General features: G+C 39.1%; 2 protein-coding genes and 1 pseudogene across 4 annotated transcripts; all 3 read left to right on the plus strand.

The window, feature by feature from the left end:
* The first annotated feature begins 2,207 nt into the window (after nucleotides 1–2,207).
* Nucleotides 2,208–16,933, plus strand: LOC118797798 (annotated as a pseudogene).
* A 3,553-nt stretch (nucleotides 16,934–20,486) lies between these two features.
* On the plus strand, nucleotides 20,487–27,390 carry LOC118797805 (B-cell receptor CD22-like). 2 transcript variants are annotated; one of them, XM_036557076.1, is made up of 7 exons: nucleotides 20,487–20,766; nucleotides 21,481–21,547; nucleotides 22,551–22,898; nucleotides 23,652–23,891; nucleotides 25,899–26,150; nucleotides 26,261–26,530; nucleotides 26,631–27,390. In XM_036557076.1, exons 2-7 carry the CDS (start codon nucleotides 21,505–21,507, stop codon nucleotides 26,894–26,896), a joined length of 1,419 nt encoding a protein of 472 aa, XP_036412969.1. In that variant the 5' UTR covers nucleotides 20,487–20,766; nucleotides 21,481–21,504; the 3' UTR covers nucleotides 26,897–27,390. The 2 variants fall into 2 exon arrangements, with proteins under 2 accessions (XP_036412969.1, XP_036412968.1); XM_036557075.1 differs by lacking the exon at nucleotides 20,487–20,766 and adding an exon at nucleotides 20,801–20,873.
* A 12,028-nt stretch (nucleotides 27,391–39,418) lies between these two features.
* Nucleotides 39,419–60,681, plus strand: LOC118797816 (B-cell receptor CD22-like). Of its 2 annotated transcripts, none has more exons than XM_036557087.1 (6): nucleotides 39,419–39,447; nucleotides 55,594–55,660; nucleotides 55,941–56,291; nucleotides 57,594–57,827; nucleotides 58,191–58,424; nucleotides 60,395–60,681. In XM_036557087.1, exons 1-6 carry the CDS (start codon nucleotides 39,442–39,444, stop codon nucleotides 60,664–60,666), a joined length of 1,164 nt encoding a protein of 387 aa, XP_036412980.1. In that variant the 5' UTR covers nucleotides 39,419–39,441; the 3' UTR covers nucleotides 60,667–60,681. The 2 variants fall into 2 exon arrangements, with proteins under 2 accessions (XP_036412980.1, XP_036412979.1); XM_036557086.1 differs by lacking the exon at nucleotides 39,419–39,447 and adding an exon at nucleotides 55,124–55,175.
* Nucleotides 60,682–72,089: the final 11,408 nt, after the last annotated feature.

A 72,089-nucleotide genomic window follows, 5' to 3' on the forward strand; every position in this document is an offset into this window, starting at 1 on the left:
GTTTACTGTGAAGGAAAAGTAAAGATTGTATGCTATTTACACATAGAAACAACAGAAATCACTAGTGTAATCTGTAGTCCTGGCATGTAAGGGAGTCAGATTCTGTCAGGACGTTCGAATTTGGCACAGCACTTGTTCTTTAGCACCTGTAATAAGATGAAAGAGGTGAAGCCTCTCTTTGCCACCTGTAAGAAGATGAAAGGGGCGGAGCTGCTCTGTCACCTGTAAGAAGATGAAAGGGGCGGAGCCGCTCTTTAGCGCCTGTAATAAGATGAAAGGGGCGGGGCTGCTCTGTCACCTGTAAGAAGATGAAAGGGGCGGAGCCGCTTTTTAGCGCCTGTAATAAGATAAAAGGGGCGGAGCCGCTCCTTATCACTTGTACTAAGATTAAAGGGGTGGAGCCATAATAAGATGAGAGGGGTGATGTGTATATGTACAGTTTAACTCTCTGGGTTCTAAGGACATTTGTTGATTTTTCATATCTTCCTAAAATTAACTTTAAAGCCACTTGCATGTAACATGATATCCATAAGTTTCAGATCAAAATGCTCCATTATGTTCGTTGCTACTTTCCAAAACCGCTGCAGCAACTTCAGTAACTGTAAACTCTTTGAACACCATTTCACATTTGTCTCCAATGTCGACTGAATTTAGAATGCAGGGTTTACAATATGATGGTTCGGTCCATAGTGATTTCCTGAGTGTCCATTGGTCAGTTTCGTTCCAAATGTGTGAATCCACCAGTTACACACGGTGAGAAGCAGATTACATGTATCTCAACCACCTTTCATAGCCTCATAACCCCAGATGTGTGTCACAATCTCATGATCAGACGGAATCGGTAGACATCTCTACAGATTCAGGAAATGTATGAACTGTATTTCTGAGCTGTATTATCACAAAGATAGAGAAACATATATAGACACATCAAACTCGACATGTGTTTGCAGACCCCAGAGGGTTAACCCCTACGCATTCCTAGGGCATCCTGTAACTACATGGAAAACAATCCAAACATTTTTGTTAAGTTATAGGAGGGAGGGAAGGACCTCTGGTGCACAGGTGCCCATCCAGAAGGTGAACTAGTCGGCATTGAGCACCAAACACATGGACCTGAACATTCCTCATGCCTAAGCTCCATAAAAGATGCGGCTGTCTTCTGGTTCTCCAGTTCTAAACTCAATCAGGACTTCTCATCAGACGATGGGATAACATATAAAAACTTCTGGATCTCAAAGGTGCACTGGATCTTTTTCCTGCAATTCTCGGGAAACCAATGAAAGATTGATGCCACTGGCCAGTACTGCAGTCTCCACTCAAGCACCATCGGGAACATAACTATAAAGCTATTCTCTGCTTTTCCCTCCAATGTCTCGAGATACTGTTCAGTGATTATTCTGTCCTGTTGGACCGGCGCTCCACTTGTTATTGTTATTAATCATAATAGCATCAAATGTTTCAATTAATAGCAATAATTTACCCACAATAGTTAATCCTATTACAATTTGTAATGGGTTGCTTTTATTTAGAGTAACAATGTCTGAACCATCCAAAAAAAGACAATAAATAATGACAATAATAATAAAAAAAAAAACCCCATACATTTACTCCTCACAGATCAGGAGCGGATCATGTACCTCCAGCGACGATGACCTTTCCGACAATCACTTTGTAAAAGATTGTGTTGAAAAGAATTGTGTAACATCTGAGTTTCCCAGTGTGGCATGTGGTTTACAACTACTGCTGATATTGCTGCAATCAGCATGTTTCCCTTTTTTTCACAACACCGGACTCTCTCTCTCTCTCTCTCTCACTCTCTCTCTCTTTCTAGTTCTAGTTAATCTGTATTCTACATATCCTATTACGAGTCTGTATCTTTGAAACAGCACATCGAACGATAAATAAATATGTAAAAATATACATAAAATTACTGAACAGGAATGGCTTAGAGAAGCAATGGCATATGCAACCATGAATTTAAATACCCTTCTTTCTCCATCTAATTGACTGTAATCCATTCTAATTGACTGTAAAATCCCAAAGCTAGTGGAGAAACCCGTGAAGCTCCTACACAAAGCATACTTTTCTATTCCAAACCTGCCTTAAATAAACACCCACTGAAACACTGAGATGTGTTGTCACAGAATAGGGTCTTACGAGGTAAAAAGGGGAAGAAAAATGTCAAACGTTTGCAACATCATAGTATAAACCAACGTTGTTACATTTTTAAAGCTCAGTGCTGGTTCAGCTTTTTTCACGTGCATTTCACACAGGGAACATTTAAAGCAGCATGGTAAGAAATGATTCGTTGCTTATCTTGTACGTGTCATTTGGGGACTTGAGGATGTTTAGCGAGAAAGATGATTTTTTACTGGTAATGTGGAAGGTTTCTGATGGTCAGTAGTGAAAGCTTTTGTTATTACACTCATTTAAAAGGTTTTCTGATATCTTTCTTTTCTTCTTTGGACAGTTATGGTCTATGAAAGTTGCTAGATGACACGTTTTGAAAACACATTCTAAGCTAAAACACAAGACTACAGGCTGCCCTGTTTTGAACCCTGTCAGTTGACCTCTAAACTCAGTTTGCTTCAGGTGTTTGGCTCTTACTAGCTTGTTCTTGTAACCTTGTGAACTAAAAGCTGTCACCATTAATACCACCTTTTTAGAGCTTCTGGGTTTTAAGGCTTAAAAAGCTCTGCGTGAACTGATGAATCAACAGCTTTTGTCCAGAAGATGCTCTTTTAGAACTATGACCTACACACTAACAATGTTGTTGACCATTGGAGTAGCCATTCTAATTAGAGCATTTCATTTGATTGTGTTTTGTTGTATTTATTGACTGTACAGGTTACTATGACCGTGTCACCGGGAATGATACTTTGTGTGTCTCTGGTCATTCAGTTCGTGGTTGTGGGTGAGTCACAGCTGTTGCGTAATTATTTCCTGTGAAGTCAGACTCAGAAAAAGTTAGTCATCAAGAGCTCCTTAATATCTCTGTAGTTTCTCATAGGCAACAGTGAGATCAGACCGAATGTCAATGGAGACTGATGTCTCGCCTGCTGCTCAGATACACTGATCAGGCATAACATTATGAGCACCTCCTTGTTTCTACGCTCATTGTCCATTTTATCAGCTCCACTTACTATATAGGTGCACTTTGTAGTTCTACAGTTACAGACTGTAGTCCATCTGTTTCTCTGCATACTTTGTTAGCCCTCTTTTACCCTGTTCTTCAGTGGTCAGGACCCTCATGGACCCTCACAGAGCAGGTACTATTTGGGTGGTGGATCATCCTCAGTACTGCAGTAACACTGATGTGGTGGTGGTGTGTTAGTTTTTAAACACTGTCCACTCTATTAGACACACCTGAGTTGTTGTTCCACTTAGTGTTACTGAGACAGGACAAAAAAAAGGCTAAAATATCATGTGTGTAAACTGTAAAGCCTGAAATGAAAAATTAAACATCAGTGGCGTTGAGTTGAATTTGACAGGAGTTTCACTGAATGCTTAAAAAGAAAGTCCAGGTTGATGTTAAAATCTCAAACAAAAATCAACATTATCACAGCAAAAAGGATTGGCTAAAATACAAGAAACAAACAATCAGTTAGAGCAGAAATAATTTACTTCAGAAGAAATTTGAAATGTCAGTTGCAGTCTAGAAATAAGTATCTCTGATAAGTAATCAGACATTTGAAATAAGCAGAAAGTGCTGTTTTTTTTTAGAACAAATTATTTGAGACCATAATTATTAGACTTGCTACAGCAGAGTAATTAGTGACATACACTGAATATTAGCAAATAATTCTCAATTATGTTTTCTAATTCTAATTTTAGCAGACTGAAAAAAATGAAGGAAAAGGAACAAGAAAATAAATCACGAATTTAAGTGGAAATTACTTAATGTTATATCATAATATTATATTATTAGAAAAAAAGGGGACATGGGAAACTGGACAGATGAAAGTTGACTATAAAGAGGAGAATCCATTTCTCAGCAAATCTGAGACTTTTTGAGGTCTCTATTAAAACATCAGAGGAGACACTTGTAAGATTACTGGGCTCCTTTGCTCAAGAGAAACATCTGAGCAGCAGGACAGACTGAAGTGTCCTTTGTCTTTCCATCTGATCTCATTGTTGTCTAGAGGAAACAACAGAATTTTTAAGAAGATCTCTTCTTTCATTTTTCTTTCTGATTCAGTGTGAAGGGGATATTGGGGATGTGCTGCTTAAAATATTTCCAAAACTTCCAAACCCCCCCACCTCACACTAGCTGATCATTCAAACTCAGCTGAAATGAACAGTCTTAGAAATGAGCTGAAGTGGAGACTTTCTGCAGCATTTTTACTGACTGAGACCCAAACAGTAATAATTTACACATTTCTGTGTTTTGTGTTGCAGGAGTTGTAGCTGAGAATAAGTGGGCTGTGAATTACATCTCTAAATCTATCTGTGCTCTAAAGGGGTCTGCAGTAACAATGGAGTGCACTTACACATATCCAAGTAGTCACTCAGTCCAAAAAGGTTTCTGGATGAATAAGCTGGTGACAGGTGGAGAAGCTCCTGATCTGTTAGATGATCCAGAGTACAGAGGCAGAGTTCAGTACCTCGGAGATAAACAACACAACTGCACTGTCATACTAAGGAATTTGACAGAAAAGGATCAAAGAAAATACTACTTCAGATTTATAACGGATCAACCTGGAGGAAGTTGGCAAGGTGAAAGTGGAGTTGATCTTTCAGTCACAGGTAAGATCCATCAGCAGAAATAAGACACTGTACTTCATTCACTGGAGTTCAGGATTCACAAAGCAGTTCTATAATACACAAATCAGTTTCCAAAAAGTTGGGATGCTGTGCAAAATGTAAAAAAAAAAAAAAAACTATGCAATGACGTGCAAATAATTTAATCAAATCAAAAATACTACAAAGACAACTTATCAAATGTTGAAACTGAGAAATTTTATTGTTTTGGGACAGATATGTGCCCATTTTGAATTTCATGACCGCAACCCATTTCTAAAGAGTTGGGACGAGGCAACAAAAGACTGGTAAAGTTGCATAATGCTTAAACAAAAAGAAAAAAAAACCTGGTGGTTAATTGGCAACAGGTCATAAACATGATTGGATATAAAAGAGCATTGCAGAGAGACTGAATCTTTCAGAAGTAATTGTGTGAAAGACAGGGCAGTGAAGCAATATTGAATGGGCATTATTTTTGGGCCCTCACACGGCAATGCATTAAGAGAGAACAGAGAAGATACTGTAGTAGAAAATACTGTATGGCCTCAGAACCATGTCCAAAAACCACTCTCTATGAACACAGTTTGTTGTTGCATCCACAAATGCAAGTTAAAACTGTAACATGCAAAGAAGAAACCATATATAAACAGCAACAGGAAACACTGCCTCCTTCTCTGGGCCCGAGCTTATTTAAGATGAACTGAGGTGAAGTGAAAAAGTGTCCTGTGGTCCAACGAATCAAAATTAGAAATTCTTTTTGGAAATTGTGGACACAGCAAAAGATCATCTGGCTTGTTATCAGTGCACAGTACATGGCTTTGTAATAAAAGAGTCTGGGTTCTAAACTGGTTTGCCTAAAGTCCAGACTTGTCACAGATTGAAAACATTTGGTGCACTATAAAGCTAAAAATACAACAAAGGACAGCCGAACTGTTGTGCAGCTGAAATTCTATAACAGGCAAGAATGGGAAAACATTTCACTTTCAAACCTACAGCAATTGGTCTCCTCAGTTCCCAAACACATACAGAGTGTTGTTAAAGGAAGAGGTGATGCAAGACAGTGGTAAACATGCCCTGTCCCAACTTTTTTGAAATGTGTTGCTGGCATTAAATTCAAAATGAGCACATATTTTTAAAAATAATAAAATTTCTCAGTTTCAACATTTGATATGTTTTCTTTCTATTATTTTCAAGTAAATATGGGGTTTAACCCTTAGAGTCCTAGCACTATTAGGTGTTTTTTTCCCCCCGTTTTTGTCAGTTCCTCTTTCAGTTGTTGTAACTTTAGTAAATATTGAGACAGCCACATGTTATATGTTGTTTTATTTTCAGAAGACATGTGGCTTCTCAAATATGTAATCACCTGAGTTGTAAATGCCCACAGAAGTTTGATATTTTTATGAAACTGGACATGTTTTTTTTTACTTATTTTTGACTGTATCTATTCAAAACATCACTGCACCTCTTAGATGTCAATGAGAAAGTTTTAGGATAAAGTGTCTATGAGCTGAAAATATAAGAATTTTGATGATTGTTCATTATATGGCTTATTACTGTGAAATAGTATGTGATTAGCATCAGGCGGACTTATTTTTCTTGATATTCTCACCTAAAGGAGACATGCAGATTGCTAAAACTGCATGTGACAGACTGACACAGCAGGTCAAGCCTTTGGGTTTTTTGTTCAGGGCCAGTATGGCTAATATTCCAGCTAATACAACACTGTTTTAGTACACTGGGTGTTTATTATCAGCTGCTTATAATAACAATGACTCCTATAATAAAGAATCCTTCCAGAAATGATCAGATAAACACTAGATTATCTAGAAAACACACAATAAAGAGTCTGTACCGTAATATAAACCTGAAATTTGGATCAGTCCAGCGGGGTTGGACAGACGCCAGAAGACTCGGAAGGTGCGCGCGCAGCTTTTCTGTTCTAGATGCGCGTCACGTGACCAACGTGCCGTTGCTAGGAAACACGCGCACAAACACAGCAGGAACACTGCCGAGCCGCGCGCAGCTTCAGAGCGGCTAATCGGCGGAGGCGCTGAGAGGCGTTTTCGGTCGATGATACTGACTCATCTAATCAGATATTAGATCTGAAACACCGTGTAAACATTTCAGAAGCCCTATAATAAACAATAGTAGTGGAAATAAAGCGAGATGCGCGCGCACGCGGTGATCAGAGCGCGAGGAGCGGAGCGAAAGAGCGGTGTGTTTTTAGCGGAGGGCAGTGAAAAACGCGCCTGGAGCTTCAGAGCGGCTAATCGGCGGAGGCGCTGAGAGGCGCTGAAGAGGCGTTTTCGGTCGATAATACTGACTCAACTAATCAGATATTAGATCTGATACACCGTGTAAACGTTTCAGAAGTCCTATAATAAATAATAGTAGTGTAAATAAAGCGAAATGCAGAGTTTATCAGCACAGAAACTGAGATTTACTAGAAGAATAAAACAGAAACTGTGAAGGAGCGTCTATTTGACTGTTTTTCCACAGTGGATTACTCACAGACGCTTCGTCGGACCGCGATGGGGCCGCTGTTTTTAGAAGCGGGAGACTCCGCAGTTTCTGAGGATGTGCGTAGTGAACTGCTGCGGTAAAGCATTCCTGAGTTATAAAGCTGAGAAGACAAGGTGTGATTTATGACGCAAAATCCGTCATTAGGGCCGATAAGGTTAAATGATTCCCACACCATTGCATTCTGTTTTCATTTCAATTTTGCACAGCATCCCAACTTTTTGGAAATGGGTTTGTATTCACATCAGTCCTTCATACCACACCTGAAGAAAACAGTACTTAATGACCAGAATTCACAAGCGTTTAAAGTAAGAGTGTTGACCTAGGATCAGTTTCTGTAGCTGAGGTTAAGACTTAAGACTCAACAGAGGCAGAATTAGACCTGAAAATGTATATTTTTTCTCCAAACCTCCATATGAATCTTGTAGCAGAAAAGTTATCAGTCATACATTTATTGAGCAAATTTGAGAATGGAACGATATAAATTTGTTTTCTCTTGTTCTCAGATCTCCGGTTGGAGGTTCCTGAGAGAGTGATAGAGGGACATAAAGTCAATCTCACATGTAGAACCACCTGCAGACTGACAGTGAGTCCAACATTCGCCTGGTACAGAAATGGACATCATTTATCCTCCAGTACTGACCAACTCCACTTGCAACCGGTAAGCAAGGAGGATGCAGGCAGGTATCACTGTGCTGTACTGGGTCAGAACCTTCACTCTCCTGAGGTCACTCTTAATGTCAGATGTAAGTAAAGATTTAATTTGTTCAAGTATTTGAAAATCCATTTCCCACAAACTGCCGCACTCAATCTGTTAAATGTTTTCACTGTGATGCATGCACTAATATTAGTAATTGTGCACTTTATCAGTTTATTACCACATTATGTGAAATAAATATCAGATCAAAACAAACAACAGGATCAAAATAAACAACATGGTTAATGATAAAGTTACACTCCTGGGCACAAAAAACAATATTGACTCTTCTATGTGTAAAAGGCTATCAGCAAGACCCAAACAGTAATAATTTACACATTTCTGTAATTTGTGTTGCAGCTGTTGCCAATGATGAGTGGGGTGTGAATTACAACTCTAAAGCTATTTGTGCTCTAAAGGGGTCTGCAGTGACAATGAGCTGCACTTACACATATCCAAGTGGTCACTCAGTCCAAAGAGCTTTCTGGATGAATAAGCTGATGGCAGGTGGAGGACCTACTGATCTGTTAGATGATCCAGAGTACAGAGGCAGAGTTCAGAACCTCGGAGATAAACAACACAACTCCACTTTCATACTGAGTGATGTGAGAGAAAAGGATCAAAGTAAATACTACTTCAGATTTATAACAGACCAACCTGGAGGAAGTTGGCAAGGTACAGGTGGAGTTGATCTTTCAGTCACAGGTAAGATCCATCAGCAGAAATAAGACACTGTACTTTACATTCACAGGTGCTCACAATGCAGTAATGCATTTGTTCAGCAAATTTGAGAATGGAACATCATGAGTTTTCTCTGGTTCTCAGGTCTCCAGGTGGAGGTTCCTGAGAGAGTGATAGAGGGAGATAAAGTCACTCTCACATGTAAAACCACCTGCAGTCTGACAGTCAGACCAACATTCACATGGTACAGGAATGGACATCGTTTATCCTCCAGTACTGACCAACTCCACCTGCAGCCGGTCAGCAGGGAGGATGCAGGCAGGTATCGCTGTGCTGTACTGGGCTCAGAACCTTCACTCTCCTGAGGTCACTCTGAATGTCAGATGTAAGTGAAGATTTATTTGTTCAAGCGTTTGTAAAACTAATCCATTTCCCAAAAACTGCAATTTTAAATATCAATTAGATCAAAACAAACAACATTGCAACAGTTACATTATAAGTATGATCCCGGCTACATATAGCACTGTTTTAGCCATGTCAGTGTCACAGTGGTCACCACCACAGAGATCAGGAGTCAAGTGCAGGTTTATTAATCCGATCTCAAAACCAGACACAGCCAAGGCCAAAGTCAGGTAAGCAGGCAGATGATCAGGATCAACACTTCAAAAGCTCAAACCAATACAGAATCACAAGACATTCCACTCAAAATTGTTTGCCATGACCAAAACAAGACTTTTCAAAGAACTGACTTGAACATGTGCCTTATATACACAAAATGGCAGACAACAGGAGATGGAGTAAAACGTCTACTATTCTGGTGAGAGTGACCTCTGTGTGCAAGGAGGGGGAAATATCTGCAGCAGATATGACAGTCAGCATGAGTGTTTTTTAGTTTTCTTTCTTTTTTTGACATTTTGCCCCACCTTTTCTGGAGGACTGGAGCATACTAACTCTACCTGAATAGTCTTGCAGGCTCAGACATGATCTTGTAATCCGAATACACATCTGGGAACAGCCATGAGAAATTTTGGGCTAAATGTGGGTGGGAGCATAGACTTATTATGGTGTGAATGAAATGAGTGTGACCTTAAGGATCAATCCAAAGCTTCATGAAAGAGGAGTTCAAAGGAAGAGTGAATGTGTGCTCATCAGCATTGTCTCATGGACAACAAGCTTGTCTTTAGCCCATGAATGTAACATAAGTTAGTTTTCTAAAAAGAGTTGTAACCACAGGGGTAGACTGATCACAGGCCCACCCGATCAAATTTATGAAGATAATCAAATTCGATTTGTTTTCTGGGAATGCTCTCATTGTATTATGGCCAATCAAATCATTATACAGTCCACCAAGCACCACCTTTTTTTCTTAGTCCTCCAATCACTGCTTAGCAACCATTGCTAGCTACCATTGCCACAGGCCTTTGGTCAGTTATCAGAATACCAGTGTTTGAATTTGAGGCTCTAACTGGTGTCAAAAAATGTACCTTGGGGACCTATAAATGTGAGATCTTGTCCCAGGTAGAATAAACTATATCATTTTTCAAAGCCAAAAACAAGTTTACAAACATTGTCAGGATCGGTTTTCTTTGTTACATACAATGCTTTTCCACTACAAAGGCTGAAATGGGTTATGTCAAAATGTCAAAGCAAATGCCTACTTCAGTGCATTGAGACATCAAATGTAAGACATAATTGGTACATTATATTTTCATGCCTGCCATGGCAATGTGCTTAAACCTAGGATGATTTATGTTGTTAGCTGCCTGATTTCATCTTAGTTATGTCTTCATCATTGGAATAGATAGGGTCATGGTTGCACTGCTTTCAGGAATGACCACAGACCGATGTTATTACAGTAGGGGGACATGGTGTATTTGGAAATTATATCTAACAAGTTGGACTATGTACTTTTTTACAAATGTGCCCAAGATATGTTTTTGCCTATGCCCCTCTAGTAAACTAGACCTCTGTCCTCTAACAAAGCATTTGAAGTGGTTTCATGGAATAGGGTTTGTTCCTTGAGCACACCTCTGGCAAAACTAAATCAAATGGTGTCCCTGGTATTTTTGAAATATGAATGTTAACAATAGTGTTTCACAATTAATAATAGCTAACAATAGTGTTTCACTAGCTAGCTTGTTTTGCTTGTGTCATTGATTGTACTCTGGATGTTGAAAGAGCACAGACTAGAGGAATTTGGGGGCAGATTTTAAAGGGAGCATATTTAATAGTGCCATATTTTGCCACATTCCTGTACCAAAAGTTTCAAAGTAATCCTCAGACTATTATTCTTGTTATGGGATCACGTATGGCTCAGTGAGACTATTCTCAATGATGAGCTCCTTGATTGGTATTGAGGGTCAGATTTTTATCAGAACACAATCTCACTAGGTTCTGCATTGGCTAGTATGCTGTAATATGAAAGTTTGTCCAATTTTGTGCCATCTATAAACTGGATGACTGTATTAGTGGCATTGGCAGGTACATGGTCGTAGGTACATGTGCCTTCAAGTAGTGGGCACATGAAGAGTGCCAGTGTTCACTGTCAGATTGGTAAACTCTTGGGGCAGGTTTTCAAGAAATCCAAAATGTCATGGTCATGATATTTGGGGGTTAATGTACTGGGGATGGTAGTGTCAAAAGCAGAATTGTTGATGAACAGCATTCTGGCGTATGTTCCCTGGTTTTCCACATTGGTTTGACAGAAAGCACACACCTCATATCTTGCATGTGCTAAGTGAGTACCTCGTTGTCTGGCAGAGAAGGTTCTCTTGTTGCTGTCTCTCAATTCCCCCTATTAAAATGGGTTTGGGATAGGCTTCTTAGCTCCAGTGAAGTGTAATGTTAATGCCACAGCATACAAAGACATTTCACACAACTCCATATTGATGCCCATAGTTTTGAAGTGGGATGTCCAACAAGCTCATATAGTGTGATGGTCAGATGTCCACATATGTTTGGCTCTATAGCGTTTGTTACATAATGTGAAAAAGTCCCAATTGATGTGCCCTCACAGATTCTCAAAATAACATCTCAGTGTCCATCAGTCCCTCTGGTGAAATAGTGGAGGGCAGTTCAGTGACTCTGACCTGCATCAGTGATGCAAACCCACCTGTGGAATATTACTGGTTTAAAGGAACATCATTAGCAGCAAAAGGAAAGACCTTCACAATGACCAAGATCAGCTCTGTGGACAGTGGACAATATAAGTGCAGATCCAGTAATGAACACGGACACAAATACTCTGAAGCTCTGACTCTGGATGTTTTGTGTAAGTACATTCTACATTTTGAAGGGTTTCCCTTTCCTAGAGCTGTAAAGTCCTAAATGGTTAGCCAGACCCACTGCTGTTTTTCTCTGTTTTCTTAGATCCTCCAAAGAACACTTCAGTGTCCATCAGTCCCTCTGGTGAAATAGTGGAGGGCAGTTCAGTGACTCTGACCTGCAGCAGTGATGCAAACCCACCTGTAGAGAGCTACACCTGGTTTAAGGATGCTGGAGCCTCAAGTGTAGGATCTGGATACAGTTACAGCTTCACCTTTGACTCCAAAAGCAGTGGGTGGTACTACTGTTTGGCTCAGAATCACTATGGATCTCAGAAATCAGCAGCAATGCCTGTCAATGTAAAGGGTAAGAAATGTAATTGCACATTCTATTGCTGTGAAACATGAGAGTTTTCATAGTGTTTCATAGAACTGTTATTTTTTCCTATTTGTGTCTCAGGAGACTACATCATGATTCTTTATGTAGCCTTTGGACTCAGCCTCTGTGCAGTTGCAGCTCTTCTTGTTGTTGTTTGCTTGATGAGGTAAAACACACATTTGCTTGTCTGTGTTTCTGTGTGCTTGAGTTTTTCTACAACTGAAAAATGCAGGATTTTCTTTTTGGAGACATTTGAGAATCTCTTCTAGTGTTGCACTGATACCTATGCCGAATTGGCTATTGTCCTTGATGCTAGTACTTAATTACAGTATTAGTATCGGCAAGAGAAAATACTGATAACATGAAGCAATTTCTGACACACACACAGAGGTTACTGAGTAACACTTGTATGTACACCATTGTTTAACTGAAGCAATAAAGATGTACACCCTTAAAATATGTGAACCATCAAAAATGGCTCTTCAAGGGTTCTTTAGTAAAGAAAATGCGGTAACACTTTCTATGAATGTCACCTTTGTAAGCATCTATAAATACATTCATAACATTTTATAATGCATTCATACAACATTATAAACATAGCTATAAATATTTATAAAAATGCATTATACGTTATAGCCATGTTTATTATGCATTATGAATTGTTAACGTAAAACATTATAAGTACTGATCATAACAAATTATAAGAGCTCATAAGTCGTATTTGTCCGCTCTAAGTAAAGTGAAGCGTACTGTACTAAAGCCTCCTCTAGTGGTCAGAGTGAGGCTTCAAGTTGAAGTATTTACTGAAGGATTTACTGAAACACTAAAACATACATAATAAAGCACATTACAGGCTTCAAATGTCAGAGTTTTAAACTAGTGCTGCCATCAGTGTTTTACCCAATGTGGGAAAGGTAATGTACACCACCGTTAGCTTGGTATTTGTCTTTACTGTATGCTCTCCAAGCTGGGACTGAATTTTTGGCACTGACATTATAACATGTTATTAACACTATTCATGATGTATTATAGTAACAATTGACAATGTATAATAAACATGGCTATAAAGTGTAATTCAGATTAATTGTTTTTTATAAATATTTATAACCATGTTTATAATGCCTATGAATATATTATAACATGTTATAAATATGTTTATAGATGCTTACAAATGTGACATTCATAGAAAGTGTTACCGAAAATGCTTCTATATGAAACCATAAACACTCAAAGAACCCTTTGCACGATTAAAGGGTTCTTTGCATTGTTAAAGTGTTCTTCAAATTGATGGGGAATGTGCTGCAGATAGTTCTGTATAGAACCTTTTTGAAAAGGCCTCTGTATAGCACCAAAAAGGGTTCTTCTATTGTAACAAGCCTGACTTTGGTGAAGACTTTTGAGAGTACCTTAGATGGCGAAAACAAACAAATGAATCATTCAACTGAATCAAGCTCCCTCACTCAAATCCCAGACAACCAAACTGAAGCTAATTTTGGACGTATTCTGAGAATCAGAATTCATTGGCAAAGACAATTATGCTCGGAACAGTTGAAGGTAAAAGAGAAAGGATCAGAAGAATCATCAACCAGCCATTCAGAAGCCTGAAAACCCAAACAGATGATTGTGGTGAAGAGCTGACTTGACTGCACATAATAATACACTGATCAGGCATAACATTATGACCACCTCCTTGTTTCTACGCTCATTGTCCATTTTATCAGCTCCACTTACTGTATAGGTGCACTTTGTAGTTCTACAGTTACAGACTGTAGTCCATCTGTTTCTCTGCATACTTTGTTAGCCCCCCTTTACCCTGTTCTACCCTGTGTTACCCTGTGTTAGTGTGTGTTGCGCTGGTCTGAGTGGATCAGACACAGCAGTGCTGCTGGAGTTTTTAAACACTGTGTCCACTCACTGTCCACTCTATTTGACACTCCTACCTTGTCGGTCCACCTTGTAGATGTAAAGTCAGAGACGATAGCTCATCTGCTGCTGCCCAGTTTGTGTCAGTCATCCTCTAGTCCTTCATCAGTGGTCACAGGACGCTGGTGGCTGGATATTTTTAGTTGGTGGACTATTCTCAGTCCAGCAGTGACACTGAGGTGTTTAAAAACTGCAGCAGCACTGCTGTGTCTGATCCACTCAGACCAGCACAACACACACTAACACACCACCACCACATCAGTGTTACTGCAGTGCTGAGAATGATCCACCATCTAAATAGTACCTGCTCTGTGAGGGTCCATGGGGGTCCTGACCACTGAAGGACAGGGTAAAAGGGGGCTAACAAAGTATCAGAGAAACAGATGGACTACAGTCTGTAACTGTAGAACTACAAAGTGCACCTATATAGTAAGTGGAGCTGATAAAATGGACAATGAGCGTAGAAACAAGGAGGTGGTCATAATGTTATGCCTGATCGGTGTATATTAATTAATAAGATAATGATTCATATTAATATTTTTTCAAGTTCAGGACAGTTTTCCTAAATCATCCAGCAAGGATGTCATCTAATGTTGCTTATAATAGATCAGAATAAGTTAATATTGATAAATAAGTCACTATTTTGTTCCTGAGTAGGAAGAAGATGAAAACCAGAAAGACAGATGAACATGATTATCAGGTGAGCTCTAACAGAACCCCAGACTGCAGTAACTGATGGGACTGAGACTCTCAGTCTCACAATGTTGGCACTCTAAAAGACACCATGCCTGATAATTTGTACTTGCTTGTATTAATGTCCTTGTTTTTTGGAGATGAGGACTTAAATTACTCATGTTCTCTAACTTTTGTCTGTGCAGAATTTTGACCCTCATAATAGAGATGACACATACACAGCTCTTGACCGCATGTCCAGGTCTCCTGATTATGACACTTTAGCAGTAAGTCAGTCCTTTTGCACTAGTAACTTTATCGGCAGCCATTATAATAAGAAACGTTTGTAATAAAGTATCATTGCTTACTCTTCAGCAGAATAGCTTAATGTTTGTTCCTAAAACACTTTACAAATAGTTGTTTCTTTAAAGGTGTAGAACCTTTGTGTTTCTAAAGTTGCTCAGTGCTAGCTGACATAGCCGGGAAGCGGGCATGTCATTTCTAACCATACGACTCCCTTATAGTAAACACCTTATCCACCTAACCACCCCACCACCCAGCACAGAATAGCACAACTAACATGTAAACACATGTTAAACATGCATCAACAACTTAAACAACAATAAATGTCCCTCCTACGGTGAGAGTGGCGCTGCCCAAGAGCCTCTTTGCATTGCCACTTCGCACGGCCACTCTGCAGTCCTACAGCAGGAGTGCACATCTCCGGGCCTGGAGGGCCAGTGTCCAGCACAGTTTTGAGGTTTCCCTACTCAAACATTCCCATTAAACCTGCCAATTAACAAATGAGTGTAATCAGGTGTGGTTGAGCAGGTAAATCACCAACCTGTGCTGGATACCAGCCCACCAGGACCGGAGTTATGCACCCCTGTCCTACAGTCACACGGGCATATATTTCTGCATATATAAATCTTTTCTACAATTATTTTCCATTTCCTTGGCTCCACTTATTATATAGGTGCACTTTGTGTACAGACTGTAGTCCGTCTGTTTCTCTGCATACTTTATTAGCCCCCTTTTGCCTTTTTCGTCAATGGCCAGGACCACCACAGAGCATTTAAAATATTTAAATCATACAGTCTTGAACACAATACATTGTTGTAGAAATTAAAGATTTTTTGGTAACACTTTCTATGAATGTCACATTTGTAAGCATCTATAAACACATTTATAACATGTTATAATGTAATCATAAGGCATTATAAAAAGAATTACACTGAATTACACTTTATAGCCATGTTTATTATACATTATGAATCATTAATATAATGCATTATACATAGTGTTAATAACATGTTATAATGTCAGTGGACATACTAAGGCTTATTATCCAATAACTACAGGGCCCTGAATATTCTGCTGTAACTCAATCTGAACCAAAAAATACGCTACATATCTTGACATCGATTGCATTACATATGATGCTGGATGTGATCTCCGTTTTTTGCCAGACACATGAAGGGGTATGGGGGTATGCACCCAGAAGTTGCAAACAGAGGTTACATGTCACAATGGCTGTCCGGTTATCTTTTGATATCTTTTAATGTGAGTTAATGTTCAGGGAGCTAATGGGCAAATTGAGTAATTTACTTGTTATTCTGACTCTTAACTAATTTATGACTAATTTCAAAGTAAAAGACCAAACCACAGACTTAATTAAACAGTAACAAATTCTGCAGAGTCTTTCTGGGATTTTAAACTACCTTGTTGGAAGCCTTCATCAGTATTTGTCTGTGTGTGTGTTTGTGTGTGTGTGTGTTTGTGTCTGTCTATCTCTAGACTGTAAGAAACCAAAAATGATGCCATGGATACCACGAAGAGAGAGAAAGGCAAGATGATGTTGACAGGAATGTATTCATCTTTTTTCTGTAGCGCTTATAACAGTATACACATTTAATACCATGCTTGTAATGGATTGTATGTTCTTCTAAAATATTGCAATTGTACTGATGTGTGTGCACTGATGTTCTTATTTTGGATACGGTTGTATTGATTAGCCATAACATTAAACACCTCCTTGTTTCTACACTCATTGTCCATTTTATCAGGTTCACTTACTATAGAGGTGCACTTTGTGGTTCTACAATTACAGACTGTAGTCCATCTGTTTCTCTGCATGCTTTGTTAGCCTGTTCTTCAATGATCAGGACCCCCACAGGACCATCACAGAGCAGGTATTATTTGTGTGGTGGATCTCAGCACCGCAGTGACACTGACTTGGTGGTGGTGTGTTACTTTGTGCTGTGCTGGTACGAGTGGATCAGACACAGCAGTGCTGCTGGATTCAGGAAGGGAGCTGCAGAAAATAAGTGTAATAACTGGCAAACTGAAGCAGACAAATATTACAATACTGATTTTATTTCTTTTGGAAGCAGAAGATTATCATAGACAAAGAAACAAACAAACAAAACAAATAGATCCTCCCACCTAGAAAAAAAACAAACAAAACAACTTACAACATACAAACTTCTAAAAGTCATACAACCCAAAACAGTTTCCGGTATTAAACTGGTGCTGTGATTAAGATGCAGAAGACATTTCATGCATTGGACTGTTAATTTCTAATTAAAGTGAATACCAGCCCCCCCAACATTGAAGTGTCCCACCAGATTGCCAAGTCACTTATATACTCTTGAAATGGAACATAAATAGAGATTTATAAATAAGTTATAAACATTTAGTTTGTGATGCATAACTGTGAAATAAAGTTAGTGTTACTTAAATGCTCATGTATTGTTTAAAATCTTATTATACTCCAGCACTGATTATGATTTTATATTGTATATAGTAAAAATGTACTATAAAACGCTGTAAAAACAATTCTCATTTTATGGTGTCTGTAAGTGTTGATTCATTTATCTATTAATAAATGTATTTATTTATGTATTCATTTATTTAGTGCTTCTAATTGCATTGATTCATTTCGTTTTAAAGCATAACAACAAAACCATGGTTAAGACATAAGGTAGTGACAGACACATTCATAGATGAGGACGTAATACTTGATATGCTATAAACAAGTCTTCAGGATGGTGAACCACGAGAGGAAAATACCAAATGCCGAGCTACACAAACTGCACAGCTACAGATGACAGTGAGTCAGTGAAGGTCTAATACACCATAAGATGTAATCACTACTACATACCACTAGGTGGCGGTACAAGCCAACAGTAGATGGCAAAGCAAATATGACCTCACCACTGCTGATGGGCTGTTGATATTTTGTTGTCGTAACACTTTCCGAGGTGAAATGACACAGGATGTTATGACAGCTGATTGTGTCAGTTTCGTAGCTCGTCTCCTGTGTCTAATAGCGTCCCTTTCATATTCAGTTCTTAAAATACTGACATTTTAATCCTGACAAAATTTCTAACCGAATTGTTCCTGAAGATGACACAAAATGGCCTGAAACTGTCGTACATCACGGTAGTTGTTCAGTGAGAATTGAATATTATGTACATGTAAACAATTTCTAATATTACAACCACCAAGAGAGAAAGGTGGTGGTGCTGTTATTTAATTGTTCTTTGTCTAAGCCACTGATCTTCACGGGGGCTGCTGGAGCCTACACACACACACACACACACACACACACACACACACACACACACACATACACACACATATACATATATATATATATATATATATATATATATATATATATATATATATATATATATATATATATATATATATACACATAATCATTCACTGGGGCAATTTAGTATCTAACTGACTGCATGTTTTTGGACTGTGGGAGGAAACCCATGCAGACACAGGCAGAACATACAAACTCCACACAGAAATGACTCCGGTTGCCTGGCTGGGGAATCAAACCCAGGCCCTTCTTGCTGTGAGACACTGTACTGTCCTCCTATTATGTAATTTAATTAGAAAAAGAAAAATATACAGCAAATTCAAATTCATTTTACACAACAGACCGAAAATATACAGAACTGTCATTACAGTGTCATGCCATAACAATCTTACAAGCATAAATATGATACTCACGTTACTCTAGGCCCAGAGAACAGATCTGCAGCTCTGTTGTAACAGAGTATCAGTATCAAAACCTTCACAAAGTAAGTACAATACGGTAGATTTCAGTGTTACCACAAAGGGTCAAAACATGTCAAAGTGTTCACCTTTTGTTTGATTTTGTAACCAGCCTCACTTGTCAAGTTGTATAACATAATCTTCACCATGTGTTTGAGACACCAAAATACGTTGAGCTACAGAGTCAGCTGCCGCGATGTGCTGTCATTTCACTCCAGAAAGTGTTACAACAACCTCATGACAACAAAAACCTGTGTCACTTCATACAGGTGTTATGTCAACTTGACACTGAAGTTGAAACTGCTGCTTTTTGGAAAAAGCCTTTATAAATGTTCATGTAGGTTTCAGTTAGCTGTCCTGAAAGGCTTATGTAATTGTAATGTAGTCTTATTATTTGACATACAGTAAAGAGGTAACAGTTTATTTGAAGGTTACCTACATAGGGACTACATAACACATGCATAAGCACTGAATAACATATTTATAAAGCAGTATTTGAGTATTTATGACCAGCTCATGATAGTAACCATAAGATGGCACAAGATGCTTTATGAAGTGAATGACACTACATCAAAATAAGGGACCTTAAACTAAAGTGAAGGACATTTCTTCCATTTATAACACTGCTATAAAGCCTCAATCACAAGTAAAGGAACTGAGACCAAAGGTCCAGTTTAGAAGTTCAAATCAGTTCTACATGAGTTAAAGTACAAAATCCTTATGCTATTAAAATGTCATTTGCTTCAGTTTATGATATCTTGACGATTATTGCGTTATAATGTTGTTATTATAAGCTGTTATAAATACATTTGCACAATATAACACACAACTATTGCCTTATAAATAGGATATTCAATGCTCATGCATGTGTTTTAAGGTCCTTATGTAGGTAGGCTTTACATAAAGTGTTACCCAGTAAAGTGTTACCAAACAGTTGAAGCCAGTGCTTCATATTTGTCTGCTAAAACTGTGTAACAACATCCAGTTCCTGCTTGAAAATGCTGTGTTGCAGCTGTGCTGGTGTTAAATACAAACCACTGTGTTTTCCTCCTTCTTTATTCTAAATTTGACTCCTCTACGCCAGACAGGAAATGACATCAGCACTGTACTAAATGTCACACATTCCAAATTCTGCTCATGTAGTGTTTCTACTTTAAATGTTGGTCAGAATCTCATTGTGTCCAGTTCACTGTGAATCAGCTCCATATTTACATCTGCTAAAGCTAAAGCTAAGCTCCATTTATCACTACAGCTAATGAGTGTGTTTGTGCAGTCAGAGCAGCACCGCTGTGAAAGATTTTACTATCATCAGAGTTAATGTGAGCTTCTAGACATCCACCTTCATCTTCCTCAGTCACTGATGCTGGTAAACAGAATGGAGAAGTTTCAAATGAACAACATAATCAGTCAAGCGAAGACCCTGTGCTCAGTGTGTGGTAATATTTGACTGTTATGACTGAGCAGTCTTAGGCAATCATGCTTATAAGATGCTCTGAGCGTTCAGAGAAAAAGAGAAGTTACAGTGTGAAAAAATGGAGCTGCTGGCCGGTTGAAGCCGCCCACACTGTCTACAAAAAAACAAGAAGAGACAGGCAAAAGTGATCGATAACAGGGGAAACTTTGCCTCCAGTCATGTTTTGTATTGACATTTCTCAGTAGAAAACTATCAAACTGCAGAGACTGTAAATATTTCAAAATTAAATAAGGAAGCACATTAAAAAGGAAACTGGAAAATGTAGATTTTTTTTGTGGACGTCTCATGCTGGGCAGGAGGAAGGCCTGCTTGACCTAAAAGAGGAAGAAAGAATGCTAGTGTAAGTAAGAAAGATGAATTTTTAACCACATACAGTCTGACAATTAAAACTGATGAAGCCCCGTCTGGGCTCTGGGTTTGTTCTCTGGGCTCAGTCGCTTAATGAAGGTAGGAATATATTCTTAGTGCTTTTGGAAGTATTGAAGACTTGTTAACTGATGATCTTGTCTTTAAGTCACCAACTATAGTTTGACTATTGTTCTCTAGTGGTGATTTCTGCTATAAAAGGTTTGTGATACTCAGGTATACTTTAAAAAATCACTGTTGCATGAACTTAATTCAGTTGTGCCACACAATTTAACAGTGTCAGTTTACACAGAGTTTGTTACCTCAAATTTAAATGTTAATTGAACAAAATTGAGACATTGCAGTGTAGCTTATTTGGGTGTTTTCATTCATTAAAATGTACTTTCAAAATTTTTTTGTCCATTTTACATAAACCACACACAGTTTGGTTATGTAATATTGACATTTTTTGTGTTATTTATTTATTTATTTTGGTACTTATATAACAAGCAAAACCATGCAAATATGAGGCCTAGTAAAACTACTCATTATATAACAAGCCTCTAAATGATAGAGAAGAATCTGCATGCATGCTTTCAGGGCTCCGTGTCTTCACAATAAAAGTAGTTTGGCAGATTTATAGATGTCAGCTAAGCTTTATGACTTTGTAAGCAAGCAGTATTTTCACATACATGTTCTTACTGCACAGGTTAAATTGCTGATCTCACTCAGAATGTCTCTGACTGTGTCTCTGGTGTTTCTGCTCTTCATCTCTGGTGAGTCAGAGCTTTCCACAAATGTTCTTATCATTTTTAAAGTTTCATTTTAATGATTTATTTTATAGGTGAGATCTGGAGGGTAAAAACGCTGTTTTCACTGTACCTTGCAAATTTTGACTAGATTGACTGGGTTGTAATTGAATATAAACCCATAAAGTTATATTTATGAAAGAATTTAGTCAAATGTGCAAGTTGTATGTTGGGTCCCACTTTATTTGGATGGTTCTCTATAGATGATCTACAGATATATAATCATTAAAAACCTTCTGATGATGATTGATTATCAACAACATTATGGTTAGGGTTAGGTTTAGGAGTAGGTGTAGGCTTTGCCTTGAGGTTAGGATTAGGGTTAGGGACAGATTTAATAGAATCTTTCACACTCAACTTCAACTTAATAGATATTTAATTGAATATTACTAAAAGATATACTGAGCATCTACAATGGACCATCCAAATAAAGTGTTACTGTATGCTGTGTTGAACTTCTAGCCACCCTGGGCTACACTGCTAGGTTTTCAACATGTGTGTTTGAAACTAGTATACATTGTACACAAACTGCAAACTGAGGCAATATCAGTTAAACATTTGACCTCTATTTTTATGAGTGCTAACGAAATTATTTTTTGGACATAAAATTTGACTTTTTCATGTAAGTCAGTGTTTCACAAAAAAGACTTCCAACTGCTCCTGTCTTTTTGGGATGGTGTTGAAGTATAATAGTGATAACACCCTGTAGCTGGTTAGTGAAACTGAAAAACTTGACCTCCAGTCTCTCTTATATGATATTCTGTGAGTTGTGCTATGCGAGTGAAGTGTAACAGTTTTCTGCACTGTGGTAATACCTGTTTTTGTGTAGCACCCCTACCCCCTTCCTACTGTAAGACCTGTGGAGCTTCTCACTTTGTGCTTTCAGCTCCAAATGAGCTCAGATGGGCAGATTTAGAAAAAAAGCAGATTTTATGACATTTTATTTTAATTTCTGTATTTTGTGTTGCAGGAGTTGCTGCTCAGGATGGGTGGGCTGTGAATTACAACTCTAAATCTATCTGTGCTCTAAAGGGCTCTACAGTGACCATGAGCTGCACTTACACATATCCAAGAGGTTACTGGGTCCGAAAAGCTTTCTGGACCAAAGAGTGGACTAAAGGTTTAGAGCCTCCTGATCTGTTATATCAGCCAGAGTACAGAGGCAGAGTTCTGTACCTCGGAGATAAACACAGTGACAGCACTCTCAGATTTAAGACTGTGAGAGAAAAGGATCAAAGTAAATACTACTTCAGATTTATAACAGACCGACCTGGAGGAAAGTATCAAGGTGCAGGTGGAGTTGATCTTTCAGTCACAGGTAAGATCCATCAGCAGAAATAAGACACTGTACTTCATTCACTGGTGTTCAGGATTCACAAAGCAGTTCTGTAATATAATTGCATTAATTGTGCATGCCACAGAAAATCATTCACAAAGCATTTCAGACTAACTTTCAATACCAAACAATATTTTATTTGAAATTTTGGATGCATTATAGAATAAAATCCTAGTTCTAAATGGTCTGATAAAAGTGGTTCGGCAGATTTTTTAAGATGATCGAATACAAGTTATTTCATGGATCATTCTACCAAATAGGTTCAAACCTTTGTGTTTTGCTAGTGACATAAAAATGTGAGACAAAAAAATGTAAATGTTTTTATTTATTTATTCTATTTATTTATTGAATAATTATTCTCTGCATCTTTACACTTGAAAATAAATCAAAATATATTTCTACAAACAATATTGAAAAAGAATGCAAAAAAAAAAAAAGTGTTAGAAGTGTAAATTTAGGCTTTTGGGTTTGGCACCCCTCAATAGAAAGTAAGCTGTAAGTGATTATTTTGTATATATTATATAGTAGCTTATTACTATCTCTATTAATGCTTCAGATTTGAATGTGTTTGTGTTTGGATGTGTTTGTTTATCTTAAAGGGCAGTTCTACCCATTGGTGTAGTCTGAAGTAGCCTTAAGTTTTAGCTTTACTTTTGTGCAGGAAGTCACACCATCACTGATATATTCAGCTAGTTTGAGTCTCCACAGTATGAGTTTGTTTTCTCTGGTTCTCAGATCTCCAGGTGGAGGTTCCTGAGAGAGTGATAGAGGGAGATAAAGTCACTCTCACATGTAAAACCACCTGCAGTCTGACAGTCAGACCAACATTCACCTGGTACAAAAATTGGCATCCTTTATCCTCCAGTACTGACCAGCTCAACCTGCAGTCGGTCAGCAGGGAGGATGCAGGCAGGTATTACTGTGCTGTACTGGGTCAGAGCCTTCGCTCTCCTGAGGTCACTCTTAATGTCAGATGTAAGTACAGATTCATTCATTCTGTCTCAGAAAACAAAGAAAGCTGAGGGTTCATGCTGAACTGTTTGTATTAAAACCCAAAGCTGAGGCATCATCAGTAATATCTATTTATAAAGTAATAAATCAGTGGTTAATAATTACTGTGGTTAATAATTCCAGCCCTGGAGATCCATTTACTGCACATTTTTGTGTTTTCCACAACTAAGCTCATGTTTGGTAATGGGACAGTAATGTGTCTGTAAGATGTTGTAGCATATTTGGTAAATGTGCTCATGTCTATTCCAGCAGCATGTGTTTTATGGGGTTTGTTCTTATGGGGACTTATTGTGAAGGTGGGCTAGCTGCCGAGCTGTGTATATGCATTAAGGGTAAGAAATGGGAGAGTTGGGAGCTCAGAAGGGCAAAGTGCAGACCAAGCCTGAGATTCTCTTCTCATCTCAGGCCTCAGCCTGAGCTAATGCTAGAGCTAGAATTAGCCTAAAGCCCATTTATGCATGGCAAAGCTGTGGCCAACTACAGCTGTTAATAAAGCACAATACAGTGTGTATAAGCTGTGTCTCATCTTTCCTAGTGGTAAACGCTGCAATATGTTTAAATTAAATGGCAATCAAAGGAATATTCCTTGCACTTACTTATCAGTCTATTTAGAAGATTAGCTTACATTTCTTGCAAGAGTGCTGAATCCACCTTCATAGACAGCAGCTTGCAAAGGAGACCATCATTTTCAGTGCACAGGAAGAAATATCTGGGTCCTCTGTTTTTGTAGTGTACAAAACTCTTGCAAAGTTACTTGCATATATGTTCTTTATAGCATTTAATCACGCTAACTCAACTGTTTCATTTGACGGCAGATCTGTTGATTCAGTCTCACTGAAAACCCAGTCATATTTCAACAATCAAAATCTGGAAAGTATGTCTGAAAGTGCTCATTCAGGCTTTGGAGGTGCTGTTGTCTGGTGCAGATTTACATAGCTGAAGAAACATGATGCAGTCTGCATTCCATTATTCCTTGCAAAAGGCAGTCTTTCATTTGAATCCACTGATTTGATCACTTGTTCACAGTATATTTTTGTTGTGTTCCTGCATGTTTGTGTTCAGTTCATTAAATTTTCCAAAGATGTCTGTGCTTTATGCAAGATGGCTCTATTTATTTATTTATTTACTATTACTTATTTATTGTATTATTTATTTATTTTTTAACATTGTTAAACTTGTTTCGAACATCCTTCCTGTAGACAAACAACGATCCCATTTGTAACATGTGGGGTTGTAACCACTAGTTTGCAAAATGTTCGAGTTCTATGAGCAGTAAATTAACACCCAAGTTCAAAGTAAAGGAACATAACTCCAATGAATAAAATACACAACAACAAAAAAAAACACTCTAGCAGTGTCACAAGAGATAAGCCCAAGACTGAACCAAGCCCTGCTTATATAGGGGAAAACATAAGTGATGGTTAATGAATTGCAGGTGATACAGATTAAAACTATACAGGATGTAGTGGAGAATGTCTACCAATATTTGAACTAACTTTAATTAGTTAAAGCTCTGCTGTAAGACAGTGATTCCCAACTCTTGTCCTGGCAAACCCACTGCAGCGAATGGTCTTTCGTACTGGGACAAATAAATCTTTAATTCGTTTTTTGTTTGTAGGCTTATTCAGTCATTTATTTTTATGTATGTTAATGGTGATTCACCACCTTTACACACCATTGTGACATGCTTAGTAAGTCATTAAATGCACTCAAAGATAAAGTATTTTCTTTCTTTAAAAATCTAAATACCAGATGCACATGTAATGGAGTAAATATTTATTTATTTGTCATCATATAACCAAGAAAAAGTCCTAATTTTTTCCATCATCTGGTGAAATTAATTTAAAAAACTGCAACAATAATAATCCTCAGTTGTCTCTATAATAGCTAACTGCAGTAAACTATAAAGAAGTTCATCAGGATTTTATCATCAGCACCCCCATGAAGTGTAATGTGTCTTTCTACCTCTAGATGGCCCAAAGAGTGTCTCAGCATCCATCAGTCCCTCTGGTGAAATAGTGGAGGGCAGTTCAGTGACTCTGACCTGCAGCAGTGATGCAAACCCACCTGTGGAATATAACTGGTTTAAAGGAACATCATTAGTAGCAGAAGGAGAGACTTACACAATGAACAAGATCAGCTCTGTGGACAGTGGAGAATACAAGTGCAGGTGCAGCAATGGATACATAGTCAAATACACTGCTGTAACTCTGAATGTTCTGTGTAAGTGCGGGTTTACTTGTTCCAGTGGATTGCATGTTTTTAATCTCTTTTGTAAAGATCTAATATCTTGTGATGACTAGATCACTCACTGCTTTTGTCCTGTTATTTAGATCCTCCAAAGAACGTCTCAGTGTCCATCAGTCCCTCTGGTGAAATAGTGGAGGGCAGTTCAGTGACTCTGACCTGCAGTAGTGATGCAAACCCACCTGTGCAGAGCTACACCTGGTTTAAGAAACTGAGCAGTGGAACTCTGCAGAAATCAAAAAGTCAGATCTACAACATCTCAAACATCAGCTCTGCAGAGAGTGGGGAATATCAGTGCATGGCAGCCAACACGCAAGGTTCTCGATACGCAGAGTACAAGTCATTAACAGTTTTATGTAAGCTTTTATTCTGCTTGTTGGAAATATTTAAGCTGATATAATTAGAAACATCATCTACAGTTATAAACATGCCTTACTGCCATTCTGTTTTTCCTAGATGCTCCAAAAAAAGCCCAGGCATCCATCAGTGAAACAGCAGAGGGCAGTTCAGTGACTCTGACCTGCAGCAGTAATGCAAACCCACCTGTCCAGAACTACACCTGGTTTAAAGAAGGTGGAAGCTCACCTGTAGGATCTAGACACAGTTACACGGCTCTACAGAGTGGATCCTACTACTGTGTGGCTCAGAATGAACACGGATCTCAGAAATCAGCTGCAGTGACTGTCACTGTAAAACGTATGAATTGTAAAATAGCTGTTTAATCTGGGAAACATTTTGTTAAATTCCTAAAAGAAATTAGCATAACTTGAACCAGACTTTCCTGTTTCTCTCCACACAGGGGTTTGGAATGCAGTTCTATATGCCGTTCTAGGCATGGTAGCTGTTGGATGTTTATTTGCCATCATTGCTGTTTTGTGTGTAAGGTAAGAATATACTTAATAATTCTGTTTTTCTTCTTCTACTAATTATTAATATTGTTATCATTCTATTTCAGAAGGAAAAGAAAGCATGATTCAGCCAATTATGCAGAACAAAAACAGGCAAGTCCCCTAAAACAAAAGTTTTATACAGTTACACAAGTATTTGATAATAAAATACAAAAGAAAACACTATTTTGAACTCTATTCATTTTGATTATTTCCTGTTCATGGTATACACATGCTCACATTTGCTAACAAACCAATCACAGGTGTCTGAAATGTTTTACAGTATTTGTTCCAACATTTCAGTTTTACATTTAAATAAATAATAATAATAACGGTTGACATTTCTGGTCTATGGTGACCATTACTTCTCAAAAAAAAAAAACAAGAGTACATTGCACAGATGTTGTGTTTTGCATGCATTCATGGAAAAAAATCTCTGCAAGTTACACATTATGAAACCTTTAAGTCAGACAAAATAAGGCTGGGAACTGTACTTCCACTCTGCAGTTGTGTTCCCTCTTAGAGAATGATTTCAGTTTCATCAAAGTTACAGGGTTGAACCTTTTCATTGTTTGGATCCTTCATGAGGTGAAGAAGCTTGCATGTATTAGGAAAGCAGAAAATTTTACTGCCTGGAGCTTTAACACCATTCAGGGTCTCCTGGGACAGACAGGTCTTAGCAGAGGTGCCAGACTAAACATACGCTATATAGATAAATGTATTGGAACCCACTTCTTAAATCATTATACCCAGGTGTTTCATTCAGTCCCATTGCCACAGGTGTGTAAAATCAAGCACCTAGCCATGAAGTCTGCCTTTACAAACATTTCTGAAAGAATGGGTCATTTTAAAGAGCTCACTGAATTCGACCGCGGTGCTGTAATAGGATGCCACTGTTAAAAAAGTTAGTTCGCAAAATGTCTTCCCTCCTAGATATTCCAGATCTGTGAGTGATATTATTGAACTGTGAGTGATATTATTGAAAAATAGAAGCATTTAGGAATCACTGCAACTCTGCCATGAAGTGTCAGACCATGTGAAATTAAAGAGCGGGTCGTCGAGTGCTGAGGGGCATAGTGCATAAAAATGCCTAGTGGCAGATGAAGTGGTGTAAAGCACACTGCCACTGAACTCTGGAGCAGTGGAAACGTATCCTGTGGAGAGAAGAATCACGCTTCCCTATCTGTCAGTCTGATGGACGAGTCTGGTTTTGGCGAATGCCAGGAGAACGTTACCCGTCTGCCTGCATTGTGCCAACTGTACAGTTTGGTGGAGGAGGGATAATGATACAGGGCTGTTTTTCAGGGGTTGGCCTAGAACCTTAAGTTCCAGTGAAGGGAAGTCATCAGCATACCAAGACATTTTGGACAGTTCTATGCTTCCAACTTAATGGGAACAGTTTGGGGAAGAACCTTTCTGTTCCAGCATGACTGAGCCCCAGTGCACAAAGCAAGGTCCATAAAGGCATGGCTGGGTGAGTTTGGTGCAGAAGAACTTGACTGGCCCTCACAGAGCCCTGACCTCAACCGCATCAAACACCTTTGGGATGAACTAGAATAGAGACTGACGGATGAATGGGCCAAATTTCCCACAGACACATACAAATCTTGTAGAAAACTTCCCAAAAGAGTGGAAGCTGTTGTAGCTGCAAAGGGAGACCAACTCTACATTAATGCCTATGGATTTAGAATGAGATGTCATAAAAGCTTACGGAAGAAGGCAATGATAAACATGTTCTGTAAAAACCACAAGGATAGGCACAAAAGAACAATTGTTGAGATAATTGTGCCATAACATGGGATAGTGAGGTTGGATGGCACTCGTGTGACTGAGGACAAGCCAAGTAGAGTTTATACATGACATGGCTAGATGACAGCCTTCTAGATGTATAGTTGCTTATATTAACAAGCAAGAAAAAAGCTGGAGTATGAATCATGGTAAGCAGGGGGTCATGAAAATGGAAATTGATAATGCTTTAACTTCAAATTGATGAGCAAACTAAAATAGACACTTTGAATCATAGGAGCACACCATTTACTGTTCAAGTCATGAACAACAAGGAAGAAATGCAGCAGCTTCTGATGTCAATAAGGACATTAACAAGACTTTATTTGGACATAGCGCTGTGAATGATTGACGTCAATCTGATTTTGTAGACAACCATTCAACTTTACAGTCATACAGGTTTATGTCCCAACAATGAGTGCAAGCAAGAAGAAATCAAAGTTCTATGGAGCTCAGGCTGAAAGGGGTTGGCCAAACCATATGACATCACCAAATTTTCATAATGTCCATGAGCGGTAATGAATGCTGTCTTCCACTCACCCTACTTTTAGGAGGTGCAGTACCAGGCATTAAATCGATGGCACAATCCCTGTGATTTCTGTGATTGATGAAATTCTGTGATTTAGTTTGGTGATTGCCTGTGCTAGCGTTTAGCACTTAGTTTCAATAACTTTTTGACCTATGACCCCTTGGAGTCTGAATAATAATAAAAGAGTTGACAGCAGATGCAAGGACATGCATTTAATCTTTTTTGACAGTACATAAAAAATAATATGATAAAATATATTATGAAATGATGAGCATAAGTGTAGAAACATGACTATAAATGTTCTGTATTGTAGATTTAGTTCTGTTTGATTCTGTTTAAGTTGGCATTGCCATGTGATTACCAATTAGGAAATTCGTATTAAATATTGTATAAATTATAGAATAGAATTAGAATAGAATTCAGAACCATTAGCCAACTGTGTTTGCACACAGAGGGATTAGACCTCTGCATTTACCTCATCTGTGCAGTGAAACACCCACATATATGCACACTAGTGAACACACACACTTGGGGACAGTAAGCACACTTGCCTGGAGCAGTGAGGAGCCCTAGCCATGGCACCCGGGGAGCAGTTGGGGGTTAGGTGCCTTGCTCAAGGGCACTTCAGTCACACACTGTTGGCCAAGGGGATCAAAGCGGTGACCTTCCGGTCACAAGGCTGGTTCCCTAACCTCTAGCCCACTACTGCCCCCTGGAGGCAGTCTATAATAAATGACTACAATAAATGACTTACAGGAAAAAAAAAAAATCTTTAATGATATTTGTTGCAGAGACATAAAAAGCACCATTTGTGATAATGACCCTATAACACTTACCATTTTATTATCTCAGTAAAACTTTACTCTCTGATATGATTTACTGATTTATCATTTGCAGTGTGTCATTATTTCTCACTGCAGGAAAATATCTACAGCAATGTTGCAATGGGAGCAGCAACAAATGATACAGCACCTGATCCAGATCTGTCCAATCAGGATGATGTTTATTATGCCAGTGCAGTGCCCAGAGCCAGAAACTCAGATTCTGCCTTTGGAACTGATGAGGAGGTTCAATATGCCAGCATCCAGTTTCACTGTGATAAAGTCGTAGAGAAGACTGAAGGGGACCGCACTGAGTATGCTAGAGTTAGATTTACTCATGCTAGTGCTAACAACAGGTGAGAAAAACAACCTTATCAAACTATTTGATTCTGTTAATTTGATCACTCTTACATAGCATAAAAATAAAAAATATTTAAATAATGAATTCAAATGTATTACACTGTGTTTGCTTTCTTGATGCAGGTCTTCTACTTCCATGACTGAGGATCCATCAGAGATCTACAGCACTATGGAATAAACCTGATGTGGACTATGGTTATACTCCATGGACAAAACTTTCATCTGCATAGGTCTTTTAGAAGGAGGGAACAAGCTATCAATTCCATTTATACCACACAGCATTCTGGAATCTACCCATTGCCCCTTTTCTCTGTAATCTCCATTTCTCTGTTTCAAGACCTCAAACAAGACCCATTTCTTTTAGATATCAATCAACATTGCCTGCTATTTTTTTGTTCTGAGTATTCAGAAGAATTTAAAGTAGTCTCTTTGTGCCTAACAACAATACATGTCTGGGGACCACTTGTTAAACTTTTGTTGCTGGATTGTGGCAAAATCTACTGTTAACAGGGGCATGCTCCCTCCCCAAATTCTTCAAGCTCTTACAACATCCACAGCTGCAAAAGAGGCTACGTAGATGCTATTTCTAATGGAATTGTTTTTCCTTTTCAAGAGGTAAAGTTTCTTTTTATATGTGTGTTCCACACATATGACACACATCTAAATGCTTAACGGGGTTTTGGGGGTATTTTTCAGCTATGTCAAATTGGCTATATCAATGGGCTATGGCAGGCTTGTTGTCCGTCATGTTGATGAGTGCATCATTGCCACTTTGAGTGACATTCTTAGGATTCAGTCAAATCAGTTTAGAAATTGCACACTCAGTTGGATCCCACCCACATTTTGTCCAAACATTGTCATGGTATTCTGCAGACATTCCTTTTGTGAGATCACATCTGGCCCTGCAAAACTAGTCTTAAACCGGTGAGCCAAATTTAGCCTTGAACAACCGGACTGTACTACACCCTCTACAGGACGCCAGCCATCACTTGGAGAACATGAAGCCCACTTTTAAAGGTCTACCCAAATTACATTGACAGTTTCCTACTTTGCTACTTGCAGAGAACATTCTTATTTTCCAATAGCCTATTGACTACACTTCATTTTTAACTGAAAGCTAACTGTCTGTATCATGTCTCACACAGCTAACCACCAGTTGGTTGTGATTGACATTAGTTCTACAATTTTCTTTGAATGATGTCACATACAGCCCCTCGGTCCAACTTATTAATTTAACCTAGCTTTTGTCTAAAGTGGTTGGCTCTCACAGACTTGACTGCTCTTCACTGGAACTAAGTCACTTTCATAACGCCTGTAACTGTTGTAATGCCAGGGACAGGAACTCAGGAGACTGGTGTAATTCTTACCCAGGATTGGTACAGTTATTAAGTGCTGTTATTACTGTGTGACCGAGAATCAGAGAAGAAACGATGCAAGACAATTTTTTTTGTCTTATATTCCGGCTAGCTTACATTCCTCATTATATTCTCTACGACAACATGACCAGCCTCAAATCCAGTCAAAACAACACTTTCTCAATATGGTGTGGTGGTTTATGCTAGCGTGTGAAATTATGAAATCCCAACTTCCTCTTTTGTCATGACACGGCACTCTTCCTCTTTTGCTCACTCTCACACTCACTTTCTCTTCCGCCATGTCCACTTTGCATGTGTCCACTCCTCTGTGGTGCTCTTTGTCAAATATGAATTTCACTGCTGATAATATTTTTTAAAGAAACCTGTTTAAATATATCTGCTTATTGCAGTGATTTTGGTCCAACTGGTCCTCAGAGCCACCTAGGCAGTTCACAATTTTAATCCATCCCATCTCATACAGATTAAGAGACTTTCTAGGGGAGTGGGGTCTACTAATCTACAGTTAACAGTAGACATAAACAGCAGTAGCAACAACGAGGAGCTTCAAGTTCTGATTTTTCTCTTTTACTCTGCGTTTAGTTTTTGTAAATGCCATAGACACTAATTGTGGCTAGCTAGTCATTTTATTTAATTAATTTTTTTATTATTATTATTTTTTTTTTTTTCATCTGACTCAAGTGAACCTGTTATGATTGCAATCATTAGTTTACACCATTTCCAGCTCAGCACATTTGGTACCCCAGCAAGAAGTGTAACCAAATTTAGATCTTAGAAAAAATGATGTGGTGATTAGGAGCTCAGTTTATCAACTGTATTCCTGCTGTGAACTTCTGAGTTTGGTACTGAAATGTATAAGATTTGCATTGTACAACAGATCAGCAGCAAATTGTAAATGACATAACTCATGACATTCATGACTCATGACATTCATGACTTAAATCAAGTTTTTTCTATTAATCTAATTGCACCAAACTTTCAGCATAGCTTAAAAATAACCAGGGTTACATTTAAAAATTGAAATTAAATTGCATTATGTTGCACCATTCATGTTGCAAATATGTGAACTCAGATTGAAACTTTATTCAGGGATTAAATAAAACTAAAACTTCCAAATGAATAAAACTAAATTAAAACTTCAAATTGAAGTGTTTTAGATTTACAAAATGTATTTTAAAATGGGCAATAACACAAAGTATCTCTCTCTCTAAAGAAAAATATGTATATAAAGCACCTCAAAAACTTCTTGTAACTCACACGGTCGCTCACTGATGGTTAACGGGCTGACAGTTCTCCAGAAGGGAGAGCTTTTAGCACTCAAGTAACTTTTGAGTACATCAGTAAAATAGAAGAAAACAACACAGCGGCAGGATCTCTAATGTTTTTCAGCTAAAAATGGTGTGTATATTAAGTAAGCATCTTAAGATAGACTAAATATATTCCACATAACATGGTTTTGCTGAAGTAGTTGATCTAGGATGAACAGCTTGGCAGAGATCTAATAGGATAACATGCTACCCTAATAATGTTTGGTATTAGGCTTTAGACCTGAATAATTATCAGCGTGTATTTACAGCATAGCAGTGCTGCTCTGACAGGCCTGTGAAAATCAGAGATCTGCACAAACACACTCATTGGCTTTAGCAGATGGAAATATGTTCACAGTGGACTGGACACAATGAGATTCTGACCAACATTTAAAAGTAGAAACACTACATGAGCAGAATTTGTAAAGAGTGACGTTTAGTTCAGCCCTGATGATGTCATTTCCTGTGTGTCTGGAGTACATAAGTAGTCTCATTCAAACTAAAAAAAGAAGAAGAGGTTCATTATAATTCAGTTTTCAAGCAGAAATCAGAAAGATGTGGTTCAGTATGTTGTTTCTAATGTTTAGCTGGTAAATATGCAGCTTAACTTTTGATAATCTCTCTCTGCTGGCTGTTTGAGGTGATGATGTCAGAGATGGTTCATCATTTTCTCCAACTATCATCTTCTGTTGGTTTGTACTGTCATCTAGAGGAATGTAGCTGTAATTACATGTACACTGTTCTACAAGGCCCATCACTGACTGACTGATATCTGGAGCTCTGTATGAGCTCACCTAACACTTCATCCATCTAATTAACTAAACTAACTGTGTTGGATGCTAGCTGTAAGTACAAGCAAAACACGCAACATCATTGCACCTATACTGGAGAGCATTCATATAATGCTCTCATTGTGTCCAGTCCACCATGAATCAGCTCCATATTTCCATCTGCTAAAGCTAAAGCTAAACTCCATTTATCACTACAGCTAATGAGTGTGTTTGTGCAGTGCTACTCTGATCTTCACAAGGCCTGTCAGAGCAGCACTGCTGTGCTAGGATCTGATTCTGAAATATAAAACAGGAAGGAATCTGATCCTGAAGCAGCTCTGAGAGGTGATGAGCTCTGGCTTATCGAGACCCATGAATGTCCTCTGGTATACCATAATATCTGAATTTATGGTGATAAATGGCTTGAGCTGTCTGAAAAGCATCATGGATACTAGGAAAAGCTACAAATCTGACACTGCAGGAGAATCTATCTGTGATAGTTAAAATGATGGTATGACCTTCTGATGGTGGGAGACCAATAACAAAGTCAATGGCAATATAGGACCAGGGCTAATTTGGTACAGGAAGGGCCATGAGTTCCCCTCTGGGTAATGTCTTTGAGGTTTTATAGTGTGCACAGACGGAACCAGAGGAAAAGAATCTATGAACATCAGCCTTTAGGAACTCCCACCAATACCGGTTTGTAATGAGCTGCTGTGTGTGAGTCTCCCCTGGGTGTCCTGAGGTGAGAGAAGAGTGAACCCACGAAATAAGGGGATCTCTGAACTGGTCAGGGACATTTATCTGGAGGGCAGTGGGTAGGTATGTTGATATTTTGAAGGGTTTTACTTGATCTCCTCATCTAATTTGGGGAAGAATAGGTTTAGGTTCACAGACTTCTCTTTGTCATTCTAATGTACATGGGACAGGGCTTTGGCTTTGGAATTACGGGTACCAGGACAAAATGAAATATTGAACTGAAAGCGTGAGAAGAAGAGTGACCAACGAGCCTGGTGAGGATTAAGGCATCTGGCTGGCCCCAACAACCGGGAAATGTGGTGAGTGTTCCCACAAAGGGGTTGGTTTCGAAGTCTGTACTCCATCCTGTTACCATTCGCTGCTAACAATCTTCTCGTCATTAGTGTTAATTGACTCAGGAGCCAAGGGAAATTTCATCCATTCAGATGTAGTGTCTCAACCGTATGTTCCGGTACAAAATCTCCAGACACCAGTCAGTGACGCCGCACTGGCCTCGATGGAGTGGATCCTGTCTCATCCGTCACCGAACCTGTTCAACTAGGCCGGCTTTCTTCACAAAGAACTATTACTTTTCCTTGTCATTGACTTTTCAGAATTCTCTGGTATTTTAGGTCTCCCCTGGAAGCAAAAACACAACCTTCAAATCTATTATTCTAACAGAGCGATTACAGTCTGGTCAGATTGTTGCCTTTCTAATTGCTAATTCTCACATCACCAGAACTTAGGTTTAGATATACCACCATTGAGAGCCCAGAGCCCACTCACACTGAATATTCTGATTTGATTGAGGTTTTCAGCAAAAAGAATGCCACTGAACTTCTATCATCATCCTTATGATTAATCCATTGACATTATTGAAGGTGCCACTTTGCTTAAATCACATGTGTACCCTCCTAAGCAAGAGGAAAAGAAAGCCATGGGGGGATACATTGATGAGGTGTTAGCTCAAGGTTTTTTCCATCCACATCACCAGCCACATCCGGGTGTTTCTTCATCAAAAAGATGGATGGCGGTCTCAGGTCTTGTATTGGCTATCACACTCTCAACAACATTACCAACAAATTTGCATACCCCATGCTTCAAATCCCTGTCACTCTAGAACAACTTTGTGGTGCCTAGTATTTCACCAAATTAGACCTTCATAGTGCCTACAACTTGATATATATATATATATTAAAGAAGGGGACGAATGGAAAGCTGCTTTCAATACCACAAGGGCCACTATGAGTACTCAGTCATGCCTTTTGGTCTGTCCAATGCTCTGTCAGTCTTCCAAACATTCATCAAAGACATCCTCTGAGACATGATAGGAAAATTTGTAATTGCATACATTAATGACATTCTAATTTACTCACCTGACTACAACACTTACGTACAACAAGTCCGCCAAGTCCTGCACCACCTGCTAGAGGAGAAATGTGAATTTCAGCTTCAAAGAGTCTCATTCCTAGGGTAAATCATTAGCTCTCAGGGAAACAACCAGAAGGTGGAAGCCGTTGTCAAGGTTTTGGCAATTCCTAGGTTTTGGCAATTTTTATAGAAGGCTCATTCAAAATTTCAGTTCTATCGCTGCACCTCTCACAGCCCTTCCCAAGTGAGCATCCAAAACGCTAGTGTGTGGAGTCCAGCAACAGAAACCGTATTTCATAACCTCAAAATAGCATTCACTTCAGCGCCAATTCTCACCCAGACTCTTCCAAACCATTCGTAGTGAAGGTAGATGCTTCTGAGACCGGAGTTGGTGCCATTCTATCACAGTGTAGTGGTGACCCTGAGAAGCTATACCCCATAGCATTTTATTCCCACAAACTGAGCCCTGCACAGCAGAATTATGGCATAGAAGATCATGAACTTTTAGCACTGGTTGGAGGGAGCTGCTTGCTCTTTCTTACTACATACTGACCGTAAGACCATTATCTTTGCTCCACAAAATGTTTAAACCCTAGACAGGCTTGAAGGTCCCTGTTTTTCTCCCATTTCCAGTTTAGCATTTCATACTGCCCTGGTTCCCATAATCCAAAGGCTAATGCCCTGTCACAAATTCACCAGTGTGACCAAGAGAAGGAGATCCAGTCTGAGCCTGAATCTATTCTTCCCCTGTCTCTACAAATAGGCTCTATTCCTTAGGAGCTTGATGATGAGATAGCTAAAGCACTTGAACATGTTTAGGCTCCAGACAACTGTCCACAGAATAACCACTACATGCCAGATCAATTTCGTGGTTGTCTGATAACCTGGGCTCTCTTAGCTCCAGTCATCCTAGTGAGTTCCGTATGCAACAACTGTTGTTAAACCGTGGGAAAAACTTAATTAGGATATATATATATAGATTCATGTCTTCTTGCTTGGTTTGTGCCCAAAGTAAAACACCCAAAACACTCTATTATTCTCACAGTTGTTGATCATTTCTCTAGAGGTGTTAAATTCATCTCTTTCAAGTCCCTGCCTAACACTTTTGATACAGCTCTAGCCCTGTATGAACACATTTTTCATAATTTCGGCATTCCAAAAGATTTATTATCAGATAGGTGTTCAAAATTTACATCCAGAGTCTGGTCTGGTTTCTGTGAGCACTTGGATAAACAGTCAGTCTTACCTCAGAACATCCCCCACAATCTAACAGACAAGGTAAAAGAGTAAATTAGGAGTTAGGAAAGTTTCTTCATGCATTTAGCAGCAATAACTCTACGAACTGGTCTAAATTTTTGATTTGGGGTGAAATCGCACAAAATTCTCTAATATGCTCAGCAACTCATATGATGCCCTTCTAGTGCATCCTGGGTTATCAACCTCCTCTCACCCCCTAGACTGCTACCACTTCAGACATCCCAGCTGTCGACCGCTGGATGAAGCATAGAGAGGAGGTCTGGGAGCAGACCCACTGCAGTATTGAGGCGGCCCTGCAGCATGTGAAAGAACAAGTAGACGGGTGTTGGGTGGAGGCTCCCTCCTTTAAGCCTGGAGACCCGATCTGGCTTTCCACTCGGGATCTCAGGTTTGGGGAGGGCTGTCATAAGTTATAGCCAAAATCACTGGAGGTGTAGGGCACACCGGTGTATGCAGTCCGTCAGGTGCTGGACTCCTGATGGCGTGGAGAGAATCTCCTGTACCTCTTCGAGGGGTATGGACCAGAGGAGAGAAACTGGGTAGCAGCAAGGACATCCTTGACCCTAGTTGGTGGCAGATTTCCATGCCAGGCATCCAGAGAAACCGGCTCCACGTCCTAGAAAATATCCACAGAAAAACATCTTGAGTTTCTGCCCGGTCTGATCCAGTAGCCCGGTCCCATCTGGTGCTGGGACTCTGTATATAATCAGTCTTTTTGTAACCTCACAATGGGAATTATTGTCACCTTGTGCATACTGAGCATTCTCATATTAGTTAGTGTTTCTCTGTGTATGACCCGTATTCTGTTCATGACCTTGATTTCTGTCTTGTCCCTTGGCTCAGTTTTAGTTTTCTGGTTGTTGACTCCCTGCTTTTGTTTATCAACTGTGATTTTGGATTCTCCCTCTGGCATTAAAGTTCTAAACTCAAGCCTCTTCTGTGAGCATCTGGTTCCATCTGCCACCATTACACATAGTTTGTCACTGTTGTGTTTTACCTGTGCTGTAGTTGAAATGCTCATAGAAACTGATGTATGACATCACAGTGTCTGTATATTCATCTAGCCCATCTGTTGGGCTAGATGAATGTACAGTCCAGTTTGTGGATTCATAGCAGCCCTGTAGTTTTTCAGGCTCTCCTCTGGTCTACCTCTTCACTGTTGTGATGACAGGCTTGTTGGTTTTGAGTTTCTGCCTGTATGTGAGGATGATGTGAACGACACTGTGTCTGGCGAAATGTAAACAGCGACCAGAATGAAAGAACAAAACAATATGGGAGAGTAGATCAGTTTGAAGTGGAGGAAAAGAGACTCCAGATGAGGAGTGCCTGATTTTAACAGTACTGTGACATGTTTACACCAACGTTCGTTGATATAGAAGCATATATTTCTCACTGAAATAGCAACAGTATTTGTTACTTCTCTAGTAAGCAATATTGTTAATCAACAACCAAAATATGAGTGAGCAGAAAATAAAGATGGATGTAGTGTCAGGTGAGCTGCTACAGAGCTCCAGATATCAGTTAGACAGTGTGCATGTAATTATAACTACATTCCTCTAGATGGCAGTATAAATCAACCTTTAGATGACAAACCAACAAGCCATCATCACCACACAGGCTCCTAGATGGGGTTACCACTGAGGTCGCTCAATGTGCTCTGAGAGTTCAGATATTAAGGAAGTTCTAGTGTAAGGAAATGAAGCTGCAGGTCAGTTGAAGTCACTCACACTGTCTACATACAACAAGCAAGAACGTGAAAAGTTACTGATTAAATGGAAAAATGTTCATCATCTCACTGCTCACTCATTGATGTTCCTCAATTATAAAGCAGACCTAGAGTTTTTTTTTTTTTAATTATATACAATTTTAATTCAGTTTTAATGAGAATAAGTGTGTTTTGTGTACTTGAAGAATAAAGAACTGATTCAGTGAAAACAGGAAGAATAATTGTCAGTGAATTTGAGAAAGTCAGCAACACTTTAACCACATTCAGTTTAGCAGTTTAAACAGTGAAAGCTCCTCCTTTTCTCTGCATTCGTTCTTCCAATTCAGGAGATGACCATCGCTTAATGAAGGTAGGAAACACTCTTAGTGCTTTTGGAATTAGTAAAGAGTCATTAATTCATAGTTAATGGACAGAGAAGTGAACTGATACTGATATTTGTATTGTGTTCAGTGTAACAAGTGTAGTTTGACTATTGGTGCCTTTTGGTGATTCTGCTACAACATATTTAATAAGACACTTTAATAATTAAGTGTGTATATAATATTAGCAATGCAGCACCAATATGAGGCCTGTAAAACATGAGACTCACTATATTACAAGCCTCTAATGAACAGTGAACCAAGTGAATGTATGAACTCTGTCTGCTTTCTTTCTGCTGACTGAGCTTTATCTGCACTATGAAAGTGCTTTGGCAGATACAGACATATTGATGACCCTTGAATTTGCATGAATAACTCAGTAAATTAATATTATCTTGTTAAATATTGTGATCATACAGGCTGAACTGCTGATCTCACTCAGAATGTCTCTGACTGTTTCTCTGCTGTTTCTGCTCTTCGTCTCTGGTGAGTCAGAGCTGTTACTTCTCACTGAACTCTGTACAGTTATGAGTTCATTTTTATATATGATATTGTGGTCAGTTGTGCTGGACTACTGTAAGACCTGTGGAGCATTTCTACTGACTGAGACCCAAACAGTAATAATTTACACATTTCTGTATTTTGTGTTGCAGGAGTTGTTGCTGCATGGGTGGGTGGGCTGTGAATTACAACTCTAAAACTATCTGTGCTCTAAAGGGGTCTGCAGTGACCATGGAATGCACTTATACATATCCAAGTGGTCCCTCAGTCCAAAAAGCTTTCTGGACTAAAGAGCTGGTTACATCTGGTTCAGAACCGCCTGATCTGTTACAAGATCCAGAGTACAGAGGCAGAGTTCAGTACCTCGGAGATGAACAACACAGCTGCGTTCTCAGATTTAAAAATGTGAGAGAAAAGGATCAAAGTAAATACTACTTCACATTTATAACAGACCAACCTGGAGGAAAGTATCAAGGTGCAGATGGAGTTGATCTTTCAGTCACAGGTAAGATCCATCAGCAGAACTAAGACACTGTACTTCATTCACTGGTGTTCAGGATCACAAAGCAGTTCTGTAATATAATCACGTTAATCCTTCACAGCACACCTGAGAAACACACTGCTTAGGATTCAGTCCAGAAGTGTTTCATATTCATTCTCAGCTGCATTAAACTCTCAAAGTTAGAGAGTTGGTCAGCAGCACACTGAGGTGTTTAACAGCGCTGTATTAGCAGTAGATCATTTACTGTAGTACATTGGTCAGAGTTGGTCAGCAGCACACTGAGGTGTTTAACAGTGCTGTATTAGCAGTAGTTCATTAACTGTAGTAGCAGCTATTATACAATTCAGAGAAGGCTTGAGATGAATTTAACTTTCCACACTGATGATAAAGACCTATTGTCCAGCACTCTGCCTATGACTCACTATGACTCTCCCTTGAAAAGGAACATGTGCCAAAAATTCAAATGCTGAAACATTCTCACATGCATGATAAACTTTCTTGTGTGTGTGCATCAAAGCTTCAACATGCACTCCATTCAAATATATTTGTGCATTACATACAGTTCACAAATCTGAGCTGCAAGTAACCTTAAGGTTTACGTTTGATTTTAGCTTCTACTTCTATGTGTCAGTGACACCATTCATTCAGCTAGTGTGAGTCTCCACAGTATGAATTTGTTTTCTCTGGTTCTCAGATCTCCAGGTGGAGGTTCCTGAGAGAGTGATAGAGGGAGATAATGTCACTCTCACATGTAGAACCACCTGCAGTCTGACAGTCAGACCAAGATTCACCTGGTACAGAAATGGGCATCCTTTATCCTCCAGTACTGACCAACTCCACTTGCAGCTGGTCAGCAGGAAAGATGCAGGCAGTTATGACTGTGCAGTATGGAGTCCGAACCTTCTCTCTCATAAAGTCACTCTTAATGTCAGATGTAAGTACAGATTCATTCATTCAGTCTCAGAAAACAAGCATTACATTTACATTTACAGCATTTAGCAGACGCTCTTATGCAGAGCAACTTACAAAAAGTGATTTGTCTAACTCAAGAAAGTATCTTTGCTGGTTACAAATAGGTTAGAAAGAAAGCCAGTCCTGAGCTCGGATGCTGCTAGAAACAAAAGCCCATGTTGATACCCAGAGAAAAGAAACAGAGTTAAACACAGTGCAGTACAATACATTTCAGTAAATACTTAACTCAGTGCTCACTTATGTGCTGTAAAAAGAGATGAGTCTTCAGTCTGCGTTTGAAGACCACAAGAGACTCTGCTGTTCAGACATCCAGTGGGAGTTTGTTCCACCACTTGGGTGCCAGTACAAAGAAAAGTCTTGATGCTTGTCTTCCACGCATCTTGAAGGATGGCGGGTTAAGCGGAGCTGTACTTGAAGCTCGAAGGGCTTGAGGTACAGTTCGAGTTTTGACCATTGCCATTAGGTAGGGAGGGGAGCAGTGGAGTGACGTGACTGAACAGGAAGATTGAAGACAAGCAATGCTGCTGCATTCTGGATGAGTTGCAGAGGCTTGATGGCCTGCATAGGAAGACCAGCCAAGAGCGAGTTGCAGTAGTCGAGCCTAGAGATGACAAGAGACTGAACTAGCACCTGAGTGGCCTCTTGAGTGAGAAAGGGTCGAATCCTCTGGATGTTATACAGGAGAAACCTGCATGACTGAGTTAGGTTCACAATATGAGCCGTGAACGATAACTGGCCATCTAGAATCACACCAAAACTTCTTGCATCTTCAGACGGAATAATCAGAGTTCTCGAAAGAGATGGCAAGATCATGATGATGACCTGTAGTTGCACGGATGAGTAGCAGCTCACTCTTGCAAGGATTGAGCTTCAGGTGATGAGCTGCCATCCATGAACAGATGTCAGTCAGACATACCGAGATGCGACTAGAAACCTGGGTGTCAGAAGGTGGGAAGGAAAGCATTAATTGAGTGTCATCAGCATAGCAGTGATAAGAGAAGCTATGAGATGATTTTACATCACCAAGAGAAGTAAAGTGAAAAGAGAAGAGGACCCAGCACTGAGCCTTGTGGGACACCAGTGGAGAGCCTGCATGGAGAGGATGTGGACCCTCTCCATGTTACCTGATAAAAGTGACCCTCCAGATGGGACTTGAACCACTTCCACGCAGATCCAGTGATTCCAAGTTTGGTGAGGACATTCAGAAGGATTGTATGGTTGACCGTGTCAAAAGCTGCTGAGAGGTCAAGAAGAATCAGAACAGATGACAGTTTGGCTGATCTTGCTGCCTGGAGCTTCTCAGTCACTGCTATAAGGGCAGTTTCTGTTGAGTTTGCCAGTTTGAAGCCAGACTGTTTGGGGTCCTGGAGCTGGTTCTGCGTGAGAAAGAAAGACAGTTGCTTTTGACATCAGAGCTATCAAGCATTGGCTTCTTCAGGATGGGAAGCACTCTTGCAGTCTTGAAAGTTGATGGAACTTGGCCTGACGACAAGAAGTTGTTTATGAGAAACCTATGGAGATTGACTGGAGCAAAATGGATGGGATGGGATCCAGTGGGCACGTGGTTGGATTACTGGATTTGATCAGTTGTAGGACATCATCTGTGGAAAGAGAAGAAAAACATCTTAGGGGATTGAGAACAAGAGAATGCTGTCTAGTGGAAGGAGTGAAGACAAAGGGAAAAGACTGGCGGTTTCTATTAACCTTCTTCTCAAAGAAGGTGACAAAATCCTCAGGGGTGAGAGAAGAGGGTGGAGATGGAGGAGGAGGGTTGAGGGGAGAGGAGAAAATGCTAAAGATCTTGCGTGGATCAGATGCTTATGCTTCTGTAGAAAGATGACTTTGCAGCAGTAACTTCAAGTGAGAACTTAGAAAGGAGAGATTGGTAGGAGTGAAGATCCGAGTCAAGCTGAGATTTCTTCCACCTTCTCTTAGCCTTCCTTAGCTCTTGTCGGTTGATGCTCAGGACACCTGTCAGCCAGGGGGCAGGTGGGGAGGATCTTGCTGGCCTGAAGAAGAGAGGACACAGAAGGTTAATTGCAGATGAGAGTGAAGAAAGAAAAACATCTGTAGCTGTGTCCAGTGAGAGAGAAGAAAATGAGTCAGGATGGGGAAGTGTGGTCAGGATAGTTGAAACGAAAGACGAGGGAGGAATGAAGTGTAGGTTGTGTCGAGTAGAAGAACATGAAGGGGTAGTATAGACAGGAGTAGCAGGGAGGGAAAGTATGAAAGATAAAAAAGAAGAGAAAGTGGTGATCAGAGCAGTGAAGGGAAGTTACTGTGACATCCAGCGCAGAGGTAGGTCTACTGAATATCAGGTCCAGAATGTTGCCTGCTCTGTGCATCAGAGGAGTCTGGTTGAGGGTGTGGTCAAAGGACGATAGCAGTGGTAACAGGTAGGATGACTGCAGCAGGTTGAAGTGACCCAAAAGTATGAATGTGGTTCCATTGATGGGGAAGAGACTCAGAATATGTAACTCATCAAAGAAGTTGCCTACAAGAGAGGGAGAACGATAAAGGTCAATGATGTGAAGTTTAGTAGGGAAAGATGCAGTGACAGCATGGTACTCAAAGGAGGAAATTGAAAGATGAGAAAATGGAAGTGGAGTGAAACGCCACTTTCTGGACAAAAGCAAACCTGTGCCACCACTCCTGCCAGACTGTCTGGGAGAAGTGAACCTGAACCTAGTAAGTACAATTAAGCACTAGGTTCCACAAGACAGCTTTATAACTAAAAGAGTCTAGCTAAAGAAAGTCTCAACTCAGAGCCTACCTTTACCAGCAGAAAGACAAATCCCAACAAAGCTGAGAGTTCAAGTTGAACTGTTGAACCTAACAGCATCACTAATTTCTCTTTTTAAAGTAATATATCACATGCAATAAATATTCACTTGGATGTCAATATAATATCTGTGCAGACAAAATATACACCCATGATGGTAAGTGATCCCAACCATTGTGACAATGTTCATGTAGCTAATCTAACAAAAAAAAGTTTTATGTGGTCACTCTACTGAGGGGAGGGGTGTGTAACCAGTCCCATGCTTACTTAGGTCTGTGTTCTGTGGAGTAGGGGGCTATGGGGAGTTGTACCATTATGTATTAACATAAAAAAAGAACAAAGTTACTGCAAGTTTGACCGATGCCAGCTCATGTATATCCAGCCCAAGTTTCCCAGGCTTGTGCTGGTCCTCCATTTGGATAATTCTTCCTCTGGTTTTGAACTTAAAGTCTGAGACACTCAAATCCATGATGTCACTGTTTTTACAGTTGTCCCAATACAGGGACTTCTAAGAATGAGAGCAGCAACAACAAACTGTTTCTAACGGTGGTCTAACTCACAGTAACTTTCTTCTTTTATGTTAATACACGATAGTACAACTCCCTGTAGCCTCCTATTGGCAGGAGTAATACCAAACTCCAGAGAACACAGATCTATGTAAGCATGGGAATGGTTAAAAAATGCTGAACAGAAATGAAGCCCGAATGAAAAGCAACCTAAATCAGTGGATCAACGGATTACCAAAGTACTTTTTCCGATATTTTTCTCAGGACTGTTTTCTCCTAATGTACAGGTGTTTTTTTTTATTTTATTTTATTTTTATTTTATGTTTTATTTATTTATTTTTTTTTTTGTGGACATTAATTAAAGATGATTGTACAAACCATTATTTAGCTCAATTTCATCCAGCAAACTAAATCAGAAATCAGTATTTATTTATTCACCCTTAAAGAACCAAGAAATACTTGGAAATAATTCATTCTGAGTCTTTAGTGAAAATTAATTCAAAAGCTATAACAACAATAATCTTTATGTGCTGAACTGAATGATGTGTGTCTGCAATAAAACAAAGTACTTACACAAGACATTTATAGTTTGCTTAACCCAACAGAAAAACACCTCCAAAAAGCGTAATGTGTGTATTCTACCTCTAGATGGCCCAAAGAGCGTCTCAGTGTCCATCAGTCCCTCTGGTGAAATAGTGGAGGGCAGTTCAGTGACTCTGACCTGCAGCAGTGATGCAAACCCACCTGTGGAATATAACTGGTTTAAAGGAACATCATTAGTAGCAAAAGGAGAGACTTACACAATGAACAAGATCCGCTCTGTGGACAGTGGAGAATACAAGTGCAGATCCAGTAATGAACATGGAGAGAAACTCTCTGAAGCTCTAACTCTGAATGTTTTGTGTAAGTTTGTGTTTATTTGTTCCAGTTGTACATTATTTTGTAGAAGTTCTTTATAAACATTTAATGTCATGTAATGATTACATCATGCAGTTCTTCTGTGATTTTTAGATCCTCCAAAGAGCATCTCAGTGTCCCATCAGTCCCTCTGGTGAAATAGTGGAGGGCAGTTCAGTGACTCTGATCTGTAGCAGTGATGCAAACCCACCTGTGCAGAACTACACCTGGTTTAAGAAGCTGGATAAAGGAGCTCTGCAGAAATCAACAAGACAGATCTACAGAATCTCAAACATCAGCTCTGCAGATAGGGGGGAATATCAGTGCATGGCAAAAAACACACATGGGTCTCAATACTCAGAGTACAAATCATTAACAGTTTTATGTAAGGTCATTTTCATGCTTTGCTAGATTTTTTAAAATGACATTATCTGACATCATCTCTGTACTGCTATTCTATTTTTCTAGATGCTCCACAGAAAGCCCTGTTGTCCGTCAGTGAAACAGCAGAGGGTAATTCAGTGACTCTGACCTGCAGCAGTGATGCAAACCCACCTGTGCAGAACTACACCTGGTTTAAAGAAGGTGGAAGCTCACCTGTAGGATCTGGACACAGTTACAGTGCTCTACAGAGTGGATCCTACTACTGTGTGGCCCAGGATAAATATGGATCTCAGAAATCAGCTGCAGTGACTGTCACTCTAAAAGGTATTAGTGATGGAAAATACAACCCGAATAACACTTAATAACATCTCATAAAAATTAGCATTCATCTGCACACAGGAGTTGGGAATTCAGCTCTATATGCAGTTATTGGAGTCATAGCTGGATGTGGATGTTTATCTGTTATCATTGCCGTATTTTGTGTAAGGTAAGCAAACACATATTTAAAATGAGTTATGAAAATGAACGTTAATGTAGATTATAAAATCTTATTTTAACTTTCTGTTTTTTTTTATCACTGGAACTAGTTTTTGTTAATGTATCAGTGAAAAATGTTTATGTTGCAATTTTTGCACAATGTTATTGTTAATATTAATATTAGTACTTTTTATACTGTTACTTTTCAGGAGAAAGAGAAGAGGCAATTCAGCTGATGATGCAAACCAAAAAAAGGCAAGTCAATTACAACACAAAATCATGTTTTTTTGCAGTATGTGATTTAATGACATTTGCCAGCATTTAGTCACTGAACATCCCAGCTCAAACTATTTAACAAACTTGATGAAAGTTGAAAGGATGCTTCAAATATTCAGGGCCATTACAGGATGATAAACATATTACAGTCCATTATCTCTTTTATAAAGCGTTATAAAGCGTTTGAACTGGGACAGATCTGAATTTTTTGCTCTTCTGTTTGTCTTACTCCATGATCCTACTCTCTTCGATGGAGTCTTCTTCTTCTGCCTTTTCATCTCTTTTTTTTTCCACCTGTAGAATATTTTTAACTCAGTTACTCAAATTTTCTCTGTTTTATTCTGTGTTAGTTATTCTCAGCTATTGTATTGCAGACTGTACACACATGAAAAAAGGGGCTTCCATGTTTGTGAAGTTGCTATTTTTTTGTATTGCTGTAAAGCTGCAAACTGAGAGAAACACAGTTAGCCACACAGCTATCCAGACTGAACTAGAGGAGCTATGTGAGCTTCAAAAAGGGCATTTACACATTCAGCAATTTAGCTTAACTTTGCTGTTTAACATTAGTGTGCTTAACACAGCATACAGGCTCCACAGTTTCCTCAGTATATTAAGAAAACAGCCATTCCTCAAGAACATTTTTTAAAGAAATCAAATACACTTACATTTTACACAGCATGAGAGGCTCAAACCAACAGAGTTAGGATATCAGTTCTCAGCAAGCTAACAAGCTAACTAGCACATTATCATATGAGGGCTTTACTACACAAAATAACTGTTTTCTTCAACATAATACAGATTAACATTGTCAAAATTACAAATAAATGTTTTAAAACTGTACTGGAACTTATTGTTTTATGTTATGCTCACATGCAAACTGAAAACACAGCTGTGCAGCTATCCAGCATAAAAAAAGTATGTGTCTGAATGATGGAACTGCTTTCAATGACTGCACTTTCCATAACCAAATGAATGGTGGATTAATAAAAATAAAATAAGTAGAACAGTAAGGGGGCCTACACCATATGACAGTGAGCATCTTTGAGGTATCGGAGCATTTTACGTGAAAGGAATCTCTGAAGGACCTCCAGTAAGCATTTGAAGGCTACAAACATGAAGTGATAAAAGGATACACAGATACTGAAAACTACAGATCAAAGTCAAAAGTCCCTTTAAACTGAAGTCTGCATAGATGACATGAGCAGCACTCTTCTTCTACAAGAACATTAAGTTTAATGAAAACAATGTAATGAAAACAATAACCAATAATTATCCATTAATAATTAGATTTCTGCGGTTATCTGATTATTCAAATGAGCAATTTGATTTCTTAGATTGAAGTAAGGTCTAGAAATCTAATTAAGAAAATGTGATAAAGAGAGCTGGATTTTAGCTCAGTAACCAGATTTCTCAGTGCATATAAACTCTTACTCTGATTTCTTTCTGATTTCTCAGTCTGCACATGTGCAAAAACAGACTGCAGTACCAGACATAAGCAAGCAGCGTTGCTGTGTGATTGCAGCAAAGCACCTTTGTGTTTGTGAGTGACGCTGAAACAAACTACATAGTTGACAAAATGAAAAAATTAAGTATTCTTTAGAAGTTTCACTTATAATAGTATTCCAGATCATCATTAACTCCTAGTTCATTAGTAATAAGTTACCATGTGTTTGTAATACTGTTCCTGATCATCATTAACTCCTAGTTCATTAATAGTGAGTTTCCATGTGTTTCACATTATGAAACAGTTCCAGATCATCGTTAACTCATAGTTCGTTATTAATGAGTTACCATATGTTTCACTTTATAGTACTATTCCAGATCATCATTAACTCCTAGCTCATTAAAAGTGAGTTCCATGTGTTTCACTTCATAATACTGTTCCTGATCATCATTAACTCCTAGTTCATTAATAGTGAGTTTCCATGTGTTTCACATTATGATACAGTTCCAGATCATCATTAACTCCTAGTTCATTCTTAATCAGTTATCATATGTTTCACTTTATAATGCTATTCCAGATCATCATTAACTCCTAGTTCATTAGTAGTGAGTTATCCTGTGTTTCACTTTATAATACAGTTCCAGATCATCATTGACTCTTAGTTCATTAATAATGAGTTACCATATGTTCAACTTAATAATACTATTCCAGATCATCATTAACTCCTATATCATCAATAATGAGTTAACATTGTTTCATTTTATATTGTTCTTGGTCATCATTAGCTTCTAATGAAGAACAACACCTCATTACTTTTCTAACAGACAGCAATTACATAATCACCCTCAAGAGGACTTTATTGGAAATCTACTGTTCAGAAGAAACACAGGTGCACATGCTCCTGTAGAAAATAATGGTGTTTTCTTTTCTAATGATGAGAGGTAAGCAGACTGTTGAGACTACTGAGTACTATAGTATTTTACCAGTTGTCCCATTTGTAGGCTGATGTGCAAATTGGTTCACACTGCCAAATATAAACATGTGTATTGGCCTTTTAATGTTTCTGATCAAAATACACACATGAGGGACACCAGTCAGTACAGTGTGGTGTGATGCCTCCAGCCTTCTCTACTTCACTCTTCTCTACACATTTTCTTCTGTAAGTTTGATGGCTGGTTGCAAAGCTTTAGACTGATTACTGCCTTACTCTTGTAGACCCAGAGTTTCCCATTATTTGACTACTTAAGTGCATGTAAACGCGTTCATTGGATTACTGACAAAATCTGATTTTCTACTGTTATTGGATTGTTAAGTGCATGTAAACAAACTCCTTGTTTTTGTGGTCTATGTTCTTGTTAACTCATCCAGCATTAACTAAGCTAGTAAACAGTGATTAGTTTGTGATCTGGAGCATCTGCTTCCTAAACTTGCCCCACACTAAGGCATGATGTAAAGTTGTGGAAGCTTGTCAGAGGTGCACGGGACTACAGTTGCGAAACTATAATTGTATAATCAGTGTTAAAGGGAGGAGTTTACTGAGTGGTTGTTTCTCTTTATTTTATCCATTGATTTTGTGTGAGAAGATGAGGTGGTGGCTTCATGTATCAGAGGAAGTCTGTGTGAATGCTCTCACCCTCACAGACTGGTAGAGTCCGGCAGTGGAGGGAGACCTAGTTAGTGGGAGGAGACTAACAGTGACTAAATTAGTAGAACACTGTGGAAACAATTAAAGAATGAGACATATAGAAGCATCAAGAACAGCTTTTGTATGTTTGTATATTTTCTTTTTTTATTCACATCACAGTCATTACAACAAAATGAGATCAGTTACAGATGATAAATGACTCAACAACCAGAAACAGATTTGATCTCATCGTTAATAGCCTAGTTGTCTGTAATTTTACTAAAAATGTTAATACTGGTCTAATATATCTGCAGAATCGTTATGTATATGTACAATAATGTATTCCTTTGTTTTGGTTATAGTTGGTGCAAAAATCCAACATATTAGGATTAGTTTAGTCTCTTTCATTGAAAAACATCAAGGTTTATGTGCTCCTGTTAATAGTATCCCACCATTCTTGCCATATTAAGCCTATAACAATGTCTGATTGGCTTCTCAATTATTTATCATTAAACTGTGAAAGTCAGCAGCTCCCAATGTTGGACACAATGACATTGACTGACTATTCCTTCATAGTTGGCTGTGAGATGAACATTGGCAGTAATGAACTTGAATATACATTGAGCAAAACAGTCTTCATAAAAACAAAAGCTACATCTTTTTGACTTAATATAAGTTCACCAATAAGCACAATTAAAAGCTCTCTTTCTTATGCCAAAGTACTAATGTGGATACTGAGAAGGTCTCATTTGCTTCAGACACGTGTTATTGTTTCCCAAATTTTCTACTAATACTTTCTTTTACCATATATGTGAAAAAAAAAAAATCATTTGAGACTATGAACTACATCCCAATGTGATGTTGTATTTGCATAATCAGTTCATGCTAGTATGATAACATGAGCTTGTATGGCCATGAGTCTAGCTATCCAGACTGAAAGTGTTTAAAGTAAAGATGCCAGGGCATTATGGGAAACGTAGTGTCTGTAGAGAATTTGAGGAGTCATATAATGTGTGTCATGTAATCACGCCAACAATCAAAATTAAAATTGGATCTTGTTAACTTGCATGTTTAGATTGATTACAGAAGTGCAATTTCCCCTGATAGCTAATTTAAACTGATCTAAATATTTATGTTACTTTTCTCACTTCTCCACGTACACCTTACTCAAGCCCGTAAAGGTAACATATTGAAATATGTAAAACATTAATTATTGAGACGGCAGCCATGTGGTTAATAAATAACTGAAACATAAGTGAGCAGAAGAGAAAGATGGATGAAGTGTCAGGTGAGCTGATACAGAGCTCCAGATATCAGTCAGTCAGTGATGGGACTTGTAGTACAGTGTGCATGTAATTACAGCTACATTCCTCTAGATGGGAGTACAGACCAACAGATAAAAACTTTAAAGTGAACGATGAACCACCTCTGACATCATCACCACAGAGGCCAATCAGAAACAACTACACCAGAGAGAGAGAGAGAGAGAGAGAGAGAGAGAGAGAGAGAGAGTCATCATCGGTTATTGGCAGAGGGTGAAATATCTCAGTGTAACAAAGTTAACCTTATTTTTTTACCAGCTAATCATTAGAAATACCATTTTGAACCGTGTCTTTCTGATTCCTGCTTGAACATTAAATGTTTGTTTATTTCACCCACTGAGGTGTTAATACACAATCTACTGTCAGTGCTGAACTATAATGACCTTATTCTTCTTTATTTTAGTTTGAATAAGACTATTTCTGTACTCCAGACACACTGGAAATGACATCATCAGCTCTGAACGAAGTGCTGATGATGTAGTGTGGTGAAGTGTTTCTACTTTTAAATGTTGGTCAGAGTCTTATTGTGTCCAGTCCACTGTGAATCAGCTCCATATTTCCATCTGCTAAAGCTAAAGCTCAGCTCCATTCATCACTACAGCTAATGAGTGTGTTTGTGCAGTGCTGCTCTGATCTTCACAAGGCCTGCCAGAGCAGCACTGCTGTGCTAGAATCTGATTCTGAGACTGAGATATAAAACAGGGAGGAATCTGATCCTGAAGCAGCTCTGAGAGGAGATGAGCAGCACTTTTTACATTTGCTCTAAGAAGAGCAAATCGCACGAGCGAGCTGACCAATCAGTGAAGAGTGACCGACTAAAATTCCTTCACAAGTGAAAGAGTTCATTATCAACATTAATGCTGGACTCTGGAAGGAAAAGTCCACTTCATCTTCATCTTCCTCAGTCACTGATCATGAACAGAGTGGAGGAAGATGGAGCTTTCAGTGACCATCAGTTAACCTCTATACTGTGCATACTTTAGTGTGTTTTTAGCTTTGGCACTGAGCAGAGTTATCAGATCATGCTAATGAGTTGTGGTCTGAGTGCTCAGAGAAAAAGGAAGTTGTAGTGTGAAAAAATGGAGCTGCTGGTCAGTTGAAGCCACGAACACTGTCTACAGAAAACATGCAAGGAGGTAAAAGTCTTTCATTCAAAAGGAATAATGTTCATCATCTCACTACTGGCTCATTAATATTCTTCAATATGAAGCAGTTCAGTCTCATGCATAAAACCACCTGCAGTCTGACAGTCAGACCAACATTCACCTGTTACAGAAATGGACATCATTTATTCTCCAGTACTGACCAACTCCACCTGCAGTATCTTTCTATTCGTCCACAGTGAACACTGTGGAATTCCAGTAATACTGAGTCATCTTATGAAATGAACCCTAAACTTGCATAAACAGTAATCTTCATATAAAGTGGTTGGTTTATGATTTATAGTTTGTTTTTTTTGTTTTTTGTTTTTTTTTCAAACAACAGAACAGCTCCACAAAGTGTAATGTGTCATTCTACCTCTAGATGGTCCAAAGAGCATCTCAGTGTCCACCAGTCCCTCTAGTGAAATAGTGGAGGTCAGTCAAGTTGCATCAGATGTTTCCATGTTCCTTCATGTAGCAAAACTACGTTACATATTATTCTTATTATTGTTTTTGCACTGTTTCAGCCTCAAGCTCTTCACCGGGGTGTGTCTGTGTTAGTTCCTGTGTGTGTGTCACTATGGAAACAATTCAGACTTAACACATCCAACCAATGAAGTCTGAGAAGAGAGAGAGAGAGAAGAGAGAGAGAGGGAGAGAGAGAGAGAGAGAGAGAGAGAGAGAGAGAGGGGGGGGGAGACATAGAGAGAGAGAGAGAGGTAGAGAGACCTCTAACTGTAGCTGAGTGATGTGTTCCATAATTAAATATTTGTTATTATGGATCTGTAAACAGTTTAAACTAGTTAAAAATACTGCAAGTGCCTGCAGCTCATTCTCAAACCAACAGATGACAAACTCACTCTGACCTCCTTAGCTACTACATCAACCAGTTAACCAAATTCTATTGACTATTGGGTCTAATTTCACTAGATACACTCAGGCATGATTACTGTCAGACCTGATGAATCTAAACATCACTTAATAGAAACTGCTTGGCAATGTGAAGCAGCTAGATGGTCTCAAAAAGCAGCACATGATGCCACGTTAGAAAGAGATTCAAATACAGATGCGAAACAAAGTCATTGAAATCTACCATCTGGAAAGGGTTACCTAAGGCTCTAGGACTCCAGCAAACCACAGTGCGAGCCATTAAACACAAAAGGAGAAAGGTTGGAACAGTGGCAAGCCTTCCCAAGAGTGGCTTGCCTACCAAAATTTCACCAAGAGCACATCAACAACTCATCCAGGACCTCACAAAAGAACCTAGATGAACATCTACAGAGCTGCAGGCCTCACAGAAAGTGTCCACAATTCCACAATAATAAAGACACTGGGCAAAAATGGCATCCATAGGAGAGCTGCGAGGCGCAAACCACTGCTGACCAAAAAGAACACAAAGGCTCACCTCGCCTTTGCCAAAAAAAAACATCTTGATGACCCCCAAGACTTGGGATAATATTCAGTGGATTGATAAGTTAAAGGTAGAACCTTTTGGAAGACATCTTTTGTGTGTTCAAACCTGCAGTAGAACTGCCTCAGTGGTGAGTAGGTTTTCATGTAGGAGAAGGGGAGTATCTCTCTCCTTCTAGTTGGTCTCTTCAAGGCCTTTCCAAACTGAAGTTGGGTCGTTAGCAGCAATGTGGATTTTCAGCTTTTCTCAGTGTTTCTTCTTTGCTGCTTTAATCCCCTTCTGCTTGTTTTTGGCCTCTTTGTAGAGAACTCTGTCCCCACTCCTGAATGCGGCCTCCTTTTACCTCTAAAGCTGTTTGAGTTCAGCTGAGTTTTTTGATCCTGTATTTCACCTGTGCTGTAGTTAAATGCAGCTCTCCTCACAGAAACTGATGTGTGACATCACAGTGTCTCTATATTAATGTAGTCTATCTGCAGCTTTTTCAAAAGCAGCCCAGTTTGTAAATTCAAAGCAGCCCTGTAGGTTTTCAGTGTCTCCACTCATCCACCTCTTCACTGTAGTGACTACAGGCTTGTTTGTTTTGATTTTCTGCCTGTATGTGAACAAGGCTGTGGTTGGAATGACCGAGAGCAGCGCGTGATGTTCCCTTCTCTTGTGGCACAAGTGTACTCAAGCATTTCTTTAGTTAGATTTGCACTTTGAAAGTCTCCCATTATGATGAGTAAAGAGTCTGAATTCCCTCTTTGTATGCTGCGTCGGTTGTGCGGAATATAAACATATACTGAAAAAGCAACAATATCTATTATTTCTCTAATAGGCAGTATTGTTAATTAATATCTGAAATATGAGTGAGCAGAAGAGAAAGATGGATGAAGTGTCAGGTGAGCTGATACAGAGCTCCAGATATCAGTCAGTCAGTGATGGACCTTATAGTACAGTGTGAATGTAATGACAGCTACATTCCTCTAGATGGCTATATCCCTCTATTAAACAACATTAGATGATTAACCAACTCTGACATCATCACCACACAGGCTTCTAGGTGGGGTCACCACCGAGATTGCTAAATGTTCTCTGAGTGTTCAGATATTAAGGAAGTTCTAGTGTGAGGAAATGAAGCTGCGGGTCAGTTGAAGTCACTCACACTGTCTACATACAACAAGGAAGAAAGTGAAAAGTGACTGATTAGATGGAAAAATGTTCATCATCTCACAGCTCACTCATTAATGTTCCTCAGTTATAGAGGAGTTTTTCTAGTTTTTACTATTTTAGTTCAGTTTTTAATGTGAAGAAGTGTGTTTTCTGTACTTGAAGACTGAATAACTGATTCACTGAAAACAGGAAGAATAATTGTCAGTGAATTTGAGAAAGTCAGCAACATTTTAACCACATTCAGTTTATCAGTTTAAACTGTAAAAGCTCCTCCTTTTCTCTGCATTCGTTCTTCCAGTTCAGGAGATGACCGTCGCTTAATGAAGGTAGGAAACACTCTTAGTGCTTTTGGAATCAGTAAAGAGTCATTAATTCATAGTTAATGGACAGAGAAGTGAACTGATACTAATATCTGTGTTGTGTTAAGGTTAACAAGTGTAGTTTGACTATTGGTGCCTTTTAGTGATTCTGCTACAACATATTTAATAAGACACTTTAATAATTAAGTGTGTATATAATATCACCAATATGAAGCCTGTAAAACATGAGGATCACTACATTAAAAGCCTCTAATGGTCAGTGAACTAAGTTCATGTATGAACTCTGCCTGCTTTCTTTCTGCTGACTGAGCTTTATCTGCACTATGAAAGTGCTTTGGCAGATACAGACATATTGATGACCCTTGAATTTGCATGAATAACTCAGTAAATTAACAATATCTTGTTAAATATTGTGATCATACAGGCTGAACTGCTGATCTCACTCAGAATGTCTCTGACTGTTTCTCTGCTGTTTCTGCTCTTCATCTCTGGTGAGTCAGAGCTGTTACTTCTCACTGAACTCTGTACAGTTATGAGTTTATTTATATATATGATATTGTGGTCAGTTGTACTAAACTACTGTAAGACCTGTGGAGCTTCTCACTTTGTGCTTTTATCTCCAAATGAGCTCAGATTATTACAGCTGGTCATTCAAACCCAGCTGAAATGAACAGTCTTAGAAATGAGCTGAAGTGGAGACTTTATGCAGCATTTTTACTGACTGAGACCCAAACAGTAATAATTTACACATTTCTGTATTTTGTGTTGCAGGAGTTGTTGCTCAGGATGGGTGGGCTGTGAATTACAATCAGAAATCTTTCTGTGCTCTAAAGGGGTCTGCAGTGACCATGGAGTGTACTTACACATATCCAAGTGGTCACTCAGTCCAAAAAGCTTTCTGGACTAAAGAGCTGGTTACATCTGGTTCAGAACCTCCTGATCTGTCAGATGATCCTGAGTACAGAGGCAGAGTTCTGTACCTCGGAGATGAACACAGTGACTGCACTCTCAGATTTAAGACTGTGAGAGAAAAGGATCAAAATAAATACTACTTCACATTTATAACAGACCAACCTGGAGGAAAGTATCAAGGTGCAGGTGGAGTTGATCTTTCAGTCACAGGTAAGATCCATCAGCAGAAATAAGACACTCTACCTCATTCACTGGTGTTCAGGATCACAAAGCAGTACTGTAATAGAATCACATCAATCCTTCATAGAAAACATGAGAAACACACTGCTTAGAACTGGAGAACCAGAATTCAGTCCAGAAGTGTTTTACATTCATTCTCAGCTTCATCAGATTCTCAGAGTTAAATGATTTTCTGCAGAGCATTGATGAGTCTAATCTGTGTAATAGAGAAGTAAACTGAGGTGTTAACTGTAGTACATTAGTCAGAGTTGATCAGCACACTGAGGTGTTTAACAGCGCTGTATTAGCAGTAGATCATTAACTGTAGTACATTGGTCAGAGTTGGTCAGCACACTGAGGTGTTTAACAGCGCTGTATTAGCAGTAGATCATTAACTGTAGTTCATTAGTCAGAGTTGGTCAGCACACTGAGGTGTTTAACAGCGCTGTATTAGCAGTAGATCATTAACTGTAGTACATTGGTCAGAGTTGGTCAGCACACTGAGGTGTTTAACAGCGCTGTATTAGCAGTAGTTCATTAACTGTAGTACATTGGTCAGAGTCGGTCAGCACACTGAGGTGTTTAACAGCGCTGTATTAGCAGTAGTTCATTAACTGTAGTACATTGGTCAGAGTCGGTCAGCACACTGAGGTGTTTAACAGCGCTGTATTAGCAGTAGATCATTAACTGTAGTACATTAGTCAGAGTCGATCAGCACACTGAGGTGTTTAACAGCGCTGTATTAGCAGTAGTTCATTAACTGTAGTACATTGGTCAGAGTCGGTCAGCACACTGAGGTGTTTAACAGCGCTGTATTAGCAGTAGTTCATTAACTGTAGTACATTGGTCAGAGTTGGTCAGCACACTGAGGTGTTTAACAGCGCTGTATTAGCAGTAGATCATTAACTGTAGTACATTAGTCAGAGTTGATCAGCACACTGAGGTGTTTAACAGCGCTGTATTAGCGGTAGTTCACTGACTGTAGTAGCAGCTATCATATAGTTCAGAGGAGCTTGTGCTACATTTAATCTTCCACAATGTTATGCTGCTGTGCAGGAGAAACATCTACTGTAATTTACTCTGATGGTGATTCAATTACGATATACACAAACAATTAGTTACTTGTAGAAATTATTTTTTAAAATACATAAATAAATACACCAAATGCAATGGCTTAATCAGAGGTGCAAATTTTAATGCCACTTTTGTGTAGAAATATTCAGGACATCAGTGATACACTCACTCAGCTAGTGTGAGTCTCCACAGTGTGAGTCTGTTTTCTCTGGTTCTCAGATCTCCAGGTGGAGGTTCCTGAGAGAGTGATAGAGGGAGATAACATCACTCTCACATGTAAAACCACCTGCAGACTGACAGTCACACCAACATTCACCTGGTACAGAAATGGACATGGTTTATCCTCCAGTACTGACCAACTCCACCTGCAGCCGGTCAGCAGGGAGGATGCAGGCAGGTATCGCTGTGCTGTACTGTATCAGAACTCTCCTGAGGTCACTCTGAATATCAGATGTAAGTACAGATTCATTTGTTTGTTCATAAATATATAAAAAGATTTAATCATTAACTGGAACTGAATCTGATTCTGGATCAGCTCTACAACTCAGAGATGATTCTGAGAGGTTTATACACTCTGAGTGGAATCAGTCTAAACTGAATCACAGAGAACAGATGGATTTGAGTAAAATGCTCACTGGTTTTATTGAACTGTTAAAACACAGAAAGACAGCAGTGAAGCATTAAGTGATCGAGTACTGAGATCCAGTTTAAGCTGCATGAAAACTAAAAGTTTATTAAAGGATATTTGAAAACCTATCATCATTACTCAGCTAGTGTGAGTCTCCACAGTGTGAGTCTGTTTTCTCTGGTTCTCAGATCTCCAGGTGGAGGTTCCTGAGAGAGTGACAGAGGGAGATAAAGTCACTCTCACATGTAAAACCAGCTTCAGTCTGTCTGACAGTCCAACATTCACCTGGTACAGAAATGGACACCGTTTATCCTCCAGTGCTGACCAACTCCACCTGCAGCCGGTCAGCAGGGAGGATGCAGGCAGGTATCGCTGTGCTGTACTGGGTCAGAACTCTCCTGAGGTCACTCTGAATGTCAGATGTAAGTACAGATTCATTCATTCAGTCTCAGAAAACAAACAAAGCTGAGGGTTCATGCTGAACTGTTTGTGATCAAATTGAACCCAAATCTGATTCTGCTTCAGCTAGTTTGTTTTTTAAGTAATGTACTTGTAGTGAACTGGGGATTTTCTCAGGTTTTCCTGATATATTCATACACACACTGCAAAACTTGGGTTCCTGATCCCCGTTCTGGAGATCCTACATGTTTTTTTTTTTTTATTTTCACTGCTCTGACACGTCTGAGACCATGAAGGCTTTAGTAATTAGACAAAGCTTTACTGTACCATGATGTAAACATCTTCAGTCTCCTGTTTTAATCTTCATATGCTGAGGTTAATGATGGGTGACTGCAATAAAACATGAGTTGGTTCTGCAGGACTTCATAATTAACACAAAAAGCCCCTCATAAACTGTAAACTACACTGTAAAGTTTATGTATGTAGTGTAATAATTAGGGCTGACAAATGATTAAAGTAGTCAATTGTGACGAATCTCATTTGTCTATTTTGCTACAATTTGACCCTAAAGACAGATTGTTTCATTTAAAAAGCAGTGTGCATTGTTTCAGCTATATGAGAGGATAGGGGCATCACCAGAGATTTAGGGAGGGAGCTAAGCCTTTACTACCACTGGCTTTCATTTTGATTTTTCATCAATTTTATTATGTATTATTTACAAGATCTGAAGCATTAATGAGAGATCAATCATTTGTATATTGTTTGAACTACAGGTTGAGGTATTAATAGGCGTGTAAAGATTCTGAAACCGAGACCGAAACCAGGATATAAACGCTCACGGTCTCGTGTCGCAGTTCTAGAAGATGAAAAAGTTTACTTAAGCATCCAAAATGATTTTGTTTGAAAACATGTTACACTGTACAGTGATATAGTGAAACCATCAGTGATCTTAATTATACCATGATATTAATTTTAAATACCACCCACTACTAACTGTAACACATGTAAATCACAAAATTATTATTCTGTTCAATGATTTATATTTGTGTACGTAGTAAGTTTATGTTAAGTTACGATAATCTGCTTTGCTCTTTAGTGTTCAAAACTGTTCCTGAGTTAATAAAAAATTCTACCCCATTTTTTCTTGTTGGTGAGCTCTGAAACAATGTATTTGTATTTGTACAAAATAAAGTGCTTTATATTGCTCAGTTTCCAGTTCTCTGATTAACAACGTCCAGGCCCCTGAAAAAATGGACAGCAGGTCTTTTAGGGAGAGAAAAGAAAAGGAAATGCTGCCTGAATGGTGCATTAGTGCCATCTACAGGGCAGAGCAGGGAATGCGCATAGGTTTTCTCTACATGTATCACAATAATTATCTCAAGATTATTCATTTAAGAAATGTCATTTCATGTTATTTCTCAGGCAGGAGAACCCATGTAATGTTTTTATACCCATGTCCTTTCAGGGAATCTGTAATTTAAGAAGCATTGTAATTTGTTTTTTTAAAATGGCTCATCAGTTAGCTAATGTTAGCGTTAGCCTCTCCTCTTTTCTTTACTTCACATAAAAATCTAAAGTTAAATAGCCTTCAAACGACCAGGAAAAAACTTGTTAACCAGCAATACAGACCATAATTCCACACTGTAGACAGTCATCTTCACTCTACTTACTACTGACTACAGCCAGTTATCTAATGTTAATGCCTGATTCACATGCAGTAAAATAAACATAATTCTATGTAGTTTCTTGTGAAATCGAAATATTCAGTATTCAGTCAGGAGGAATTTCATCTTCAAAGAATCAATAAGTCTTTTGGATAACAGAAACTCTGAGTAATGTTTGGAAATTAATCCTAAATCTGCAACAGTGATCTTCATCTACTGAAGTAAATGATGGAAATATGCAAATACAAATGAGATATTATACTACAGTTATACTGAATATCACTTCAAACACGAAAGCATGTTCATAATGTGTGTCATTCTACCTCTAGATGGACCAAAGAGCGTCTCAGTGACCATCAGTCCCTCTGGTGAAATAGTGGAGGGCAGTTCAGTGACTCTGACCTGCAGCAGTGATGCAAACCCACCTGTGGAATATAACTGGTTTAAAGGAACATCATTAGTAGCAAAAGGAGAGACTTACACAGTGAACAAGATCAGCTCTGTGGACAGTGGAGAATACAAGTGCAAATGCAGTAATGGATTTATAAAGAAATACTCTGAAGCTCTAACTCTGAATGTTTTGTGTGAGTCTGTTTTATAGCGGTTCTCTTTTCTAGATCTTTAATATCCTGTGATGATTAGATCACTCACTGCTGTTGGTTTCTGATGTCTAGATCCTCCAAAGAGCATCTCAGTGTCCATCAGTCCCTCTGGTGAAATAGTGGAGGGCAGTTCAGTGACTCTGACCTGCAGCAGTGATGCAAACCCACCTGTGCAGAACTACACCTGGTTTAAAGGACCATCATTAGTAGCAAAAGGAGAGACTTACACAATGAACAAGATCAGCTCTGTGGACAGTGGAGAATACAAGTGCAGATCCAGTAATGAACATGGAGAGAAACTCTCTGAAGCTCTAACTCTGAATGTTTTGTGTGAGTAAATTCTGTTTTTGTTGCAATGTTTTTTGGGCTGTAATGTTCTGTGATGATTAGATCAGTCACTGCTGATCTTCTCGGATTTTTAGATCCCTCCAAAGAACATCTCAGTGTCCATCAGTCCCTCTGGTGGAATAGTGGAGGGCAGTTCAGTGACTCTGACCTGCAGCAGTGACGCAAACCCACCTGTGGAATATAACTGGTTTAGAGGAACATCATTAGTAGCAAAAGGAGAGACTTACACAGTGAACAAGATCAGCTCTGTGGACAGTGGAGAATACAAGTGCAGATCCAGTAATGAACATGGAGAGAAACTCTCTGAAGCTCTAACTCTGAATGTTTTGTGTGAGTCTGTATTTATTTCGTCTAGATATTCACTGTATATTTTGTAGTAGTCCCCATTACTAAATATCTAATGTCCTGATTAGATCACTGAGTACTGATATTCTGATTTTAGGTCCTCCAAAAAGCATCTCAGTGTCCATCACTTTCTCTGGTGAAACACTGGAGGGCAGTTCAGTGACTCTGACCTGCAGCAGTGATGCAAACCCACCTGTGCAGAACTACACCTGGTTTAAAGAAGGTGGAAGCTCACCTGTAGGATCTGGACACAGTTACAGCTTCATCTTTGACTCCAAAAGCAGTGGATGGTACTACTGTTTGGCTGAGAATACATATGGATCTAAAAAATCAGCTACAGCGCCTGTCATTATTAAAGGTACCTAAAGAAAATACTACTACTACTACTACTACTAATAATAATAATAATAATAATAATAGATGTTTGCTGACCTTTTGCTGCTGTTTGATAGAATATATAAACACTGCCCTGGTTTTCTGTCCATGTGTCTCTCAGCAGAACACTCCATGATTCTGTATGTGGTAGTTGGAGTTGCAGCGTTTACTGTGGTTGTTTTCTTGATGTGGTAATTATGAATATTTGCATGTGTGTAATTTTTATACATTTGCATCACTTCTTTACATCTTTATGTATCTCCTCAGAAATACTTTCTGAAAAATAGGTAACTTTTACTTAAATGTTGTTCTAACTGGAAAATGGTGGTGTGTGTGTCTGGGGGGGGTCTCTGACTTTTTCAACATTAACTTCTTTCTGAAAGCAGGAACAAAAAGAAGAAGAAGAAGAGGACGATGGAGGAAGATGACCACCAGGTGAGCTGTTAAAGCTATTGGAGTGAAGCTGAACTGCACAGTTTAGTGTTTGTGCTGCTGTAACTCATCTGATTAAACTCCTGAAGGTTGTTTCTTACCTGTTGAGTTGATTTAGTGGGTTATTACAGAGTAAACACTACACTCTGCAGTGTAGAGGAGCTCCAGCAGCTGGAGTCATTACAGATCTCCACCTGTAGATGGCAGTACTGATCTAAGACGTATCTGTAGAGAAGCACAGGTGTGGAGTAAGAGAGCTGTCTAAGGTGCTGATTCTGAGCTCTGCAGTTTGGGCTCTATAGCACAGTCTGTGATTCAGTCTCAGCACCTCCACACACAGAAACACTTCATGAACTACAGACCAAAAGTATTTTAGCAAGCAGTGATATTTAATGTACCAAAAAGATTTTATGATTTTATAATTAATTAAATTTTCCAACAACCAAAACATCATGACATGTTTGCTGACATTCTGTTTAATCAAAGACATTCATTGGTTTATTGAACATGTGCTGATAAAAAAAAAAATAAATAAATAAAAAATATGTCAGGCTGTCATTACAGGAGGATATAAATATTATAGTCCATTATTATTAATTTAGAGAGTTAAAAATTCAAAGTAGTTTTTATCTGTAATATAAATACTTGATGTTGGTCAGTGGGAACTCGAACTGCTGATGTTCTCTAACTCTCCTCTGTCCAGGACGTTGATCCTAATGCTAAGGACGACACGTACACAGCTCTTGACCCCGTGTCCAGGTCCTCTGATGATGTGTACAACACACTCACAGTAAGTGTCTCTTCAGAAACACAGTTCATTCAGAAAAAAGTGGTGTTTGAATGAATGTTAAAACTTAACCCACAGGATATATATGTATATATATATATATATATATATATATATATATATATATATATATATATATATATATATAACCATTTACAACACATTCTCCATCAATCTGAAGAACACCTTCACGATGCAAACAGTGTTCATGGTTCTACATCGACCCATTTTCCTTGCTAAAGAACACTTGAAGAACCATCATTTTTAAGTCTGGCAAAGTTGTCTTTTCAACGAGTATTTTCTGGGTGGGATGGCTATTTTGGATTGATATGGGGGGATATGAGCTTCTCTCAATGTTTACTTTGGTAGGTTTAGTTGAGACAGTATGTTAAAACTACCTCCACCATGTGGAGGCTGTACTTTAGCCTGGCTGGATCTCACTGTGAGTTATTTATATGATTAAAATGATGCTATATTACAGAAACCAAGAGAAAAAAAAACATTATAAAAGAGTTTATTTATGGTTGCCTGGTTGCTTCCAGTCTTTTGCTCTGTAGTGTAAATGTTCTTGATGTTTATCAGTGAGAACTCAAACTGCTTATGTTCTCTAACTCTCCTCTGTCCAGAACGTTGACCCTAATGCTGAGGACGACACGTACACAGCTCTTGACCCCGTGTCCAGGTCCTCTGATGATGTGTACAACACACTCACAGTAAGTGTCTCTTCAGAAACTCAGTTCAGTCAGACGTTCAGATTTATAAAGAATTCCTACAAAGTCCACATTTCTTCATTTCTCCTCCTCTGCTTCATTCTCTCTTTCCCTCACACAGACTGTTCGTTCCAGTCCTTCTGATGATCTGTACTCAGATACTGGTTGATTTTAGTTTTGTGTCTTTGTTTTCTTTCAGACTGTGAACAACAAACGCTGATTAACTATCACCATGGAAACCACTCAGACTGAACACCATCCGCCCAATGAAGGGGAGAGAGATAGGGAAAGAGTGAGAGAGAGAGACAGAGAGAGAGAGAGAGAGAGAGAGATATTACCTGTGGCTCAGTGTTTAACTGCTTAAAGTATTATAGTGCAGCTCTGTGAACAGTTTAAGAGTCAAAGCTTTGTATTCAGGAAAACTTATAGCAAGTTCTGTAAATAGCACTTATTTTATTATTGTTTTAAGGAGATTTTAATCTTTTATTAATAAATATTAATGACAGGCTTTTAAACTCTTTAAGTTCTGTTAATCATTTCCCGCAATTCCTGTAATATTAAGATTATAACAATGCTGATTCGTTTTGTATGTGTTTTGCTTTCATTTTCTTTCATTGTAAGTTTGATATTTACAGTAAAGCCTCTACATGAGTTCACTGATGTCCGTCTTATTATTTCCCTCCAAACTTCTTTCGCTAATCTACATTTCCCATGTAAACCTTAACCAGGGTTACCTAATGAAACATTTAATACATTTATTAATGAAACAGCAGCAGTTTTGTTAATAAATAACTGAAATATAGTGAGCAGAAGAGAAAGATGGATGAACTGTCAGGTGAGCTGATACAGAACTCCAGATATCAGTCAGTCAGTGATGGGCCTTATAGGACAATGTGCATGTAATTACAGCTACATTCCTCTAGATGGCAGTACAGACCAGCAGAAAATGACAAACCAACTATGACATCATCACGTTATTAAAGGCTGGTTTCTCAGATGTGGATTAAGCCTAGTCTCAGACTAAATTGCAGTACTAATGGTGAATATTATTTATTCTTTTTAGTCTAGGATTTGGTTTAATCTGAGTCTGAATCTGAGGAAACCTGCAAGTGCAAGAATATTAAAGGTTTAATAGCTTCATATTTATCTGTTAAACATTTACACCATCATGCTGAACTGATTTATGTGTGTCTGTTGTGAGCTGTGCTGAGGCCTGTTTGACTCAATGCTTCTTCCTGATTCTAAATTAAGATGAGGCTAGTTCTGTACTGAGGATACACAGGAAATGACATCATCAAAGCTAGCTCACTGCTAAAAACCTGAAAGCTTGAGCAAGATAGTGAAAGATAATGTAACTGTTACTGAGCAGAGATTAGAGTGAAAAAATAAAGAAAGAGATGATGAGCATCAGGATTAAGATTGGCCGTAACACAGAATTACACTGTGTCCTAACATCAAGCTGGTGTTCAAATGTAGTATCACATCACGAGGCCTGCAGGATGACTACACAGGAAATGTCAAGTGCACATCAGGTCAAAATAAGAAGAAAACCACAGGCCTCTTAAAAGACAGCGGCTTTACTGACAGAGCTATGCAGCTGTGGTTTGGAGCATGTTTTCAATAGAGATTATAATGGTTTATACTTTAATTCATCAGTACTTTAGTACATTAATACTTCACTAACATCATTATTCTAACCAACACAGTAAAAATAGCATTATACCACCATAGCGGTGGGCATCTCTAACTTCCAGCGCTCTGGTTGTTTCTCTCCAAATTGTTTATTGGAGGGGTCATAGAGACCCCCCTCTTCTCCAGTTTATGGAAGACTTTCTCCTCAATCCATTTTAAGGTGGAAGTGCAGAGAGATGCTTAAGTTACCATCACGAGTCAAAATGGCTGTTTAGATTTTGTCATAACTGCTTCCAGGACCTCATAGTGGCTCAACCCCCTGGACACACGCCCATAAAACCTATTGATGCCAGCCTGACCGTCAGAGCAGCACTGCTGTGCTAGGATCTGAGACTGAGATATAAAACAGGGAGGAATCTGATCCTGAAGCAGCTCTGAGAGGAGATGAGCAGCACTTTTTGCATTTGCGGGGGCATTAGTGGCCCACAGTGTGCTAAATGATGTAGACCCAGTGTGAGTTGACTCACACTGTGCCTGTGTCAAGTTATGTGTGGGCTGGCCTAGTTGTGTGCTGTCCACCCAGGTTCATTAGTGACCCGGAGTGGTCTAAATGATGTGAGACGATTGTGGAGTGACCCAAAGTGGGCCTATGTCAAGTTATCTGTGGGCTAACCCAACAATATACTGCCCACCTAAATCTATTAAGAGCCCACAGTAGGCTAGCTGATGTGGGCCCAGTGAGAAGTGACCCCTCGGGTGCAATGGTTTGTATGTTCCCATTTACATTTACAGCTTTTAGCAGACGCTCTTATCCAGAGCGACTTACAAAAAGTGCTTTGTCTATCCAGAGAAAGTATCTTAGCTAGTTACCAATAGGTTAGAGAGAAAGTCAGTCCTGAGCTCAGATACTGCTAGAATCAGAAAGTCATTGACACCTAGTGAAGAAGGAACAGAGTTAAACACAGATGTGTCTTCAGTCTGCGTTTGAAGACAGCGAGAGACTCTGCTGTTCAGACAGCCAGTGGGAGTTTGTTCCACCACCTGGGTGCCAGCACAGAAAACAGTCTTGATGCTTGCCTTCCGTGCGCGTTGAAGGATGGCGGGTCAAGCCGAGCTGTACTCGAAGCTCGAAGGGCTCGTTGTACGGTTCGAGATTTGACCATTGCCATCAAGTAGGGAGGGGCTGGTCCATTTTTGGCTTTGTAGGCAAGCATAAGGGTTTTAAATCTGATGCGTGCAGCTACAGGAAGCCAGTGAAGAGAACGCAGCAGTGGGGTTGAAGATGAGTCATGCTGCTGCATTCTGGAGGAGTTGCAGAGGCCTGATGGCCGCATTGGAAGACCAGCCAAGAGCGAGTTGTAGCAGTCAAGCCTTGAGATGACAAGAGACTGAACTAGCACCTGGGTGGCCTCTCTCGAGAGAAAGGGTCAGATCCTCCGGATGTTGAACAGGAGAAATCTGCATGACCGAGTTAGGTTCGCAATGTGAGTCGAGAACGAGAACTGGCCATCCAGAACCACACCAAGACTTCTTGCCTCTACAGACGGAACAATCAGAGAGTTCTTGAATGAGAGGGCAAGATCATGATGAGGACCTGTGGTTGCAGGGATGAAGAGCATCCGACTGGAAACCTGTGTGTCAGAGGGTGAGAAAGAAAGCATTAGTTGAGTGTCATCAGCATAACAGTGATAAGAGAAGCAATGAGATGATATTACATTGCCAAGAGAGCTAGTGTAGAGAGAAAAGAGAAGAGGACCTAGCACCGAGCCTTGTGAGACACCAGTGGAGGCCTTGCATGGAGCGGATGTGGACCCTCTCCATGTTACCTGATAAGAGCGATCCTCCAGACAGGACTTGAACCACTTCCATGCAGAGCCAGTGATTCCAAGGTTGGTGAGGACATCCAGAAGGATTGTGAAGCATTTCTGTCAGTGTGATCAGTAAACAGCAATTCTTGCAGCAGAACCATGACCACCCTGTGTTTTTTTTTTTTCAGCTGATACTACTTAAACAGCATATCTGCTGTAGTGTGGTTTTAGCATTAGCACTCAGAAACCGAGCAGTGTTATCTGATCATGCTAATGAGATGTGGTCTGAGTAAAAGGAAGTTTCAGGGTGAGAAATGACCCCCATGCTACAACAAGAGTGAGAGTTAAAAGCTGAAGATGTTCTTAATGTCACTGCTGATTTTCCTCTTCACTGAAGTACATGTCTAAGCACTTTTGATTGATTCATCAAGTAATTATGATTTTTCATATTATTTATTTAATAAGATGAAGAAAACAAGACATTATTACTACATAAAATAGAGTTTTTGTAAAACTAAAGGAGGAAACTACACATGGCAGTTTGACTGCAGTACATTTTGCAGACTGATTTAGTGAAACAAGGAAGAAAACAGGTGTATGTGAGAAAGTCAGCAACACTTTTTAACCACATAAAGTTTAACAGTTCAAATCCTCAAAGCTCCTCCTGTTCTCTGCAGTCATTCTTCAGCTTCAGGAAATGGACGTCGCCTAATGCAGGTTGGAGAGACTCTTATTGTTTGTGAAATGAGTATTTTATTCATAGTTTAATGGGGAGAGAAATGAACTGATACATTTGTATTGTTTCTGTTATGAGTTTAGTTCTTCTTAATGAGATATTTGTCCTCTGTGATCATTTCTAATGTAAGAGAAATGCTGAGACACTGAATGTATTTTTTATTACACGGCTTTACTCAAATCACACAAAAGTAATCCAGTTTTAAATTGTATATATGATGCATATTTAGCCTTGGACAAAGTTAGTTCAGGAAACTGTAAATATTCTGGAGGTGGAAGTTGATTTAAACCCCATTCTGTTTGAGAAAAGTAACTTCACTGAATAACAGAAGGCTGTATGTTATACTTTACAGTGTGGATGAACATTTCATTGCAGTTGGTCACTGATAAGATCCCAACTCTATATGGTTGACATCGGCTATTAATGGGCTTGACTCCACTTGAATATTTAACTAATACTAATATATTGATACTAATATTAATCTAATACAGACCACTTCTATAAACCTCTGAAGTCATAATTTTGTAACTGGTGACAAAATAAATTTCATTTTTGATAATCACAGCTGTCAGGTCACAGTGTAAACTAAAAAGCTCCACTGCTGATACTTTCTGGTATTAGGACATTTTTCCAATTGTTGCTGGATCCTCTGAATTAAGGAGTTGTTAAGGATTTAAAACATGACTAAGCTAACACTACTCTGCAATGAATAAATATCATAAAAACAGTTTTTTGGGGGCTCTAAGCAGGATTTTTGGCTAGTTGATGTACTGTAAAATAATATGCTAATTAATAACCTTGATTACCACAAACTCTGAAAATTACGTACATGTTTAACTGGCTAATTGTGTACTGCTGATGACTGGATGCTCGTTTGAGGTTCTAATAAATTACAATTTAGATTACAGATAATGTCCTCAGCATTCCAGATTCAGGTCTCTCCACACAGTATTTCTTGCTTACCCAGCTATCTTTAAGCTTAGCTTCATCTAACCCTGCAGGGAGTAGTTCATTAGACAGACCTCAGATCCACTACTTGTTTTTCTACTAAAAGCCAAAACAAATAGCATAACATTAATTTTTCCTCTCACTCTAGTATTTTAGACAACACAATTTTTTCACGTTACTAACCTGAAATACAGTAGCAAAGTGGTAAGGTAGGGGGACAGGTTTCCATGTTACAGAGTTCACTGCAGTTATGAGAGAAATCTAGAAATGGACATACAGCAAACGTCCACCTCTCATGCCCTCTGCTGTTACTGAATAAGTAAAGCAAGCAGATTCTCTAAGCTAGAAATTCTCTGCAGCATATTAGTAGCAAAAGGTGATTATATGAATAATAATGAATGTATGATTATACCCCAAAAAAAAATACAACCTCCACCACATTTCAGAAAAACAAAAAAAACTAAATACAATGTATACAAAACAAATGTGACCACATTTTTGTGGGCATCACACGCTCCCTGACAAAAAGAAATGGTGCAAAGTTTCCTTTCCCCATTTACCAGTCATCATCTCTTTCAACTAAAACTCTGTTCTTCTTGTTTGATCTCTCTTCAACAAGTAAGTCTAGCAGGTGGTAAATAAGATGGTGTTATTAAAGGTGGAGTACGAGTTGTGCACATGTAAGCGAATAATTTGCAATACTTTGCCCCATTTCTGGAATAGTTTCCTGGTGGCTCCACTGGCTGCTTTGTGTACCTCATCGTTCAATGACGTACCCACTTCCATTAGCTTTATCGCTTCTTTGATAGCCTCATCTGACTGCTGTGCCCCTATCAGCTCATCATAGCTAATCAGAGACAAATGGTCATAGGGTGGGAGAGGGGAGTCTTGGGAAGAAAGGTTGAGAGCTGAAACCCAGGCTACAACTGTTTGCTTGGCTACTCTGCTTCCATCCCAAACAGCCCATGCCACATCCTCCGAACACTCATTAGTACAGGACTTGGCATGTTTTTCAATATCAAATAGGTCATGTGACAGCATATCAGCATCGATGTTGGACTTTTCTGGCCTGTACTTCATGGCAAACCAGAAATCTGAGAGTTCCCAGCTCATAGATTGGCTTCACTATACCAAAAGGTCCTGGGTGTAGGAACGATAATAGCCCAGGAGCCCAGTGAGCTTCCTCGCTTTTCCAACTGTCTGTGGTGTCTGACTGGTTAACAGCTGTACTGCCTCCAGGTCTTTGGGTCAATCATCACTCCCTGAGCCAACATAAGGGGACCAACATATGAAATAGATCACATTTCTCAGGTCTCAGGTTTACCCCAAGACCCTCTAAGGCCTGAAGAACTTTGGATTCCTTCCATATAATCGTCAAATGTTTTTGCATAACAAACATCATCAAGATACAGTAGTAATCTGCAAACTAGGAATGCATCCAATATTGTTAAGGTTTCTTAGAGAAAGCTGCTGATTCTTTCCACAGCATTTTCTTAACTTTTGCCTGTTCCTTATCGCTAAGGTGGTTGAGGTCAACAGGAGGCTGCAACAAGTGTAGACCAGCTTTAGTCAATGACAGTCATGCAGCACTGCTAACTTCCGCTGTGGCCTTAGGCTTCTCAGGTGGACCCATCACAATAACTCTTACTACAGTTTGGACACTACCGAGAGCCATCTTCCTTCATAGAGTCAGAGTATGTTTCATACTATTTCTCACAGGTATAGTAACCTTGTGTTACTTTCCTAACAGCACGTGTGACTGTTCTTTCATATTTTGAAAACATGTACTGCTGACATCATCACTGCAGCAGCACAGACTTGAAAAATATCAGTTTGCCGAATTACCTGAAAATGGTGTGACCTCTTCCCTGTCAGTGGAGGCAGGTGGGTGGAGCTCCTTTTGACGATGAGGTAGAGAATGAAGCTGCCTTTATGGTGGTTGAGGAGCTTGTCTCTTTCTTTTAGGTGGTGCAGGTGTTGAGGAAACTCTGTTTAGTAGTTCATCCTTGATTGGTGATTGCGATGGGGGCAGGAGGGTTGTTGTTCTTCTGATGTTATTCTGTGGTTTTGGAGTGATGACAGTGTCATTGGAAGTCTGTGCTGAATTGTCTTCACCAATGGTGGGGGACAAGTTGCTCATGGAAAAAATGAGGTTCTCTGTCATCGATTTATCTGAAAAATGAAAAATTCTCTCTTCCCTAAAAACAGGTTACAGTTTTCAATAAAGTTCGGTCTGTTTGTCCTGCAGCTTTTAGTCAGTTATTTAATCCAAGTAGCACTGAGAAGATTTCACTTCTACCTAAAGTCACTTTTTAATGACTCCTGCTTCCTTGTGTCATTCTTCCCTACATGAACAATGATCTGCTTCACTGTTGTGTATTGAGTACTGTAGGAAGCTTTTCATTCACCTCAGAGACTGTAATGCTTGGCACACCTTGAACTATGGGTTTGTGGTTTTTTACACCATTAACAGAGTCATCTCCACAAACAAGGGTGTCTGCAAACCGGGGCCCAGTGGCTCTACCTGGGGGCTCTGACCGGCTGACACTTCTGGTTCTTTCTGCATTCTGATCTCTGCACTTAAGACACTCACTGAGGCCTTGCAGTGGGTCAAATCTGTTCTGCAAGTAGAGTGACTGGGACTGATATTCTCCTCTGCCTGGGTGCAGTGGTGTCTGAGCAGCAACTATAGCATTAGCAGTAGCATGAAGAGCTGTGCTAGCAGGAGTGGAGGATGAGTCTACAGAGCTACATGTAGCACAGCGTTTGGGTTTAGCTCCAATGTGGACCCACTGCTCATTTCTGCCAGCTGTACTGACATTAGCAGCTCCATCCATGTGTTCTGCTGGCCCAGCTCTGTGTGTTTCCACTGACTGCTGCTCTGTTAAGCCCTCCACTTGTTGTCTGCTGCTATAACTCCCTCATGCTACTCCTTGTATAAAGAAGGAATGCCAGTCCAGTCCAAACTCTGATAACAAGCTCCAAAAACTCACCCCCAAAACTGTCATTTTTTGCAGAAGACCATAACAATTCTGACAGCACCTGTGCTCTGAAACCTGCCGTTGTGTAAATTTCTACTTTGGTAGCCATAAGAAACTTTTCTAATCCCTGTGTCTAAAGCAGCACTGTAAAAATACAAAAACAAGAAAAATCTACTTTTGGATTTGTAGTGATCTTGACCTTCCTATATAGATAACAAGCTGTAGCTTGAAAAAAGAACACAAACTTCTGAAAATGAAGAGAAGAAATGAAAGATAGCAGAGAAGCATGTGAACGGCAGGGAAGCAGGAAGCAAAAACAA

This window comes from Colossoma macropomum, unplaced genomic scaffold, assembly GCF_904425465.1.
Source record: "Colossoma macropomum unplaced genomic scaffold, Colossoma_macropomum, whole genome shotgun sequence".
NCBI classification, from domain to species: Eukaryota; Metazoa; Chordata; class Actinopteri; order Characiformes; family Serrasalmidae; genus Colossoma; species Colossoma macropomum.

What these genes read in the sequence shown, in the direction of transcription:
- LOC118797805 (XM_036557075.1), top strand. An exon ending in GGTCACTCTTAATGTCAGAT is followed by an intron (nt 23,892 to 25,898) that starts GTAAGTACAGAT and finishes TTCTACCTCTAG; the next exon opens with ATGGCCCAAAGAGTGTCTCA. An exon ending in TGTAACTCTGAATGTTCTGT is followed by an intron (nt 26,151 to 26,260) that starts GTAAGTGCGGGT and finishes CCTGTTATTTAG; the next exon opens with ATCCTCCAAAGAACGTCTCA.
- LOC118797816 (XM_036557087.1), top strand. An exon ending in GTTTCTGCTCTTCATCTCTG is followed by an intron (nt 55,661 to 55,940) that starts GTGAGTCAGAGC and finishes TTTGTGTTGCAG; the next exon opens with GAGTTGTTGCTCAGGATGGG. An exon ending in AGTTGATCTTTCAGTCACAG is followed by an intron (nt 56,292 to 57,593) that starts GTAAGATCCATC and finishes TCTGGTTCTCAG; the next exon opens with ATCTCCAGGTGGAGGTTCCT.